Genomic DNA, 72,089 nt, shown 5'->3' with positions numbered 1-72,089 from the left:
AGTCTCCTCAACAAGCTCCAGCTGGTCTCCTCCGACCTCTGCCTGTCCCTCACCGTCCCTGGTCTCACATCTCCCTGGATTTTGTCACGGGTCATCCCCCATCTGATTGCAACACAGTAATCCTGACTGTGGTGGATCGGTTTTCCAAACCCGCCCTCTTCATTCCTCTCCCCAAACTACCCTTTGCCAAAGAGGTGGCCCAGCTCGTGGTGCAGCACATCTTACAGCTCCATAGACTACCAATCGACATGGTCTCTGACTGGAGCCCTCAGATCTCGTCCCGGTTCTGGAAAATAATTCTGCACCCTCATTGGGTCGTCAACCAGCCTGTCCTCTAGGATCCACGCCCAGTCCAATGGCCAGTCGGAACCAGCCAACCAAGACCTTGGGACTACTCTGCGCTGCCTGGTCTCCGCCAACCCCACCACCTGGAGCCAGCAGCTGGTGCGGGTCGAATATGCCCGCAACACCATTCCCTGCTATGCCACGGGCCTATCTCCTTTGGAGTGTTCCCTGGGGTATCAGCCCCCGCTCTTCCCTGAGCAAGATGAAGAGGTCGGCATACCTTCGGCCCAGATATTTGTCTGCCGCTGTCGTTGTACCTGGAGGAGAGTCCGGTCGGCCCTCAAGACAGCTTCCAGGTATCAAAGACAAGCGGATCACCACCAAACTCCAGCTCCCAGGTATCATCTCGGACAGAAGGTATGGCTGTCCACCCAGGATGTGCCCCTCCAGTTGTAATCCCGCAAACTCTCCCCCCGGTTTATCGGCCCTTTTCCCATCTCCAAGGTCATTAGCCCTTCTGCTGCTTGTCTTCAGTTGCCCCGTACCTTCCGTATACATCCCACCTTCCATGTGTCTTGAGTTAAAACCTCTTGGGGCTCGGTGTCCCGCTAGCGGGATAGAAGCTGACAACATCCTGCGAAATTGGAGGGCACTCAATTTAAATAAATATTAGTAAAATTAACCTCTCTAGGGTATGTGGGACGAAATCGTCCCACACTATTCAACAGCCAGTGACCAATCAGAGCGCCAAATTTAAAACCACAAAATGTTATAATTCAAAGGTCTCAAACATAGGACCATTTGAAAGATAAGAATCTCGTTAACCTGTTATGGATAGGGGCAGTATTTTCACGGCCGGATAAAAAACGTATCCGATTTAATCTGTTTATTACTCCTGCCCAGAAACTAGAATATGCATTTAATTGTTTGATTTGGATAGAAAACACCCTAAAGTTTCTAAAACTGTTTGAATGGTGTCTGAGAGTATAACAGAACTCATATGGCAGGCGAAAACCTGAGAAGATTCCAAACAGGAAGTGCCCTCTCTGACCATTTCTTGGCCTTCTTTATTCTCTTTATTGAAAACAGAGGATCTCTGCTGTAACGTGACACTTTCTAAGGCTCCCATAGGCTCTCAGAAGGCGCAAGAACGTTGAATGATGACTTTGCAGTCCATGGCTGAAAAACAGAAGCGCATTTGGATAGTGGTCGATCTGAGAACAATGAGACGGGTGCGCGCGTGCACGTGAAGAGTCCATTTTGCATTTTCAGTCTTTGAACGAAAACAACGACTCCCGGTCGGAATATTATCGCTATTTTACGAGAAAAATCGCATAAAAATGGATTTTAACCTCTTACATCTAGACGTTCCGCTAGCGGAACACCTGCTCCAATATCCAATGATGGGCGTGGCGCGAAATACAAACTCCTCTAAAATCCGAAAACTTCCATTTTTCAAACATATTACTATTTTACGGCATTTTAAAGACAAGACTCTCGTTAATCTAACCACACTGTCCGATTTCAAAAAGGCTTTACTGCGAAAGCAAAACATTAGATTATGTCAGCAGAGTACCCAGCCAGAAATAATCAGACATCCATTTTTCAAGCTAGCATATAATGTTACAAAAAACAAAACCACAGCTAAATGCAGCACTAACCTTTGATGATCTTCATCAGATGACAACCCTAGGACATTATGTTATACAATGCATGCATGTTTTGTTCAATCAAGTTCATATTTATATCAAAAACCAGCTTTTTTACATTAGCATGTGACGTTTAGAACTAGCATACCCCCCCGCAAACATCCGGTGAATTTACTCAATTACTCACGACAAACGTTCACAAAAAACATAACAATTTTAAGAATTATAGATACAGAACTCCTCTATGCACTCGATATGTCCGATTTTAAAATAGCTTTTCGGTGAAAGCACATTTTGCAATATTCTCAGTAGATAGGCCAGCTATCACGGCTAGCCATTTAGACACCGACCAAGTTTAGCCCTGACCAAACTCCGATTTACTATTACAAAAGTTTGATTTCCTTTGGTGTTCTTCGTCAGAATGCACTCCCAGGACTGCTACTTCAATAACAAATGTTGGTTTGGTTCAAAATAATCCATCGTTATATCCAAATAGCGGCGTTTTGTTCGTGCATTCAAGACACTATCCGAAGTGTAAATAAGGGTCACGAGCATGGCGCAATTCGTGACAAGCACCAGCTGTCAGAGCGGCTCACAGATTACTGCACCTGTACATAGCCCATCTATAATTTAGCAAAAACAAACTACCTCTTCCCCTATTGTATTTATTTATTTTGCTCCTTTGCACCCCATTATTTCTATTTCTACTATGCACTTTCTTTCACTGCAAATCTAACATTCCAGTGTTTTACTTGTTATATTGTATTTACTTCGTCACCATGGCCTGTTTTTTGCCTTTACCTCCCTTATCTCACCTCATTTGCTCACATTGTATATAGACTTATTTTCTACTGTATTATTGACTGTATGTTTGTTTTACTCCATGTGTAACTCTGTGTTGTTGTATGTGTCGAACTGCTTTGCTTTATCTTGGCCAGGTCGCAATTGTAAATGAGAACTTGTTCTCAACTTGCCTACCTGGTTAAATAAAGGTTAAATCTTTTTTTTAAAGCAGGCAGAGCAGCGCTTTATTATAGACAGACTTCTCTCCATCTTAGCTACCGTTGTATCAATATGTTTTGACAATGACAGTTTACAATCCAGAGTTACTCCAAGCAGTTTAATCACCTCAACTTGCTCAATTTCCACATGATTCATTATGAGATGTAGTTGAGGTTTAGCGTTTAGTGAATGATTTGTCCCAAATACAAAACTTTTAGTTTCAGAAATATTTAAGACTAACTTATTATGCCACCCATTCCGAAACTAACTGCAGCTCTTTGTTAAGTGTTTCAGTCATTTCAGTTGCTGTAGCAGCTGACGTGTATAGTGTTGAGCCATCTGCATACATAGACACACTGGCCTTACTCAAAGCCAGTGGCATGTCATTAGTAAAGATTGAAAAAAGCAAGGGGCCTAAACAGCTACCCTGGGGAATTCCTGCTTCTATCCACTTCTATGTTTGAGAGGCTTCCAATAAAGAACACCCTCTGTGTTCTGTTAGACAGTAACTCTTTATCCACGTTATAGCAGGGGGTGTAAAGCCATAACACATACATTTTTCTGCAGCAGACTATGATCGATAATGTCAAAACAAGACAGCCCCCACAATCATTTTACCATCAATTTCTCTGAGCCAATCATCTGTCATTTGTGTAAGTGCCGTGCTTGTTGAGTGTCCTTCCCTATATGCATGCTGAAAGTCTGTTGTCAATTTGTTTACTGTGACATATCATTATATTTAACTAGTCAAGTTAGTTAAGAACAAATTCTTATTTACAATGATGGCCTACCGGGGAACAGTGGGTCTTACATCTAGACGTTCCGCTAGCGGAACACCTGCTCCAATATCCAATGATAGGCGTGGCGTGAATTACAAATTCCTCAAAAATCCCCAAACTTCCATTTTTCAAACATATGACTATTTTACACCATTTTAAAGACAAGACTCTCCTTTATCTAACCACACTGTCCGATTTCAAAAAGGCTTTACAGCGAAAGCAAAACATTAGATTATGTCAGCAGAGTACCCAGCCAGAAATAATCAGACACCCATTTTTCAAGCTAGCATATAATGTTACAAAAAACAAAACCACAGCTAAATGCAGCACTAACCTTTGATGATCTTCATCAGATGACACTCCTAGGACATTATGTTATACAATACATGCATGTTTTGTTCAATCAAGTTCATATTTATATCAAAAACCAGCTTTTTACATTAGCATGTGATGTTCAGAACTAGCATTCCCACCGAACACTTCCGGTGAATTTACTAAATTACTCACGATAAACGTTCACAAAAAAACATAACAATTATTTTAAGAAATATAGATACAGAACTCCTTTATGCAATCGCGGTGTCCGATTTTAAAATACCTTTTCGGTGAAAGCACATTTTGCAATATTCTGCGTAGATAGCCCGGCCATCATGGCTAGCTATTTTGACACCCACCAAGTTTGGTACTCACCAAACTCAGATTTACAATAAGAACAATTGGTTGGGTTGTTGCCCTCCTACGGCCTCCTCCACGTCTCCTGATGTACTGGCCTGTCTCCTGGTAGCGCCTCCATGCTCTGGACACTACGCTGACAGACACAGCAAACCTTCTTGCCACAGCTCGCATTGATGTGCCATCCTGGATGAGCTGCACTACCTGAGCCACTTGTGTGGGTTGTAGACTCCGTCTCATGCTACCACTAGAGTGAAAGCACCGCCAGCATTCAAAAGTGACCAAAACATCAGCCAGGAAGCATAGGAACTGAGAAGTGGTCTGTGGTCACCACCAGCAGAACCACTCCTTTATTGGGGGTGTCTTGCTAATTGCCTATAATTTCCACCTGTTGTCTATTCCATTTGCACAACAGCATGTGAAATTTATTGTCAATCAGTGTTGCTTTCTAAGTGGACAGTTTGATTTCACAGAAGTGTGATTGACTTGGAGTTACATTGTGTTGTTTAAGTGTTCCCTTTATTTTTTTGAGCAGTGTATCATTTATCTTTCTTTCATGGAATAGTTTATTTTTATTTTTGTTAAGCTTAGTCACATGATTTCTTCATTTACAGTACGTTTGCCAATCAGTTGGGTTGACAGACTTATTTGCCATACCTTTTGCCTAATCCCTCTTAACCATACAATTTTTCAATTCCTCATCAATCCAATGGGATTTAACAGTTTTTACAGTCATTTTCTTAATGGGTGCATGCTTAGTAGTAACTGGAATAAGCAATTTCATAAATGTGTCAAGTGCAGCATTTGTTTGCTCCTCATTACACACCACAGACCAGCAAATATTCTTTACATCATCAACATATGAATAACTACAAAACATATTCTATGACCTCTTATGCACTATATTAGGCCCAGCCTTTGGAACTTTGGTTTTTCCTAGATATGGCTATTATATTGTGATCACTACATCATATGGATTTGGATACTGCTTTAAAGTTCATTTCTGCAGCATTAGTAAAGATGTGATCAATACATGTTGACGATTTTATTCATATGAATTACATACATCTTTATGTGAACTAACTACTTTACACTCAACAAAAAATATAAATGCTACATGTAAAATGTTGGTTTCATGTTTCATGAGCTGAAATCAAAGATCCCATAAATGTTCCTTACTTCTCTAAAACGTTGCACACAAATTTGTTTCCATCCCTGTTAGTGAGCATTTCTCCTTTGCCAAGATAATTCATCCATGTGACAGCTATGGCATATCAATAAGCTGATTAAACAGCATGATCATTATATAGATACACCTTGTGCTGGGGACAATAAAATGACACTCTAAAATCTGCAGTTTTGTCACACAACACAATGTCACTGAAGTCTCAAGTTTTGAGGGACCATGCAATTGGCATGCTAAATGCAGGAATGTCCACCAGAGCTTATTTCCAGATAATGTAATGTTAATTTCTCTACCATAAGCCGCCTCCAACGTTGTTTTTAGATCGTTTGGCAGTGCGTCGAACCGGACTCACAACCACAGACCACATGTATGACGTCGTGTGGGCGAGTGGTTTGCTGATGTAAACGTTGTGAACAGAGTGCCCCATTGTGTCACGACTTCCGGCCCCTCTCCTTGTTCGGGCGGCGTTCGGCGGTCGACGTCACCGGCTTTCTAGTCACCACCGATCCTTGTTTCCCTTTTCGTTTTGTTTTGTCTTGATTACGCACACCTGGTTTCAATTCCCTTATTATGTTCCTTATTTAACCCTCTCACATACCTTTCTGTGTTGTCCGCGGTTGTTCGTTGTCAGTGGTTGTTGGAGGTGTTTCTCCTCACACTGTTGTTTTGCTGTTGGAGCTTTTGCTTGTGTTTTTTGAGTAAACTAGACTGTTTTCACTCAACCTGTGTCCTGCACCTGACTCCGCTATGTCTCCAAACCAAAAGCGTTACACATTGTGTGTGTGGATTTATGGTATGGGCAGGCATAAGCTATGGACAACAACATTAATCTGCAAACTTCACCTCATGTTCCAGCATGATTATGCAAGGCCCCATGTCGCAAGGATTTGTACACAATTTCTGGTGTTACAGTTCTTCCATGGTCTGCATACTCACCAGACATGTCACCCACAGAGCAAGTTTGGAATGCTCCAGATCAATATGCATGACAGCTTGTTCCAGTTCCCACCAAAATCCTGCATCTCTGCAAAGCCATTGAAAAGAAGTGCGACAACATTCCACAGTCAACAGCCTGATCAACTCTGTCAAGGTGCCTGTGACCAACAGATGTATATCTGTATTCCCAGTCATGTGAAATCCATAGATTAGGGCCTAATTTATTTATTTCAATTGATTTATTTCCTTATATGAAGTGTAAGTCAGTAAAATCTTTAATTGTTTCATGATTCATTTTATAGTAAGTTAATAAAGGTGTTCTTTGTCATGCTCTTTCCATCTCGAGCTGATGGAATGTTCAGCAGGTATAAATGCAGTTCTTAGAGGAAGCAGTAGACTAGAATGACCTGGCAGAGAGAGAGATAAGAAGCTTTCACAGGTTTTCACACACGTCTCAAGATAGCACTGTGGGTAACTACACAACTAACAAAATAGAAAATGTGCACTTGTATTTAATAAATAATACTTGTTTGGGAAATGTTGTAAAGTTAATACTCATCATCTCTTAGTACTTGGGTACAAACATTTTGGCCCTATTGCCTTTACATTTCAATTCAATTATCTGACATTATTTTTAATGTGACAGTAGCTTAGCACTACAAGAGTGATTGTAGTAAACAAGAGTAGGTTTAACCTTTTAAAGCCGTTTTAAAACATTTCACATTCAAGAATGGTTTGTTGATTGTTACGTCACATTTCACAATTCAATAAAGTGTATTTTCTTCCCCCCCCCCTAGGGGTGATTGACCTGACAGGTAAAATGCCTGACTTGTTTTTAAGAACTATGAAAAACATTATTAACAAACTTATTTCAAGTTTTACCTTTTGAAGGGAAATGAAATGATGTGGAAAAAACATTGATTCAACCAGTGTGTGCCCAATTGGTAGTTATTGAGATAAATTCACATTCTTCCCCAGCTAAAATAAAATAGATAACTCAACCTACATACACAAAAGCAATTGTGCTTTACATTGACATTTTATTTTTTATCAATAAGGTCCTACATTACATATTTGTATTACTATCAAATCAAATCAAATGTTATTGGTAACATACACATGGTTAGCAGATATTAATGCGAGTGTAGCAAAATGCTTGTGCTTCTAGTTCCCACCATGCAGTAATATCTAACAAGAAATCTAACAATATGTTAATTAAACTATCACATTTTACAGATAGGTAGTAACAAGTGCCTCCGGGTATTTCACTTAGTAATGTGTATGTAAACTTTTATTTATTTTCTCACTTTGTAACTTCTACGGACATTTATCTGGTTAATCTGCAAAAAATGAAATCATATTGTTTTCCTGTAGTAACATGTACAGGTTGCCAGTGATTTAATGAAGATGTGAGTATTGTAACAGATGAAGAAAACGTCGGACAATAATGGAGACAAAATTTAGGGAATCTCATCTGCACATCTAGAATTAAATTGAAATACATGTACTGAAACAAATATTCTACAATAAAATACTGTAGGTATTTGAGTAAACCAATGAACTAACCATCCTGTTAATGACCAGATCCACTTGTCTTTTTCAGCGTGTTAATGTTTGAAGGGAAGGAGTTCTTCTTGGTGTAATAAAACAACTGAAGATTGGGAGACTAATTTTGAGTGATTTTCGTAAACATTCATACAATTTTGGTACATTCTTTTAATTGTTCGGATGTTAGATTGTATATTTTTTTAATCCCTATTTCAGATCATTCATTTGTTACAATTCAAAAGAACACAATGAGTATTTTTGAAATCAAATCAAATTTTATTTGTCACATACACATGGTTAGCAGATGTTAATGCGAGTGTAGCGAAATGCTTGTGCTTCTAGTTCCGACAATGCAGTAATATCCAACGAGTAATCTAACCTAACAATTTTACAACAATTACCTTATACACACAAGAGTAAAGGAATGAAAAATAATATGTACATAAAAAAATATATGAATGAGTGATGGTATAGAACGGCATAGGCAAGATGCAGTTGATGGTATAGAGTACAGTATATACATATGAGATGAGTAATGTAGGATATGTAAACATATAAAAGTGGCATTGATTATAGTGGACAGTGATACATTACATCAAGATGGCAAGATGCAGTAAATGGTATAGAGTACAGTATATACATATGGGATGAGTAATGTAGGGTATGTAAACATATAAAAGTGGCATTGTTTAAAACCTGTTGGGGATAGGGGGCAGTATTTGCACGGCTGGATAAAAAAACGTACCCGATTTAATCTGGTTACTACACCTGCCCAGAAACTAGAATATGCATATAATTATTGGCTTTGGATAGACAACACTCTAAAGTTTCTAAAACTGTTTGAATGGTGTCTGTGAGTATAACAGAACTCCTATGGCAGGCCAAAACCTGAGAAGATTTCAAGCAGGAAGTGGCCTGTCTGAGAAGTAGTGTTTCATCTTGGCTCTTTTTATTGAAGACTCAGGATCTGTGCAATAACGTGACACTTCCTACGTCTTCCATAGGGTCTCAGAGCCCGGGAAAACGTTGAACGATATCGAGGCAGGCTCTGGCTGAAACACTTTATCGCTTTTGGCAAGTGGCCACTCAGAGTACTATGGGCTTAGGCGCGTGCCCGCTTCGACCGAATGGTTTCTTTTCCTTTGTCTGTTTATCTAAACGCAAATTCCCGGTCAGAATATTATCGCTTTTTTATGAGAAAAATGGCATAAAAAATGATTTTAAACAGCGGTTGACATGCTTCGAAGTACGGTAATGGAATATTTAGAAGTCTTTTGTCACGAATTGCGCCATGCTCGTCACCCTTATTTAGCCTTTAGGATAGTGTCTAGAACGCACGAACAAAACGCCGCTGTTTGGATATAACGATGGATTATTTTGGACCAAACCAACATTTGTTATTGAAGTAGAAGTCCTGGGAGTGCATTCTAAAGAAGACAACAAAGGTAAGAACATTTTTCTTACAGTAAATCTGACTTTGATGAGTGCTAAACCTGCTGGGTGTCTAAATAGCTAGCCCTGTGATGCCGGGCTATCTACTGAGAATATTGCAAAATGTGCTTTCACCGAAAAGCTATTTTAAAATCGGACATATCGAGTGCATAGAGGAGTTCTGTATCTATAATTCTTAAAATAATTTTTATGCTTTTTTAGTAAATTCACCGGCAGTGTTCGGTGGGAATGCTAGTCACATGCTAGTCACATGCTAATGTAAAAAGCTGGTTTTTGATATAAATATGAACTTGATTGAACACAACATGCATGTATTGTATAACATAATGTCCTAGGGTTGTCATCTGATGAAGATCATCAAAGGTTAGTGCTACATTTAGCTGTGGTTTGGGTTTATGTGACATTATATGCTAGCTTGAAAAATGGGTGTCTGATTATTTCTGGCTGGGTAGTCTGCTGACATAATCTAATGTTTTGCTTTCGTTGTAAAGCCTTTTTGAAATCGAACAGTGTGGTTAGATTAACGAGAGTCTTATCTTTAAAATGGTGTAAAATAGTCATATTTAAAAAAAAAGGAAGTAATAGCATATCTAAGGATTTGAATAACGTGCCACAGGATTCAACTGGCTGTTGAGTAGGTGGGACGCAAGCGTCCCACCTAGCCCATAGAGGTTAAAGTGGCTAGTGATACATTACATCAAGATGGCAAGATGCAGTAGATGGTATAGGGTACAGTATATACATATGAGATGAGTAATGTAGGGTATGTAAACGTTATATGAAGTGGCATTGTTTGAAGTGGCTAGTAATACATTTATTACATACATTTTCCATTATTAAAGAGGCTGGAGTTGAGTCAGTATGTTGGCAGCAGCAACTCAATGCTAGTGATGGCTGTTTAACTTCTTTCGGATAGGGGGCAGTATTTTCACGTCCGTATAATTTTTTTTTACCCGATTTAATCTGGTTACTACTCCTGCCCAGAAACTAGAATATGCATATAATTAGTAGACTCGGATAGAAAACACTCTAAAGTTTCTAAAACTGTTTGAATGGTGTCTGTGAGTATAACATAACTCATATGGCAGGCCAAAACCTGAGAAGATTCCATACAGGAAGTGCCCTGTCTGACAATTTGTTGTCCTTCTGTTGCATCTCTATCGACATTACAGCATCTGTGCTGTAACATGACACTTTCTAAGTCTTCCATTGGCCCTCTAAAGCCGCCAGAAAGTGGAACGGGGTGTCTGCTGTCTCTGGGAAAAGTACAGCAGCTCTGTTTGTGAGTGGTCAGCCTGGGGACAGTGAGACTGGAGATGTGCGGTCACAAGACTTCTCAATTTTTTTCTTTCAGCCTTTGAATGAATACAACATTGCCCGGTTGGAATATTATCGCTATTTTACGAGAAAAATAGCATAAAAATGTATTTTAAACAGCGTTTAACATGCTTCGAAGTGCGGTAATGGAATATTTTGAAATATTTTGTCACGAAATGCGCTAGCGCATCACCCTTCGGATAGTGATCTGAACGCACGAACAAAACAGAGGTATTTGGATATAACTATGGATTATTTGGAACTAAAACAACATTTGTTGTTGAAGTAGAAGTCCTGGGAGCGCATTCTGACTAAGAACAGCAAAGGTAATCCAATTTTTCTAATAGTAATTCTCAGTTTAGGTTGTCCCAAACTTGGTGGGTGTCAAATTAGCTAGCCGTGATGGCCGAGCTATGTACTCAGAATATTGCAAAATGTGCTTTCGCCGAAAAGCTATTTTAAAATCGGACATAGAGATTGCATAAAGGAGTTCTGTATCTATAATTCTTAAAATAATTGATATGTATATTGTTAACGTTAATCATGAGTAAATTAGTAAATTCACCGGAAGTGTTCGGTGGGTATGCTAGTTCTGAACATCACATGCTAATGTAAAAAGCTGTTTTTTGATATAAATATGAACTTGATTGAACAAAACATGCATGTATTGTATAACATAATGTCCTAGGAGTGTCATCTGATGAAGATCAAAGGTTAGTGCTGCATTTAGCTGTGGTTTGGGTTTATGTGACATATATGCTTGCTTTGAAAATGGCTGTGTGATTATTTGTGTCTATTTACTCTCCTAACATAATCTAATGTTTTGCTTTCGCTGTAAAGCCTTTTTGAAATTGGACAATGTGGTTAGATTAACGAGAGTCTTATCTATAAAATGGTGTAAAATAGTTGATTGTTTGAGAAAATTGAATTGTGGTATTTTAGTTGGTTTTGTATTTCGCGCCATGCAATGCCATTGGCTGTTGGCTAGGGGTTCCGCAGGCGGAACGGGGTTCCGCTAGCGGAACGTCTGTCCTCAACAGGTTAATAGTCTGATGGCCTTGAGATAGAAGCTGTTTTTCAGTCTCTCGGTCCCTGCTTTGCTGCACCTGTACTGACCATGCCTTCTGGATGATAGCGGGGTGAACAGGCAGTGGATCGGGTGGTTGTTGTCCTTGATGATCTTTTTGGCCTTCCTGTGACATCGGGTGGTGTAGGTGTCCTGGAGGGCAGGTAGTTTGCCCCCGGTGATGCGTTGTGCAGACCTCACTACCCTCTGGAGAGCCATACGGTTGTGGGCGGAGCAGTTGCCGTACCAGGCGGTGATACAGCCCGACAGGATGCTCTCAATTATGCATCTGTAAAAGTTTGTGAGTGTTTTTGGTGACAAGCCAAATTTATTCAGCCTCCTGAGGTTGAAGAGGCGCTGCTGCGCCTTCTTCACCACGCTGTATGTATGGTTGGACAATTTCAGGTTGTCCATGATGTGTACGCCGAGGAACTTAAAACTTTCTACCCTCTCCACTACTGTTTCGTCGATGTGGATAGGGGGGTGCTCCTTCTGCTGTTTCCTGAAGTCCACGATCATCTCCTTTGTTTTGTTGACGTTGAGTGTGAGGGTATTTTCCTGACACCACACTCCGAGGGCCCTCACCTCCTTCCTGTAGGCCGTCTCGTCGTTGTTGGTAATCAAGCCTACCACTGTAGTGTCGTCTGCAAACTTGATGATTGAGTTGGAGGCGTGCATGGCCACGCAGTCATGGGTGAACAGGGAGTACAGGAGAGGGCTGAGAACGTACCCTTGTGGGGCCCCAGTGTTGAGGATCAGCGGGGTGGAGATGTTGTTACCTACCCTCACCACCTGGGAGCGGCCCGTCAGGAAGTACAGGAGCCAGTTGCACAGGGCGGGGTCGAGACCCAGGGTCTCGAGCTTGATGACGAGTTTGAAGGGTACTATGGTGTTAACCTCTTGGGGCTAGGTGGGACGCTAGCGTGCCACCCGTGGTGCACTCCATCAACAGCAGGTGCATTTCAAGAGCGGCAAATTTGAATCCAAATAAATGTCAAAATTCAAATTTTTCAAAAATACAACTATTTTACACCATTTGAAAGATAAACATCTCCTTAATCTAACCACGTTTTACGATTTCAAAAAGGTTTTACGGCGAAAGCATAAATTTAGAGTATGTTAGGACAGTACATTTACAAGAGTTGTGTGTAATGTTTTGTCAAGTCAAAGACAGGGTCACCAAAACCATAAAACCAGCTAAAATGATGCACTAACCTTTTACAATCTCCATCAGATGACACTCCTAGGACATTATGTTAGACAATGCATGCATTTTTTGTTCTATCAAGTTCATATTTATATCCAAAAACAGCGTTTTACTATGGCATTGATGTTGAGGAAATCGTTTCCCTCCAATAACCGGCAGTCAAGTCAGCGTCACAAATTAAATAATTAAAATTAGAAAACATTGGTAAAATATTATATTGTCATTTAAAGAATTATAGATTTACATCTCTTGAACTCAATCAACTTGCCAGATTTAAAAATAACCTTACTGGGAAATCACACTTTGCAATAATCTGAGCACTGCGCCCAGAAAAATACGCGTTGCGATACAGACTAGACGTCATGTTGGGGAGATCTAAAATCGAAAATACTATGTAAATAATCCATTACCTTTGATTCTCTTCATCAGATGTCACTTCCAGGTATCACAGGTCCATAACGAATGTAGTTTTGTTAAAAAAAGCTCATCATTTATGTCCAAAAATCTCCGTCTCGTTAGCACATGATGTAAGCCAGCCGGACTTCTCGTCATGAACGAGGGGAAAAAATATATTTCCGTTCGTTCAAACATGTCAAACGTTGTATAGCATAAATCATTAGGGCCTTTTTTAACCAGAACATGAATAATATTCAAGGTGGACGAATGCATACTCTTTTATAACGTATTGGAACGAGGGTACCCAACATGAACTCGCGCGCCAGGTGTCTAATGGGACATCATCGTTCCATGGCTCTTGTTCGGTCAGATCTCCCTCCAGAAGACTCAAAACACTTTGTAAAGGCTGGTGACATCTAGTGGAAGCAATAGGAAGTGCCAAAATATTCCTAAGCCCCTGTGTTTTTCAATGGGATAGGTTTAAAGTCAATACAACACATCAGGTATCCACTTCCTGTCAGAAAATGTCTCAGGGTTTTGCCTGCCAAATGAGTTCTGTTATACTCACAGACACCATTCAAACAGTTTTAGAAACTTTAGAGTGTTTTCTATCCATATATAATAAGTATATGCATATTCTAGTTACTGGGTAGGATTAGTAACCAGATTAAATCGGGTACATTTTTTTTATCCAGACGTGCAAATGCTGCCCCCTAGACCCAACAGGTTAAATGCTGAGCTGTAGTCAATGAACAGCATTCTCACATAGGTATTCCTCTTGTCCAGATGGGTTAGGGCAGTGTGCAGTGTGATTGCGATTGCGATTGCGTCGTCTGTGGACCTATTGGGGCGGTAAGCAAATTGGAGTGGGTCTAGGGTGTCAGGTAGGGTGGAGGTGATATGGTCCTTGACTAGTCTCTCAAAGCACTTCATTATGACGGAAGTGAGTGCTACGGGGCGGTAGTCATTTAGCTCAGTTACCTTAGCTTTCTGGGAACAGGAACAATGGTGGCCCTCTTGAAGCATGTGGGGATAGCAGACTGGGATAAGTATATATTGAATATGTCCGTAAACACACCAGCCAGCTGGTCTGCGCATGCTCTGAGGAAACGGCTGGGGATGTCGTCTGGGCCTGCAGCCTTGCGAGGGTTGACACGTTTAAATGTTTTGCTCACGTCGGCTGCAGTGAAGGAGAGCCCACAGGTTTTGGTAGCGGGCCTTGTCAGTGGCACTGTATTGTCCTCAAAGCGAGCAAAGAAGTTGTTTAGTCTGTCTGGGAGCAAGACATCCTGGTCCGCGGCGGGGCTGATTTTCCTTTTATAGTCCGTGATTGACTGTAGATCCTGCCACATACCTCTCGTGTCTGAGCCGTTGAATTGCGACTCTACTTTGTCTCTATACTGACGCTTAGCTTGTTTGATTGCCTTGCGGAGGGAATACCTACACTGTTTCTATTCGGTCATGTTTCCGGTTACCTTGCCCTGATTAAAAGCAGTGGTTCGCGCTTTCAGTTTTGCGCGAATGCTGCCATCAATCCACGGTTTCTGGTTTGGGAATGTTTTAATAGTCGCTGTGGGTACGACATCGCCGATGCACTTGCTAATAAACCCGCTCACCGACTCAGCATATTCGTCAATGTTGTTGTTCGCGGCAATGCGGAACATATCCCAGTCCACGTGATCGAAGCAATCTTGAAGGGTGGAATCCGATTGGTCGGACCAGTGTTGAACAGACCTGAGCGTGGGAGCTTCCTGTTTTAGTTTCTGTCTATAGGCTGGAAGCATCAAAATGGAGTCGTGGTCAGCTTTTCCGAAAGGAGGGCGGAGGAGGGCCTTAAATGCGTCGCGGAAGATAGAATAGCAATGATCCAGGGTTTTGCCAGCCCTGGTAGCGCAATCGATATGCTGATAGAATTTAGGGAGCCTTGTTTTCAGATTAGCCTTGTTAAAATACCCAGCTACAATAAATGCAGCCTCAGGATATGTGGTTTCCAGTTTACACAGAGTCAAATGCAGTTCGTTCAGGGCCATCGGTGTCTGCTTGGGGGGATATATGCGGCTGTGATTATAATCGAAGAGAATTCTCTAGGTAGATAATGCGGACGACATTTGATTGTGAGGAATTCTAAGTCGGATGAACAGAAGGACTTGAGTTCCTGTATGTTGTTATGATCACACCACGTCTCGTTAATCATACACCCCCGCCCTTCTTCTTACCAGAAAGATGCTTGTTTCCTTGATACACCCTCCCAAAGTAGCCTCGACCAATTAGAAAACAATGTCTGACTTCTCTATAGTGACTGACTGAAGGTGTTCTTTGTCATGCTCCTTCCATCTAGAGCTGATGGAATGTTCAGCAGGTATAAATGCAGTTCTAAGAGGAAGCAATAGACTAGAAGGACCTTGCAGAGACAGAGAGATAAGAAGCTTTCACAGGTTTTCACACACATCTCAAGATAGCACTGTGGGTAACTACACAACTAACTAAATAGAAAACTTGTATTCAATGCCTGATACTGGTTTGGAAAATGTTATGAAGTTAAAACTCATTATCTCTTGGTACTTGGGCACAAACATGTTGGCCCTTTTGCCTCTAAATTTAAATTCAATGATCTGACATTATTTTAATGTGACAGTAGCTTAGCACTACAAGAGTGATTGTAATAAACAAGATTAGGTTCAACTTTTTAGAGCTGTTTTATAACATTTCACATTCAAGAATGGTTTGTTGTTTGTTACGTCACAATTCAAAAGGTTATTTTTATCTCCCTCCTAGGAAACACTGGTTGACCTGACAGGTAAAAGGACTTAGTTGTTTTGACAAACTACTATGAAAAACATTATTAACAACATTATTTCAAGTTTTACCATTTAAAGTGAAATGGAGTGAGAATGAAATTGACTGAAAATAAAGGTCTTAAGTATTGATGCCTCCCTTTTGCAGAATGTTCTCAATCCTGGTTGTCACAGTGATCTTGGCTAGCTGCTTGGCAATGCGTGAGTAATAAAAATACAATTCTGAATTATAATGATAAGATAATAGCTTTTGTGCTTTCACCATGTCAAGTGTCAGTTGTGCAGAGGTGAGGACGGAGTCAGGCGCAGGACACAGAACTGAGTAAAATAACGTACTTTACTCTGAAAAAGAATCAGCCAATAATCAGCCGATAAAAAAACCTAACACAAAAGACTAACACAAAAACCAGGAAACAATCACGCACCAAACATAATGAGAACCAGAGGGTTAAATATGGAAATAATAATAACGTAATGGGAACCAGGTGTGAACAATCAAGACATAACAAATGGAAAAAGAAGCGTGGATCGGTGGCAGCTAGAAAGCCGGCGACGACGACTTTCAAGGAGAGGCACCAACTTCGGTGGAAGTCGTGACACACAAACTTGTCTTTTTCAGTTAGACTTAGGAGCTCTTCTTTGAGACAAAAGCTGATGGATTAAATAATTGCAGAATGTATTTTAGTTAATTCATTTGCACTTTATTCATAATTTAAAGATCTTTCAGTAATGTGTTGGTAAAATTAAAACGATGTATTATAAATATGTATTATTAATATAGTAAATATAGTAAACATGTTTCCCATGTTATTTTAGCCATCAAAGATCCGTACTCGTATTCCTCTGCGGTGGGTCAGGGAGGTGGCACCCCATTTGCTTCCTACGGTGAGGGACGCATCACAGGAGTCAGAGTGTGGGAGACCAACAACAACTACTACTACTACTACTACTACTATTACTACAACAGCAACGCCTACATCAGCGGGTGAGCAGACCCTGACCCATGAACAGACACCACTGACTCAGTCCAACTACACTACCCAACACACACCACTGACTCAGTCCAACTACACTACCCAATAGACACCACTGACTCAGTACAACAACACTACCCAATAGACACCACTGACTCAGTCCAACTACACTACCCAATAGACACCACTGACTCAGTCCAACTACACTACCCAATAGACACCACTGACTCAGTCCAACTACACTACCCAACACACACCACTGACTCAGTCAAACTACACTACCCAACAGCCCACTGCTCGTTCTTTCTCTCTCTCTTCGTCCTCCTGTCTTTCTTTCTTTCTTTCTTTCTTTCTTTCTTTCTTTCTTTCTTTCTTTCTTTCTTTCTTTCTTTCTTTCTTTCTTTCTTTCTTTCTTTCTTTCTTTCTTTCTTTCTTTCTTTCTCTTTCTTTCTTTCTGTCTATTTATTTATTTATTTGTTGTGTTAATTACATATTCAGTACATGACCAAACAATATTGTTATCTTATCTGACCCAGAGTACAATGTCATTCCTTGATATTCTCTGACGCTACCTGCTCTCTCGGTCTGAATGTGCCTTATCAAAACACAACCAACGTGAAAAGCTTCCTCTGTTTTAGGTTCCAGCTGAGATACGGCTCCACCTGGTCTCCTGTGTTCGGTGGTGTAGGGGGTCAAAAGCAGGAGATGGAGCTGTTTAATGATGAGGCCATCGTCGAGGTGTCTGGGAAGTACAACCCAGCAGACTACATCTGCTACCTGGTGTTAACCACCAACATGGGGCGCACTCTGTCAGCCGGCCAGCCTAGCCAAGTCTCCTTCAACTTCTACCCAGCCAACATGGGCAATGAGCTGAGGCTGCTCAGCGGTCGCTTCAACGGTGCCGGGATCACCTCCATCGGAGCCCACTGGGGATTTGTGTACATGGAAGGGGCTGGAAACAGTACTCTGGAAACAGCACTGGAAACAGTAACTCCTATTATTTGAAGAAAATAAAAAAGTATGTCTTGCTCTTTGGGATGGTATCCCGGATACAGATTAAGCCTAGTCCTGGACTAGTTAATTTCAATGTTGATTCTCCATTCAACATGCTTTTTAGTCCAGGAGTAACTTAATCTGGGTCCAGGAAATTGACACTATATGTTTGGACGGATGATTGACATAGACGCTGACAAAACTGTTTTTCATATCACTATCTGATGGGTGCTTCATGAGAATTTAAACTGAATGAATTTGAATGTTTTGAATAGTTTGGAAATATTTTTGAGGTGATTCCTCACTTGAAGCAGTACAAAAATACTTCTAAACATTCAAATTCATTCAGTTCAAATTCTCATGAAGCGCCCATCAGATCATGATATTAAAACAGTCCTGTCAGCGTGGGTCACAGACCACATGCATTGTTACACATCATTTGAGGTTATCACAATTTATCACAATAAATGAAAGAATAATTTGGGATATAAAGGATTAATTATATCTTTGATTAATTGAACAATCAAATATTATGGGGAGATAAAAGCGTCTCAGGGTGCTTCACCTTCACTATTTTGTACACGCTGCATTTGTTATTTGTTGTTCCTTTTCTGCTACATCTGCTTATGGACATTTTAATAAAAAGCATATCTTTAATCATTATATTTCATTGTATTCCTTTTGATAAGAAAATACATACAGTAGTGACCAGAAGCAACAATAAGCTAACCTGTCATCTTAACAAACCCTACCTCAATGGTGTCAATAAGGAACTAAATTTATAACAGCAAGACCGTTAAAATGCTTATCCAATAGTAATGAAGGAAAAAAAAAAAATCGGTAGTTACATATCGGGATATTCTTTTCGATAATATATCGTGTCGTATAGCATCAACAATATCAAACGATTATTTTTGTGCTAGTTGGCTGTCCCTGCACTAAAACTCTATTTTCCTTCATAGACTGTTCACCATTTTCATTTTAAATAGGAAGCACATTTTTGGGGGGCAATTTTATTTCCATTACTTTATCATGCTTTCTAGTCTCTCTGACAAAGACATACAGTGAGCAATGTTTGGAACATCGAATCACAATAAAATCATAGTATAGAATCGCAATATGTGTAGAATCATGGGAATCGTGATACATATCATATCAACACCTAAGTATTGTGATAATATCGTATCGTGAGGTCCCTGGCAATTCCCAGAGCTACTATCCATCACAACAATAATGTCTGGAATGTATATCTGCCATACCCATTCATAACATCAAACATTTTGTCTATGAAGTCTGCTCCCCTTCTAGCCTGGCATTGCATGTCAAGCGGCATCGTGTTTTAGTTAAAGCTACAGTCTGAGATTTGGGAAGCTGTTCAATGTTCAGCTGTACACCAAAACAAGTGGTGGGGAGGGACACCACTTTGTTGCTAATCACAGAATGTAGCTTTAACTGTGTGGATGGTGTAGATTAGACAGTTTGATAGATGGGGTTTATACAGTATTTGCATGGTGCAACAGTCAAAGCTGCTTAACTAGTTTTGGTGAGATAGAATAAAATTAGGAAATGCTTTTTATTGTCTTTGTTTTACAGAATAAGTCTGTGGTTCATTGAAACATTGTCTAAATCCCAGTAAGTCCGAGCTAATTTGAGGAACAGACATCGATTTAAATGGGGCAAAAATTAAATGGATTTTATCTATTTGGATTTAATGTAATGTGGATGCTGCTTTGTTTACATTATTTCAAATTTGCTTTGTTTACATCGGTTAGTGAGCATTTCAACTTTACCAAGACAGGTGTGGCATATCAAGCAGCTGAATAAACAGCATGATCATTACACAGGTGCAGCTTTCGCTGGGGACATTAATAGGCCAATCTAAAATGTGCAGTTGTGTCACACAACACAATGCCACAGATGTCTCACGTTGAGGGAGCGTGCAATTGACATGCTGACTGCAGGAATGTCCACCAGTGCTGTTGCCAGAAAAGATAATGCTCATTTCTCTACCATCTACCATCCAACGCCATTTTAGAGAATTTGGCAGTACTTCCAACCAGCCTCATAACCGCAGACCACTTGTAACCACGCCAGCCCAGGACCTCCACATCTGTCTTCTTCCCCTGAGGGATCATCTGAGACCAGCCACCTGGACAGTTGACGAAACTGTGGTTTTTCAAAACCAAATCATTCCTGCACTAACTGTCAGAAACCATCTCAGGGAAGCTCATCTGCTTGCTCGTCATTCTCACCAGGGTCTTGACCTGACTGCAGTTTGGCATCGTAACTGACTTCGGTGGGCAAATGCTCACCTTCAATGGCCACTGGCACTCTGGAGATGTGTGCTCTTCAAAGATGAATCTCGGTTTCAACTATACCGGCCAGATGGCAGTATGGCGTCGTGTGGGTGAGCGGTTTGCTGATGTCAACATTGTGAACAGAGTGCCCCATGGTGGCGGTAGGGATATGATATGGGCAGGAATAAGCAGACAACGAACCCAATTCCATTTTTATCAATGGCAATGTGAATGCACAGAGATACCATGACGAGATCCTGAGGACCATTGTTGTGCCATTCATCCACCACCTTCACCTTCTGTTTCAGCATGATAATGCACAGCCCCATGTCGCAAGGATCTGTACACAATTCTTGGAAGCTGAAAATGTCCTAGTTTATCCATGGCCTGCATACTCACCAGACATGTCACCCATTGAGCACGTTTGGAATGCTCTGGACCAGCGTGGACGAAAGCGTGTTCCAGTTCCCTCCAATATCCAGCAACTTTGCACAGCCATTGAAGAGGAGTGGGACAACATTTCATAGGCCACAATGAACAGCCTGATCAACTCTATGTGAAGGAGATGTGTCACGCTGCATGAGGCAAATGGTGGTCACACCAGATACTGACTGGTTTTCTGATTCCCACCTCTACATTTTTAAGGTATCTGTGACCAACAGATGAATATCTGTATTCCCAGTCATGAGAAATCCTTAGGGCCTAATTTATTTCAATTGACTGATTTCCTTATATGAACTGTAACTCTGTAAAATCTTTGAAATTGTTCCATGTTGCATTTATATTTTTGTTCAGTGTAGCAAACTCGTAGCTAGCTAAACAATGAACCATAATCCCAACTCATGACATTACTACCCTGCATGAATCTGCAGGTAGCTAACCAACCAGGTTCAATGACAATGCATGCATTTTTAGTTCTATCAAGTTGATATTTATATCCAAAAACAGCGTTTTACTATGGCATTGATGTTGAGGAAATCGTTTCCCTCCAATAACCGGCAGTCAAGTCAGCGTCACAAATTAAATAATTAAAATTAGAAAACATTGGTAAAATATTATATTGTCATTTAAAGAATTATAGATTTACATCTTTTGAACGCAATCAACTTGCCAGATTTAAAAATAACCTTACTGGGAAATCACACTTTGCAATAATCTGAGCACTGTGCCCAGAAAAATACGCGTTGCGATACAGACTAGACGTCATGTTGGGGAGATCTAAAATCGAAAATACTATGTAAATAATCCATTACCTTTGATTCTCTTCATCAGATGTCACTTCCAGGTATCACAGGTCCATAACGAATGTAGTTTTGTTCAAAAAAGCTCATCATTTATGTCCAAAAATCTCCGTCTCGTTAGCACATGATGTAAGCCAGCCGGACTTCTCGTCATGAACGAGGGGAAAAAATATATTTCCGTTCGTTCAAACATGTCAAACGTTGTATAGCATAAATCATTAGGGCCTTTTTTAACCAGAACATGAATAATATTCAAGGTGGACGAATGCATACTCTTTTATAACGTATTGGAACGAGGGTACCCAACATGAAGTAGCGCGCCAGGTGTCTAATGGGACATCATCGTTCCATGGCTCTTGTTCGGTCAGATCTCCCTCCAGAAGACTCAAAACACTTTGTAAAGGCTGGTGACATCTAGTGGAAGCAATAGGAAGTGCCAAAATATTCCTAAACCCCTGTGTTTTTCAATGGGATAGGTTTAAAGTCAATACAACACATCAGGTATCCACTTCCTGTCAGAAAATGTCTCAGGGTTTTGCCTGCCAAATGAGTTCTGTTATACTCACAGACACCATTCAAACAGTTTTGGAAACTTTAGAGTGTTTTCTATCCATATATAATAAGTATATGCATATTGTAGTTACTGGGTAGGATTAGTAACCAGATTAAATCGGGTACATTTTTTTTATCCAGACGTGCAAATGCTGCCCCCTAGACCCAACAGGTTAAATGTAAATGTTAAATGTCCATATGATATGGTAAATATATCCAATGCATATTACTTGTAATGCAATGCTACTGGTGGCAGAGAAGTCAGGCGCAGGAGAGCGAAAACTGGTTTACAACGGTTGTGTTTAATAACCATAAACCACCGTCAACAGAACAATACAATAACAATACAATAAATGGGTCAAACAAAACCTGGTAAATACCAGCACACTGTGCACAAGCACTACAAAAAACAATTAAGGACAAGGACATGGGGGGGAACAGAGGGTTAAATACAAAACATGTAATTGAATGGAATTGGAACCAGGTCTGATGGAAGACAAGACAAAACCAATGGAAAATGAAAAATGGATCGGCGATGGCTAGAAGGTCGGCGGCGTCGACCGCCGAACGCCACCCGAACAAGGAGAGGGACCAACTTCGGCGGAAGACGTGACATTACTTTACATATATTTCTGTTAATTCCCATATATTCCCGTTAATTCCCACGGAAAGTTTCCACCTCTGAATATTCCCCAAAAGGTGCAACCCTAGTGACATCATTTGCTCATCAGCAAAGGCTTGAGGAAGTAATGGCAGTTCCTGGTACATGTGTTTTTATAGCCACCGACCAGGTGAAGTTGAAAGAGTTACAATCATCTGTCTTCTTCTTTGAATGATGGATAGATAATGTGTTGTCAGATGCTGAATGTCATGTTTTTCTTGAGACTAGTTGGCCAATAAGTTTAACTGGGGTTGGCTAAGATAATCCTGCCAAAAGATGTCAAACCAGTACATGGTTCATGTAAGACAGTAAAAAAATATTGTTTTGGGAATCTTGTAGGTACTGTACATCTACAGATAGGAGGGCTTACGAGGCAGGGTGCAATAGTACGTAGGATTACTTTAAGAAAATACATACGTCGAGGTATAATCATAACTCACTCTCATCTCAAATGGAAGAGCGGCTACAGACTCATCATCAGAGTTGACTCACAAGACTAAAGGTGACTATTTTATTTTTCATATTCTAACATTACACTATCGTAAGCAGCATGAGTCCATGTACCCATCCTGCCTGGTGTCAACGGTACATGCTGGTGGCGGTGGGAGTACCGCTGTCCAATCTGCAGCAACTGTGTGATGCCATTGCGTCAGCATGGACCAACATCCCTGTGGAATGTTTCCGACTTGTAGAATCCATGCCCCAAATAATTCATGCTGTTATGGAGGCAAAGAGGGGATCCAACCCGGGACTAGATGGGGGTGCCTAATAAACTGGCCGTTGAGTTTATAATTAGTTAATAATATGCATAATGGTATGTATTGATGCTTTTTTCTTGTTATGATAACATATCTCTCCTATATTGGCCACATTAAATCACAAATCAAATCAAATTTATTTATAAAGCCCTTCTTACATCAGCTGATATCTCAAAGTGCTGTACAGAAACCCAGCCTAAAACCCCAAACAGCAAGCAATGCAGGTGTAGAAGCACGGTGGCTAGGAAAAACTCCCTAGAAAGGTCAGAACCTAGGAAGAAACCTGGAGAGGAACCAGGCTATGAAGGGGGGCCAGTCCACTTCTGTACCAGGTGGAGATTATAACAGAACATGGCCAAGATGTTCAAATGTTCATAGATGACCAGCAGGGTCAAATAATAATACTCACAGTGGTTGTCGAGGGTGCAACAGTTCAGCACCTCAGGAGTAAATGTCAGTTGGCTTTTCATAGCTGATCATTCAGAGTATCTCTACCGCTCCTGCTGTCTCTAGAGAGTTGAAAACAGCAGGTCTGGGACAGGTAGCACGTCTGGTGAACAGGTCAGAGTTCCATAGCCGCAGGCAGAACAGTTGAAACTGGAGCAGCAGCATGGCCAGGTGGACTGGGGACAGCAAGGAGTCATCAGGCCCAGGTAGTCCTGAGGCATGGTCCTAGGGCTCAGGTCCTCCGAGAGAAAGAAAGAAATAAATAGAGAGAGCATACTTAAATTCACACAGGACACCGGATCAGACAGGAGAAATACTCCAGATATAACAGACTGACCCTAGCCCCCCGACACATAAACTACTGCAGCATAAATACTGGAGGCTGAGACAGAAGGGGTCGGGAGACACTGTGGCCCCGTCCGACGATACCCCCGGACAGGGCTAAACAGGCAGGATATATCTTCAACCACCAACTTACCATCCTGAGACAAGGCCGAGTATAGCCCACAAAGATCTCCGCCACGGCACAACCCAAGGGGGGGCGCCAACCCAGACAGGAAGATCACGTCAGTGACTCAAGCCACTCAAGTGACCCACCCCTCCTAGGGACAGCATGGAAGGGCACCAGTTGGCCAGTGACTCAGCCCCTGTAATAGGGTTAGAGGCAGAGAATCCCAGTGGAGAGAGGGGAACCAGCCAGGCAGAGACAGCAAGGGCGGTTCGTTGCTCCGGTGCCTTTCCGTTCACCTTCACACTCCTGGGCCAGACTACACTCAATCATAGGACCTTCTGAAGAGATGAGTCTTCAGTAAAGACTTAAAGGTTGAGACCGAGTCTGCGTCTCTCACATGGGTAGGCAGACAAGTCCATAAAAATGTAGCTCTATAGGAGAAAGCCCCGCCTCCAGCTGTTCGCTTAGAAATTCTAGGGACAGTTAGGAGGCCTGTGTCTTGTGACCGTAGCGTACGTGTAGGGATGTACGGCAGGACCAAATCGGAAAGATAGGTAGGAGCAAGCCCATGTAATGCTTTGTAGGTTAGCAGTAAAACCTTGAAATCAAATTATGGGCTCAATTAGTCCTGCTAACAGAACTTATTCATCAAACCTATCAACACACAACTATTCTCCATCAAACAATGTACCATAGTCTCAATAGAAGAGGGCTCTCCAACCCTGTTCGTGGAGAGCTACCATCATGTAGCTTTTCATTCCAACCCTAATCTAGCACACCTGATTCTAATAATTCACTGGTTTATAAGAATAAATCAGGTTAGTTACAACTGGGGTTGGAGTGAAAACCTCCAGGAGGGTATCTCTTGTGACGTTGTCCTGTAGAATATTCATAATGATATTTTTTTGTTTAAAGTCCATTATACACCCACATGGTATGAAGGCCAAAAGATCACTGGGACACTCCATAGTAACCATCATCAAACACACATCCACTTTGTTGTTCGCATTGTTTCTTTATGATTATAAACTGGGTGGTTTGAGCCCTGAATGCTGATTGGCTGACAGCTGTGGTATATCAGACCGTATACCACGCATTTGACAAAAGATGTATTTTTACTGCTCTAATTATGTTGGTAACCAGTTTATAATAGCAATAAGGCACCTCAGGGGTTTATGACATATGGCCAATATACCACGGCTAAGGGCCGTATCCAGGCACTCCGCGTTGAGTCGTGCGCAACAACAGCCCTTAGCCGTAGTATATTGGCCATATACCACACCCCCTCGTGGCTTAGTGGTTAACAATGCAACAGGTGGGTCTAATTCTGAATGGTGATTGTTTAAAAAGTGGAGAAATGTATGCTAGTGGTTAGAGTGTTTTACAGTCAGTTCAGTCAAGTTCAAGTGTATGGAACAGACGATTATAGGATGAAAGACTACGTCTATAGACGAATATAGCTACCTCGACCTGAACTCAAGAAACTACATTTCAACACAAGAAAAGACACACAAAAAAACGACATGGTTTCATAGTTCTGCAAATTCTCTGTTGGAAACAACTAAAGATGGGGAGACTGATTCTAAAACATAATAATTTGAATTCAAAAATGTTCTTATGTTGTCCAGCAGACCAATGAGAACTTCCGTGTAATCTCACATGATTGTATCTTGTTGACCTGTACAGGGCTGGGTAAAAAAGTGTTCCAGTTTTCTGCCCCTTCCACATGGAACGCGCATCTCTTTCAATGACTTTAAAGCTAGGGTAAAAACTATGGTGAACAATGAAGGTGGGGGGGCAGTCAATGTGTTGACACCTGCCTGTAGATGCACTACACCCCTACCAAAGCATCTTGTCTGCTCAATGGTGTATATTGATGTTTTATGTTGTAAATGTGTCTTTGTATGAAACTGTCACGTTCGTCGTAAAGATGGGACCAAGGCACAGCGGGAATGTGTATGCTCATCTTCTTGTTTATTGAGAAGAAAACAAAACAAACCACTTAATCAAAACAACATCGACGAAAAAACAGTCCTGTGAGACATACAGCTAAACATGTAACAACTACCCACAAAAACCCATGAAAAAACACCCCTACTAAATAGGACCTTCATCTAGAGGCAACGAGGAAAGCTGCCTCCAATTGAAGGTCAACCCAATAAACTGAACATAGAACAAGAATAACTAGACACAGACATAGAAATAGACTAAAATAGAACATTAACCAAAAAACCCAGAAAACACATAAAACAAACACCCCCTGCCACGTCCTGACCAAACTTACAATAACAAATAACCCCTTTACTGGTCAGGACGTGACAGAAACTTTATGTGCTGCTATTTTGGCCAAGTCTCTCTTCATTTTAATTTTTTTATTTTTCTCAATAAGACTAATTTGGTCAAATAAAAAATATAAACAAATGTGAATTTTGAATTCATCTGGATTTTGGTATATTAATTTATTTGTTATTTTGATTAGTGTATGTCTTTATAAAATTCCTATCAGTGGTGTGTATTCATGGATGCCAAGGGAAGCCAGGCTTCCCCCAAAAAATTGACCAAGAAAAAAAGAAAGATGTAAAATAATGTGTCTTTCGTTTCTCAATGTTTCATAATTTTAATAGATTCGATGATAGTGTATCATCATCAAGCCTAAAAACAATTTTCTTTGAAGGAAGACGTGGTGCTTTTGAAATACTTTAATTTGTCTCTTTCATTATTCTCTTTTCATTTCTCTCTTTTCATTTGTCTCTGTTGTGTATTGTTCTTGTATGGGTAAGGTATTCCTTTGCAATCTGTTAACATGTTGTGAATCAGAGTACTGCTCTCTTAGTCTGCACAGTGGGCAGAGAAGCCTGATGCCTAGTCTGGATACACTTCAGAACACTTGTTGTTTTCTTCCTGTACAACATTGAAACACCATGTAGACAATGTTACGCATATTATTGGCCTATAAAGTGGATTGCTGTTCAAAGTTTTGCGTGACAGAGTTTTTAGCATATCATCATTCCAGCGTGTGTGTGTGTGTGTGTGTGTGTGTGTGTGGGTGCGTGCATGCGTGTGTGTTTGTTGTGTGTTGTGTTTTTTAAATCAATATGTTTAAGGCAGTGTTTTTAAGTGTGTCTCACCACACTGTAATATTTAATAGAGATAAATAATGTATGTCTATTACCCCTCCTAGATTTGGAATAATATGCAGCATCTATTGGGGCCTTTGTTGAACTTTGTGTCAATGACAAAGTACCGTTTTTTTTGTTGGCCCGATCAAAATATTCCCCCGAAAAGCAATGCCAAGCATTTTTCTGCTCCATAAAGTAGTCAAAGAGGCTAGACACTGCAGTGAGATCATGAACTTAGGTGACAATTTCTGGCTCTGGGTTGGACTTTCCTGTTGTTATGATGATTAAGTTCAGTGACAGACAGATATATCCCCATTCCATTCTATTCAGCAGGCAGGCAGGTTGCGGGAAACTGTTTTAATCGTCAGAATCTGTTTCTCTTGCCAGACAGGAGAGAGATATATCTCCACACACAGGTGTGTCTTAGAGTAGTGAAACATTCACATCAAATGTTAGAGGTAGCAGAAAATTGCTGCCATCTGTCAGTTAACCATCATTCAACCAGTATTGCAACCAAGTCACTTGTGGACCTATGGTCATTTATAACAGTGTATGACTGTTTCTGTATGCCTCTTCTACACCTGTCTTTAGAAGAAAACATGCGTGACATCTTTGCTCATCAGGAAAGGATTGGGGAAGTAATGGCAGTTCCTGGTACATGTGTTTTTATAGCAAACAACCAGGTGAAATTGAAAGTTACAATCATCTGTCTTCTTCTTTGATTGCTGACTAGATAATGTGTTGTCAGATGCTGAAGGTCATGTTTTTCTTGAGACTAGTTGGCCTCCACACTGTCAAAGCCTTGACCACAGCTAACAACTCCCTGTCCCCCACATCGTAGTTGCGCTCCGCCGGGCTTAGCTTCCTAGAAAAGAAAGCGCAGGGGCGGAGCTTCAGAGGAGCGCCCGAACGCTGTGACAGAACTGCTCCTACCCCAGCTCCGGACGCGTCCACCTCCACCACGAATGGCAAAGAGGGATCCGGATGCGCCAGCACCGGAGTGTCAGTAAACAGAACCTTCAGATGACGGAAGGCCCTGTCCGCCCTACGCCGACCACCGCAGCCGCACCGGACCCCCCTTCAGCAGTGAGGTAATGGGAGCTGCCACCTGACCAAAACCCCGGATGAACCTCCGGTAATAATTGGCGAACCCCAAAAACCGTTGCACCTCCTTCACCGTGGTAGGGGTAGGCCAATTACGCACAGCCGTAACGCGGTCCCATTCTATCACCACCCCTGTGGTGGAAATGCAATATCCTAGGAAAGAGACGGCTCGTTTGGAGAACTCACATTTCTCAGCCTTGACGTATAGGTTATGCTCCAGCAGCCGCCCAAGCACTCTGCGCACCAAAGCCACATGCTCGGCACGGGTGGCGGAGTAGATCAAGATGTCATCGATGTACACCACCACCCCCTGTCCGAGCATGTCTCGGAGAACCTCGTCCACAAAGGATTGGAAGACAGCGGGAGCATTTTTTAACCCATACGGCATGACGAGGTACTCATAATGGCTGATGTGGTACTAAATGCGGTTTTCCACTCGTCTCCCCCTCAGATACGCACCAGATTATACGCACTCCTGAGATCTAGTTTGGTGAAGAAGTGCGCCCCGTGGAATGACTCCACTGCCGTAGCAATGAGAGGTAGTGTGTAACTGAACCCCACTGTGATGGAATTTAGACCTCTATAGTCAATGCACGGGCGCAGGCCTCCCCCCTTCTTCTTCACAAAAAAGAAACTCGAGGAGACGGGTGATTTAGATGGCCGTATGTATCCCTGTCTCAAGGACTCCGTGACGTATGTCTCCATAGCCACCGTCTCCTCCTGAGACAGAGGATACACACTACTCCTAGGAAGGACCGCGTCAGCTTGGAGATTTATCGCACAATCCCCCTGTCGATGGGGTGGTAATTGAGTCGCCTTCGTTTTACTGAAGGCAATAGCCAAATCGGCATATTCAGAAGGAATGTGCACGGTAGAGACTTGGTCTGGACTCTCCACCGTGGTTGCACCGATGGAAACTCCTACACACCTACCTGAGCACTCCCTTGACCACCCCTTAAGAACCCTCTGTCTCCACAAAATCTGAGGGTTGTGAGTGGCTAGCCAGGGGAGTCCCAGTACCACCGGAAACGCCGATACGTTCCACATGACCCCCCCACGTCGTCATAACCAGTGGCACAGTAACCTCCCCCACTTGGCCGGACCCTAGCGGTCGACTATCTAGGGCGTGCACAGGGAAGGGGTGGTCCAGCTGAACCAGGGGAATCCCTAACCTATTAGCGACCCCACGGTCCATAAAACTCCCAGCTGCACCTGAATCGACTAGTGCCTTATACTGGGAGTGAGGGGAAAAATCGGGAAAACAAACAGAAGTGTACATGTGGTCGACAGGGGGCTCTGGGTGTGTCTGGTGCTGACTCACCTGGGGGGTTGATGTAGTGCTCTGCCTGCCCTCTGGACTCCTGGGGGGACCCCTCCAGCACCGGTCCGCAGTGTGTCCTCTGCGTCCACAGTGGGTGCAGGAGAGGCCCCCCCCTCCGGTCTTCCTCGGAGCAGCTCCTCCTATCTCCATGGGCAGTGGAGCAGGAGGGCTGGGAGGTGGAATGAACAGACCCCGACTAGAACGTCCCCGGGTAGCCAGTAGGTGGTCCAGCCTGATGGATAAATCCACCAGCTGGTCGAGGGTGATGGCGTGGTCCCTACAAGCCAGCTCCCGACGGACATCCTCATTTAGACTGCAGCGATAGTGATCCATCAGGGCCCGCTCATTCCACCCCGATCCCGCGGCGAGAGTCCGGAACTCCAAGGCGAAGTCCTGAGCGCTCCTCGTCCCCTGTCTCAAATGAAACAGTCTCTCACCCGCCGCCTTGCCCTCCGGGGGATGATCGAATACCGCCCGGAAGCGACGGGTGAACTCCAGGTAGTCGTCCCGAGCCGAGTCTGGGCCCTCCCAAACCGCGTTGGCCCATTCCAGGGCTCTACCCGTAAGACAGGAGACAAGGACGCTCACTTTCTCCTCATCGGAGGGAGAGGTGCGGACGGTCGCCAGGTACAGTTCGATTTGGAGTAAGAACCCCTTACACCCAGCGGCCGTCCCATCAAATTCCCTCGGTGGCGTAATCCGAATCCCACTCGAGCGCACTTCAGGGGGTGTCGGTAGGGGCGCCAGCTGAGCCACTGGAGCTGGTCTGGGGGAGGAGGTACCTCTCTCCCAGCTCTCCAGTCGGGTCAGTACTTGGTCTATCGCCGAGCCTAGGCGGTGGAGGAGGCTGGCGTGCTGCGACACCTGCTCAGCTACTGAAGTTGCTTCGGGTCCTGCTGACTCCATAATAATTGGTGGTGCGGGATTCTGTCACGGGTACTTAGGGCAGGAGGAAGGAGTAGAGTCAAATGCAGGAGATATCGTCCAGTAGCTCAAAGTTTATTCACACCCACACACTAGGTGATCAAAAGGCACTGGGAGTGCACAATACCCAAAAGGGAAACAGGTAATCCACAAAGGGAAAATCACGCACGGGGCGCAGCCCGGCGAGAAAATAAATCCTCCAATATAAAAACGATAGAGAAGAAACGGCCACAGCGTAAACCCGCTGACAAACAAACAATCCCGCACAACACACAACCCCAAAGGAACAAACTAAATACCCCCCCACTACTGACAGAAATGACAACAGGTGCGGACCTAGACAGACAAAACACAATGAACACAGAAACACAGATCGGCGGCAGCTAGTAGACCGGCGACGACGACCGGCGAGCGACGCCCGGCCGAGGAGGGGCACCATTTTCTGTGGATACTGTGACACTGTGCCTAATGCCTGTACAGAGCTGGGTAAAAAAACAGATCTGGATAAAAAAAAATAAAGCTGAGTATAAAAAAACAGAATTGGATAAAAAACAGAGCTGGATATAAAACAGAGCTGGGTAAAAAAACGGAACTGGGTAAAAAAACAGAGCTGGATTAAAACAGAGCTGGTGTCACGTCCTGACCAGCAGAGGGAGTAGTTGTTTAGTATTTTTGGTCAAGACGTGGCAGAAGTACTGTGTTGTATGTGTTTTTCTGGTATTTCTGTTTCTATGTTGGTCTGTGTGGCTCCCGATCAGGGACAGCTGGTTATCGTTGTTCCTGATTGGGAGTCATATATTAGGAGTGTGTTTGTCACCTGGTTTTTGTGGGTTGTTTTATTTCGCACTGCTACGTATAGTTATAGCCTGTGAAACTGTCTCCTGTCTTTCTAGTTTATTGTTTTTCCGTGTGCATCAAACTTATTAAAATGATGTGGAACACGCAACCCGCTGCGTATTGGTCTGACAGTGATTTCTCCTTATCGTCAGATGACGAAGTTTGTGACAGAACAACCCACAAAACCAAGACCAAGCAGCGGAGAAAGGGGCGGCAGGTTCAGGATATGGACTATCGTGAGAGATGGAGTTGGGAACAGATTCTGGCCGGAGAGGGCCCGTGGAGGAAGGCTGGTGAGGACCCGGGAACACACATCTGGCGAGGAAGCCGGAGAGGAACCCCCAATAATTTTTTTGGGGGGGGCACACGGGTAGTTTGGCTAGGCCAAGGAAGAGCCATAAGCCAGCTACCCGTGAGTATGTGGAGGAGCGTATGGAGTGGAGGGCGCCGTGTTTTGCTGAGGTACGCACAATCTCGTCCATACGCACGCACAGGCCGGTGCGCGCTATTCCAGCCCCTCGCAGATGCCGTGCTAGAGTGGGCATCCAGCCTGGTAGAAGGATGCCTGCGCAGCGCGTCTGGTCGCCGGTACACCTCCTCAGACCAGGCTACCCTACGGCCGCTCTACGCACGGTAACCATCAAGCCCCTGCACAGCCCAGTTCGCCCTGTACCAGCACCCCGCTCGTGCAGGGCTGCTAGTTCCATCCATCCAGGACGGTTGTGCAGGAGGTGCGGTCAAGGCCACCTGTGCGCCTCCATGGCCCAGTCTTTCCGGTTCCTGCCTCTCGTGCTGACCCGGAAGTGAGTACCTCCAGTCTGGCACGACCAGTACCAGCACCACAGATTAACCTTCCCATGGGTCAGCCTAGTCCTAGTCAGCCTGTTCCCGCTCCTCGCACTAGCCATGGGGTGCATGGTTTAAAACTGGCAGTTCCAGCACCACGCATTAGGCTTAAAGTGCATAATAGTAGTTCCTCTCGGCCCGTTCCTGCTTCCCGCACTAGCCCTAGGGTGTGTGTCTTCAGCCTGGTACCTCCTCTACCAGCCCCACGCATCAGGCGTCCAGTGCATCAGCCCAGCCTCGAGAATCCGGCAACAGTGTGCATTCCAGAGTATCCGGCACCAGTGTGCAGTCCAGAGTATCCGGCACCAGTGTGCAGTCCAGAGTATCCGGCACCAGTGTGCAGTCCAGAGTATCCGGCAACAGTGTCCAGTCCGGAACCGAGGGAGTCTGCCTGCGACCCGGAACCGAGGGAGTCTGCCTGCGACCCGGAACCGGGGGAGTCTGCCTGCGACCCGGAACCGGGGGAGTCTGCCTGCGACCCGGAACCGGGGGAGTCTGCCTGTGACCCGGAACCGGGGGAGTCTGCCTGCGACCCGGAACCGGGGGAGTCTGCCTACGACCCGGAACCGGGGGAGTCTGCCTGCGACCCGGAACCGAAGGAGTCTGCCTGCGACCCGGAACCGAGGGAGTCTGTCAGCGATCCGGAACCAAGGGAGTCTGTATGGGATCCGGAACTGAATAAGTGTTTGATTAACCTCTCTGGGCTAGGTGGGACGAAATCGTCCCACCTACGCAACAGCCAGTGTAATCCCGTGGCGCGATATTCAAATACCTTAGAAATGCTATTACTTCAATTTCTCAAACATATGACTATTTTACACCATTTTAACCTGTTGGGGTAGGGGGCAGTATTGACACGGCCGGATAAAAAACGTACCCGATTTAATCTGGTTACTACTCCTGCCCAGTAACTAGAATATGCATATAATTATTGGCTTTGGATAGAAAACACCCTAAAGTTTCTAAAACTGTTTGAATGGTGTCGGTGAGTATAACAGAACTCATATGGCAGGCAAAAACCTGAGAGGATTCTATATGGGAAGTGGCCTGTCTGACAAGTTGTTGTTCATCTTGGCTCTTTTTATTGAAGACTGAGGATCTTTGCTCTAACGTGACACTTCCTACGGCTCCCATAGGCTCTCAGAGCCCGGGAAAAAGCTGAACGATATCGAGGCAGCCTCTGGCTGACACACGTTATCGCTTTTGGCAAGTGGCCGATCAGAGTACTATGGACTTAGGCGCGTGCCCGAGTCGACCCCATGCTTATTTTCTTTCGTCTGTTTACCTAAATGCAGATTCCCGGTCGGAATATTATCGCTAGTTTACAAGAAAAATGGCATAAAAATGGATTTTAATCTAACCACACTGTCCGATTTCAAAAAGGCTTTACAACGAAAGCAAAACATTAGATTATGTCAGCAGAGTACCCAGCCAGAAATAATCAGACACCCATTTTTCAAAATGGCATATAATGTCACATAAACCCAAACCACAGCTAAATGTAGCACTAACCTTTGATGATCTTCATCAGATGACAACCCTAGGACATTATGTTATACAATACATGCATGTTTTGTTCAATCAAGTTCATATTTATATCAAAAACCAGCTTTTTACATTAGCATGTGACTAGCATATGACTAGCATTCCCACCGAACACTGCCAATGAATTTACTAAATTACTCACGATAAACGTTCACAAAAAGCATAACAATTCTTTTAAGAATTATAGATACAGAACTCCTCTATGCACTCGATATGTCCGATTTTAAAATAGCTTTTCGGTGAAAGCACATTTTGCAATATTCTCAGTAGATAGCCCGGCATCACAGGGCTAGCTATTTAGACACCCAGCAAGTTTAGCACTCACCAAAGTCAGATTTACTATAAGAAAAATGTTATTAACTTTGCTGTCTTCGTCAGAATGCACTCCCAGGACTTCTACTTCAATAACAAATGTTGGTTTGGTCCCAAATAATCCATAGTTATATCCAAATAGCGTCGTTTTGTTCGTGCGTTCAAGACACTATCCGAAAGGGTAAATAAGGGTGACGAGCATGGCGCAATTCGTGACAAAAAAATTCTAAATATTCCATTACCGTACTTCGAAGCATGTCAACCGCTGTTTAAAATAAATTTTTATGCAATTTTTCTCATAAAAAAGCAATAATATTCCGACCGGGAATCTGCGTTTAGGTAAACAGACGAAAGAAAATAAAGCATGGGGTCGACTCGGGCACGCGCCTAAGCCCATAGTACTCTGATCTACCACTTGCCAAACGCGATAATGTGTTTCAGCCAGAGGCTTCCATCGATATATTTCACCTTTTTCCCGGTCTCTGAGAGCCTATGGGAGCCGTAGGAAGTGTCACGTTATTGCTAGGATCCTCAGACTTCAATAAAAAGAGCCAAGATGAAACACAACTTGTCAGACAGGCCACTTCCTGCATGGAATCTTCTCAGGTTTTGGCCTGCCATATGAGTTCTGTTATACTCACAGACACCATTCAAACAGTTTTAGAAACTTTAGGGTGTTTTCTATCCAAAGCCAATAATTATATGCATATTCTAGTTACTGGGCAGGAGTAGTAACCAGATTAAATCGGGTACATTTTTTATCCGGGCGTGTCAATACTGCACCCTAGCCCTAACAGGTTAACAGTGCGATTTGCCAAAGCAGGATACTCTGAGCACAGCCCAATCCAGAAATCTGGCAGTGGCTTCTGATCGCTTGTTGCAATTTCGATGAGGCTTTCTTGTTCAGATATCGGTAAGTGGACTGGAGGTAGGGCATGAAAGGGATAATGAATCCAGTTGTTGGTGTCATCCATTTCGGGAAAGTACATGCGTAATTGTGCACCCAACTCACTCAGGTGCTTCGCTATATCACATTTGACATTGTCCGTAAGCTTGAGTTAATTTGCACAGGAAGACCGGTGTGTTGTCCTTGTTAAAGCAGACAGAGAAGAACTCCAACTTCTTAATCATAGGACCTACTGAAGAGATAAGTCTTCAGTAAAGACTTAAAGGTTGAGACTGAGTCTGCGTCTCTCACATTGGTAGGCATTGGATTACACTGGCTGTTGAGTAGGTGGGACGCAGGCGTCCCACCTAGCCCATAGAGGTTAAGACACTGATGCCCTTTGCAACCACGTACCTACACTATGTGAGGGTGGATTCTCGGCCCTCACTAGCATGAAAACTAAATACAGGCACAGACTGTGTGTGGAAAATTATTTAAGACTGAGACTCTCCAATACAACCCAACATTGCAGAGTTATGTGCATCCTTTCAAGCACATCTTTCTCATTAACCTGTGGTGAGTTATTCAAAATGTTCGATGAACAAATAAGGTTTTATATGCAAGATAGTTAAATAAAGAGCAAAATTATTGATTATTATTATATTATTATTTGTGCCCTGGTCCTGTAAGAGCTCTTTGTCACTTCCCACGAGCCGGGCTGTGACAACTCACACTCATTCTTTTGTTCAATAAATGTATCGTATAGTGTGCGTGTGTGGCATGCTTACAATGATGGCAAAGAACAACATTTGAGAGTGCGCTGACCCTGGTGCTAGAGGGGGTACGCAGCTGGAGGTTGAATGTTTGAAGGGGTACGGGACTATAAAAAAGTTTGGGAACCACTGCAGTAGACAAAGGGCTGCGAGACCTGGCTTTAAATCTTCTTAGGGCTAGGGGGCAGCATCCTGAATTTCCGCCTGTCTGACGTACCCAAAGTAAACTGCCTGTTACTCAGGCACAGAAGCCAGTATAGGCATAAAATTGGTAGCATTGGATAGATAATGTATGTGGCTATAACAGAACTGACATGGCAGGTGAAAATCTGAAGAAAATCCGACCAGAATTATAATTTTTTGTCTCCCAGGCTCTTATTTTGTAAACCTATTGGAAACCCCTATGTCCGTCAACCAAATTGCAATTCCTATGGCTTCCACTAGATGTCAACAGTCTTTATTCAAGGTTTCAGGCTTTTTTATTGAAAAATGAACAAGTATTTGGAGTTTTTGTTGGGAGAGCACCTGGACTAAATCAGTCTTTCGGCACTCGCGGGAGAAGGCACTCCTATTGAACATAGTATTTTCTGTGTGAAATAATATTATTTATTTGCATTTTAGACTACCTGAGGATTAAATATAAACGTTGTTTGATTTGTTTGGACGAAGTTTACAGGTAGCTTTTTGGACTTCGTCTGCATGTTGAACAAGTGGACTACTGAAATCAATGGCGCCAACTAAACAGACTTTTTGGTATATAAGAAGGATTTTATTGAACAAAACAACCATTCATGTTGTAGGTGGGACCCTTGGGATTGCGAACAGAGGAAGATCTTCAAAGGTAAGTGATTTATTTAATCGCTATTTGTGATTTTGTGAAGCCTGTGCTGGTTGAAAAATGTGTTGATGTGGGGCGCTGTCCTCAGATAATCGCATGGTATGCTTTTGCCGTAAAGCCTTTTTGAAATCTGACAGCACAGTTGGATTAACAATAGGTTAAGCTTTTAAATGATATAAGACACTTGTATGTTCATGAATGTTTAATTTTACGAATATTTATTTAACCTCTCTAGGGCAGGCGGGACGAATTCGTCCCACCTACGTAACAGCCAGTTGAATCCTGTGGCGCGATTTTCAAATACCTTAAAAATCCTATTACTTCAACTTTTCAAACATATGACTATTTCACAGCATTTTAAAGACAAGACTCTCCTTTATCTAACCACACTCTCCGATTTCAAAAAGGCTTTACAACGAAAGCAAAACATTAGATTATGTCAGGAGAGTACCCTGACAAAAATAATCACACAGCCATTTTCAAAGCAAGCATATATGTCACAAAAACCAAAACCACAGCTAAATGCAGCACTAACCTTTGATCTTCATCAGATTACACTCCTAGGACATTATGTTATACAATACATGCATGTTTTGTTCAATCAAGTTCATATTTATATCAAAAACCAGCTTTTTACATTAGCATGTGATGTTCAGAACTAGCATACCCACCGCAAACTTACGGTGAATTTACTAAATTACTCACGATAAACGTTCACAAAATACATAACAATTATTTTAAGAATTATAGATACAGAACTCCTTTATGCAATCGCGGTGTCAGATTTTAAAATAGCTTTTCGGCGAAAGCACATTTTGCAATATTCTGAGTACCTATGTATATTCTGAGTACCCGGCCATCACGGCTAGCTATTTTGACACCCACCAAGTTTGGGACAACCTAAAGTCAGAATTACAGTTAGAAAAATTGGATTACCTTTGCTGTTCTTCTTCAGAATGCACTCCCAGGACTTCTACTTCAACAAATTGTCAGACAGGGCACTTCCTGTATGGAATCTTCTCAGGTTTTGGCCTGCCATATGAGTTCTGTTATACTCACAGACACCATTAAAACAGTTTTAGAAACTTTAGAGTGTTTTCTATCCCGAATCTACTAATTATATGCATATTCTAGTTTCTGGGCAGGAGTAGTAAACAGATTAAATCGGGTACGTTTTTTATCCGGCCGGGAAAATACTGTCCCCTATCCCAAACAGGTTTTAAACAGCATGATCATTATACAGATACACCTTGTGCTGGGGACAATAAAATCTCAAGTTTTGAGGGACCATGCAATTGGCATGCTATATGCAGGAATGTCCACCAGAGCTTATTTCCAGATAATGTAATGTTAATTTCTCTACCTCTCCAACGTTGTTTTTAGATCGTTTGGCAGTGCGTCGAACCGGACTCACAACCTCAGACCACATGAATGACATTGTGTGGGCGAGTGGTTTGCTGATGTAAATGTTGTGAACAGAGTGAACGACATTCATTCGCAAACTTCACCTCATGTTCCAGCATGATAATGCACGGCCCCATGTCGCAAGGATCTGTACACAATTCCTGGTGTCCCAGTTCTTCCATGGCCTGCATACTCACCAGACATGTCACCCACAGAGCATGTTTGGAATGCCACAGATCAACATGCATGACAACGTGTTCCAGTTCCCGCCAAAATCCTGCATCTCCGCGAAGCCATAGAAAAGAAGTGCGACAACATTCCACAGTCAACAGCCTGATCAACTCTGTCAAGGTGTCTGTGACCAACAGATGTATATCTGTATTCCCAGTCATGTGAAATCCATAGATTAGGGCCTAATTTATTTATTTCAATTGATTTATTTCCTTATATGAAGTGTAAGTCAGTAAAATCTTTGTAATTGTTTCATGATTCATTTTATAGTAAGTTAATAAAGGTGTTCTTTGTCATGCTCTTTCCATCTAGAGCTGATGGAATGTTCAGCAGGTATAAATGCAGTTCTTGGAGGAAGCAGTAGACAAGAAGGACCTGGCAGAGATAGAGAGAGATAGGAAGCTTTCACAGGTTTTCACACACATCTCAAGATAGCACTGTGGGTAACTACACAACTAACAAAATAGAAAATGTGCACATGTATTTAATAAATAATACTTGTGTGGGAAATGTTATAAAGTTAATACTCATTATCTCTTAGTACTTGGGTACAAACATTTCGGCCCTATTGCCTTCACATTTCAATTCAATTATCTGACATTATTTTTAACGTGACAGTAGCTTAGCACTACAAGAGTGATTGTAGTAAACAAGAGTAGGTTTAACCTTTTAAAGCCATTTTAAAACATTTCACATTCAAGAATGGTTTGTTGATTGTTACGTCACATTTCACAATTCAATAAAGTGTATTTTCTTTCCCCCCCCTAGGGGTGATTGACCTGACAGGTAAAATACCTGACTTGTTTTTAAGAACTATGAAAAACATTATTAACAAACTTATTTCAAGTTTTACCTTTTGAAGTGAAATGAAATGATGTGGAAAAAACATTGATTCAACCAGTGTGTGCCCAATTGGTAGTTATTGAGATAAATTCACATTCTTCCCCAGCTAAAATAAAATAGATAACTCAACCTACATACACAAAAGCAATTGTGTTTTACATTGACATTTTATTTTTTATCAATAAGGTCCTACATTACATATTTGTATTACTATCAAATCAAATCAAATGTTATTGGTAACATACACATGGTTAGCAGATATTAATGCGAGTGTAGCAAAATGCTTGTGCTTCTAGTTCCCACCATGCAGTAATATCTAACAAGAAATCTAACAATATGTTAATTGAACTATCACATTTTACAGATAGGTAGTAACAAGTGCCTCCGGGTATTTCACTTAGTAATGTGTATGTAAACTTTTATTTATTTTCTCACTTTGTAACTTCTACGGACATTTATCTGGTTAATCTGCAAAAAATGAAATCATATTGTTTTCCTGTAGTAACATGTACAGGTTGCCAGTGATTTAATGAAGATGTGAGTATTGTAACAGATTAAGAAAACGTCGGACAATAATGGAGACAAAATTTAGGGAATCTCATCTGCACATCTAGAATTAAATTGAAATACATGTACTGAAACAAATGTTCTACAATAAAATACTGTAGGTATTTGAGCAAACCAATGAACTAACCATCCTGTTAATGACCAGATCCACTTGTCTTTTTCAGAGTGTTAATGTTTGAAGGGAAGGAGTTCCTCTTGGTGTAATAAAACAACTGAAGATTGGGAGACTGATTTTGAGCGATTTTTGTACACATTCATACAATTTTGGTACATTCTTTTAATTGTTTGGTTGTTAGATTGTATATGTTTTTCATCTCTATTTCAGATCATTTGTTACAATTCAAAAGAACACAATTAGTATTTTTCAAATCAAATCAAATTTTATTTGTCACATACACATGGTTAGCAGATGTTAATGCGAGTGTAGCGAAATGCTTGTGCTTCTAGTTCCGACAATGCAGTAATATCCAACGAGTAATCTAACCTAACAATTTCACAACAATTACCTTATACACACAAGTGTCAACGAATGAATAAGAATATGTACATAAAAAAAATATATGAATGAGTGATGGTATAGAACGGCATAGGCAAGATGCAGTTGATGGTATAGAGTACAGTATATACATATGAGATGAGTAATGTAGGGTATGTAAATGTTATATGAAGTGGCATTGTTTGAAGTGGCTAGTGATATATTTATTACATACATTTTTACATTATTAAAGTGGCTGGAGTTGAGTCAGTATGTTGGCAGCAGCCACTCAATGTTAGTGATGGCTGTTTAACAGTCTGATGGCCTTGAGATAGAAGCTGTTTTTCAGTCTCTCGGTCCCTGCTTTGCTGCACCTGTACTGACCTCGCCTTCTGGATGTTAGCGGGGTGAACAGGCAGTGGCTCGGGTGATTGTTGTCCTTGATGATCTTTTTGGCCCTCCTGTGACATCGGGTGGTGTAGGTGTCCTGGAGGGCAGGTAGTTTGCCTCCGGTGATGCGTTGTGCAGAACTCACTACCCTCTGGAGAGCCTTATGGTTGTGGGCGGAGCAGTTGCCGTACCAGGCGGTGATACAGCCCGACAGGATGCTCTCGATTGTGCATCTCTAAAAGTTTGTGTGTTTTTGGTGACAAGCCAAATTTCTTCAGCCTCCTGAGGTTGAAGAGGCGCTGCTGCGCCTTCTTCACCACGCTGTCTGTGTGGTTGGACCATTTCAGTTTGTCCATGATGTGTATGCCAAGGAACTTAAAACCTTCTACCCTCTCCACTACTGTCCAATCGATGTGGATAGGGGGGTGCTGCCTCTGCTGTTTCCTGAAGTCCACGATCATCGCCTTTGTTTTGTTGACGTTGAGTGTGAGGTTATTTTCCTGGCACCACACTCCGAGGGCCCTCACCTCCTCCCTGTAGGCCGTCTCATCATTGTTGGTAATCAAGCCTACCATTGTAGTGTGGTCTGCAAACTTGATGATTTAGTTGGAGGCGTGCATGGCCACGCAGTCGTGGGTGAACAGGGAGTACAGGAGAGGGCTGAGAACGTACCCTTGTGGGGCCCCAGTGTTGAGGATCAGCGGGGTGGAGATGTTGTTACCTACCCTCACCACCTGGGGACGGCCAGTCAGGAAGTACAGGACCCAGTTGCACAGGGCGGGGTTGAGACCCAGGGTCTCGAGCTTGATGACGAGTTTGGAGCGTACTATGGTGTTAACTGCTGAGCTGTAGTCGATGAACAGCATTCTCACATAGGTATTCCTCTTGTCAAGATGGGTTAGGGCAGTATGTAGTGTGATTGCGGTTGCGTCGTCTGTGGACCTATTGGGGCGGCAAGCAAATTGGAGTGGGTCTAGGGTGTCAGGTAGGGTGGAGGTGATATGGTCCCTGACTAGTCTCTCAAAGCACTTCATTATGACGGAAGTGAGTGCTACTGGGCAGTAGTCATTTAGCTCAGTTACCTTAGCTTTCTTGGGAACAGGAACAATGGTGGCCCTCTTGAAGCATGTGGGGACAGCAGACTGGGATAAGGATTGATTTAATATGTCCGTAAACACACCAGCCAGCTGGTCTGCGCATGCTCTGAGGATGCGGCTGGGGATGCCGTCAGGGCCTGCAGCCTTGCGAGGGTTGACATGTTTAAATGTTTTGCTCACGTCGGCTGCAGTGAAGGAGAGCCCGCAGGTTTTGGTAGCAGGCCGTGTCAGTGGCACTGTATTGTCCTCAAAGCGAGCAAAGAAGTTGTTTAGTCTGTCTGGGAGCAAGACATCCTGGTCCGCGACGAGGCTGGTTTTTCTCTTATAGTCCGTGATTGACTGTAGACCCTGCCACATACCTCTCCTGTCTGAGCCGTTGAATTGCGACTCTACTTTGTCTCTATACTGACGCTTAGCTTGTTTAATTGCCTTGCGGAGGGTATAGCTACACTGTTTGTATTCGGTCATGTTTCTGGTCACCTTGCCCTGATTAAAAGCACTGGTTCTCGCTTTCAGTTTTGCGCGAATGCTGCCATCAATCCACGGTTTCTGGTTGGGGAATGTTTTAATAGACGCTGTGGGTACAACATCACCGATGCACTTGGTAATAAACCCACTCACCGACTCAGCGTATTTGTCAATGTAGTTGTTCGCCGCAATGCGGAACATATCCCAGTCCACGTGATCGAAGCAATCTTGAAGAGTGGAATCCGATTGGTCGGACCAGTGTTGAACAGACCTGAGTGCGGGAGCTTCCTGTTTTAGTTTCTGTCTATAGGCTGGAAGCAACAAAATGGAGTCGTGGTCAGCTTTTCCGAAAGGAGGGCGGGGGAGGGCCTTATGCGTCACGGAAGTTAGAATAGCAATGATCTAGGGTTTTTTGCCAGCCCTGGTAGCGCAATCGATATGCTGATAGAATTTAGGGAGCCTTGTTTTCAGATTAGCCTTGTTAAAATCCCCAGCTACAATAAAAGCAGCCTCAGTATACGTGGTTTCCAGTTTACATAGAGTCAAATGAAGTTCGTTTCAGGGCCATCGATGTGTCTGCTTAGGGGGGATATATGCGGCTGTGATTATAATCGAAGAGAATTCTCTAGGTAGATAATGCGGTCGGCATTTGATTGTGAGGAATTCTAAGTCGGGTGAACAGAAGGACTTGAGTTCCTGTATGTTGTTATGATCACACCACGTCTCGCTAATCATAAGTCATACACCCCCGCCCTTCTTCTTACCAGAAAGATGCTTGTTTCCTTCTAGTATTTCCTTGGTACTCCCTCCCAAAGTAGCCTCGACCAATTAGAAAACAATGTCTGACTTCTCTATAGTGACTGACTAAAGGTGTTCTTTGTCATGCTCCTTCCATCTAGAGCTGATGGAATGTTCAGCAGGTATAAATGCAGTTCTAAGAGGAAGCAGTAGACTAGAAGGACCTTGCAGAGACAGAGATAACAAGCTTTCACAGGTTTTCACACACATCTCAAGATAGCACTGTGGGTAACTACACAACTAACTAAATAGAAAACTTGTATTCAATGCATGATACTGGTGTGGGAAATATTATGAAGTTAATACTCATTATCTCTTGGTACTTGGGCACAAACATGTTGGCCCTTTTGCCTCTAAATTTAGATTCAATGATCTGACATTATTTTGAATGTGACAGTAGCTTAGCACTACAATAGTGATTGTAGTAAACAAGATTAGGTTCAACTTTTTAGAGCTGTTTTATAACATTTCACATTCAAGAATGGTTTGTTGTTTGTTACGTCACAATTCAAAAGGTTATTTTCTTTTCCCTCCTAGGAAACACTGGTTGACCTGACAGGTAAAAGGACTTAGTTGTTTTGACAAACTACTATGAAAAACATTATTAACTACATTATTTCAAGTTTTACCATTTAAAGTGAAATGGAGTGAGAGTGAAACTGACTGAAATTAAAGGTCTTAAGTAATGATGCCTCCCTTTTGCAGAATGTTCTCAATCCTGGTTGTCACAGTGTTCTTGGCTAGCTGCTTGGCAATGCGTGAGTAATTAAAAAACAATTCTGAATTATAATGATAAAATAGCTTTTGTGCTTTCACCATGTCAAGTGTCAGTTGTGCAGAGGTGAGTAAAATAACGTACTTTACTCTGAAAAATAATCAGCCAATAAATCCCACTCCCTCCCACTTACGTCCAACTGGACACTGGGGGGGAGTGGGCTCCGCACGTAACGCCCGCTCGATGTCCGCGTCAACCTCCCATACAACCGGTGCCAACAGGCAAGAAGCAGGAATTATGGGAGTGGGATCCGTGGACCGCTCCTCTGTGTCATATATCCGAGACAGTGTGTCTGCCTTGGCGTTCTGGGAACCTGGTCTGTAGGATAGAGTGAACACAAAACGGGTGAAAAACATGGCCCACCTTGCCTGGCGAGGATTCATTCTCCTCGCTGGCCCAGATGTACTCCAGATTGCGGTGGTGTCATGACGTTGGCCTGTGAGAAAGGTTTATGGGTTTACCCCCCATAAATACCTTTCTCCCTTCCCCTCTCTCTCTGACCCTACTGAAGGACATTTGAATAGCCTTTGTTAACCTCTCTTGGGCAGGTGGGACGCCACCCACGGTTCACACTTTTCAACAGCCAGTGAAAAATCAGAGCACCAAATTAAAAACCACAAAATGTCATAATTCAAAGTTTTCAAACAAAGGACTATTTTACACCATTTTAAAGGTACACGTCTCCTTAATGTAACCACATTGTCCGATTTCAAAAAGGCTTTATGGCGAAAGCATAAAGTTAGATTATGTTAGGACAGTTCCAACACAAGAAAAAGCACACAGCCATTTTCCTAGCAAGGACAGGCATCACAAAAAACAGAAAACCAGCTAAAATTATGCACTAACCTTTGACGATCTTCATCAGATGACACTCCAAGGACCTCATGTTAGACAATACATGCATTTTTTGTTTGATAAAGTTCATATTTATATCCATAAACTCCATTTTACATTGGTGCGTGATGTTCAGAAAATATTTTGCCTCCAATACTGCCGGTGGAGCAGCACAACAATTTACAAAAATACTCACCATAAACGTTGATAAAATATTAAACTGTTATTCAAAGAATTATAGATGAACATCTCCTTTATGCAAACGCTGTGACAGATTTCAAAAAAGCTTCACGGGGAAAGCACACTTTGCAATAATCTGAGTACTGTGCTCAGAAAAATACACTAGGCAATACAGATACCCGCCATTTTGGAGTCATCTAAAATCATAAATAGCATTAGAAATATTCACTTACCTTTGATGATCTTCATCAGAAGGCACTTCCAGGAATCCCAGGTCCACAATAAATGTTGCTTTGTTCGATAAAGTCCATAATTTATGTCCAAATAGGTCCTTGTTGTTAGCGCATTCAGTAAGCTACTCCAAGTGTAGGAAGCGCGCGGAAAATGTCACGACGAAAAGTAAAAAATGTTCTATTTACGTTCGTTCAAACATGTCAAACGTTGTATAGCATCAATCTTTAGGGCCTTTATCACTTAGAACTTCAATAATATTCCAACCGGACGATTCCATTGTCTTGAAAAACATTTTGGAACACAGCTAACTCTCACGTGAATGCGCGCCAATGAACGCCAGTACCTTCCTGAGTCAACAACTTCCAACTTCCTCTGTTCGCTCTCTGTTCATCATAGACGCCTCAACCAACTTTCTAAAGACTGTTGACATGTAGTGGAAGCCTTAGGAAGTGCAAAATGAACCCTAAGTCACTGAGTGTTCGATAGGCAATGACTTGAAAGGACTACAAGCACCAGAATTCTCCCTTCCTGGTTAGATTTTTCTCAAGTTTTTGCCTGCCATATGAGTTCTGTTATACTCACAGACATCATAGAAACTTCAGAGTGTTTTCTATCCAAATCTACTAATAATATGCATATTCTCGTTCCTGGGCCCGAGTAGTAGGCCGTTTAATTTGGGTACGTTTTTCATCCGGCCGTGAAAATACTGCCCCCTACCCTAGAGAGGTTAAATATAGAGAGTCTGGGAACATCAAACAAGTGGGGGGGGGGGAAGGAACCATATTTACCAGGTACTTAATGAGTATGAATGTCAGTTCGGTTGTCATCTGAGACATTATGACTGATGACAGGACGACATAAACTGTACCTGGGAAAGTCTACACATTTTAGTTATCAGATTCACATGGAATTGTTGTGCAATTTAAATGTTTGATATTGAAACTGTTTGTTAGGAGATTAAATGTAATTTTAGCTTCCAAATGAGAGAATTGGGATTTCATAAGGAAAGAGCCCTGACCAATCAGTGGCCCGCCCCTGTGAAGAGACAGGGGTTATAAACGATGAAACACACCCTTCTACCCCTCGCCACTATATAAGTCAGTGACGAAATGTAACCAAGTCTGTTCCGGGTACGTGCGGTCTGCAGCCTCTGCGTTAAAAGGACAAACATGTCAAGTACAGAACTAAGCCAACCTCAGCGTGAGTTTTGGTTGCGAATGGTATGAACTTTGAACCCTTATTCACTACAGAAGTGATACTTAGCAGCGGCCGCTGTAGACGTGGGCTAGGAAAGGACAGACGACGTATCCAGTCTAACACACAACGAAGATACTACAACGTATCCGTTTTACCACCAGTGATATTCTTCCGAGGACAGGAAGATCTCTGTTGGCCAACACGGCCAGCATCTACGACCAACCTACCAAAGCGCAGCTCAGAGTAAATATTTATTGCATTTTCCTTTTCCAAATGGGCGGTAATTTAGAATGCATACGATAATGTATTTACGATAGCATAGCTGCTTTCTTGGTTACTCAATCTTCCCGCTCTTTCATTCAAGCCCAAACCCCTTTCTTTGTGTAACAAGCCGCCATGCCGGTTTAGCCCACTAGGGCACATTCTCCTATCATTTCCTTGTAACCATATCTGTATTGTTATGCATTTCTGTGAATTACTTATATTAGTAAATAAACGATTTTAAGACAATTGATGTATGGATGACTCATAGTGAAAACTGGGTTCGTGCAGATAACCAACAATTTACAACGTTTGGAATGAGACTGACGTGAGGTAAATAACACATCATTAATCAGAAGACTCAGATCAGATAGTATGATATCTGAAAGTTATATTAGGAAAATTATAACTTTGTAATCTGAATATTTTCCTTGATGCCCCGACCTCCTAGTTAATTACATTTACACGATTAATCAGTTTAATCGCGTAATAATAATCACAGAGAGTTATTTGATAAACATGTCTTCCGTTTTAATGATCCCAAAGACACGACAGTGGTCAGTCCAAATGAGAAAATGGTGTTTAGCCCCCTCAAGAAAATGCCTCCACGCTTTCAGAGCCCCGACAACAGCCAACAGCTCCTGGTCCCCCACATCATAGTTTTGCTCCGCTGGGCTGAGCTTCTTCGAAAAGAACGCACAGGGGTGCAGTTTTAGGTGGCGTACCCGAGCGCTGAGACAGCACAGCTCCTATCCCAGCCTCGGACGCGTCCACCTCTACTATGAACGCTAAGGAGTGATCAGGATGAGCCAACACAGGAGCCGAGGTAAACAGAGCCTTCAGGTGACCAAAAGCCCTGTCCGCCCCAGCTGACCACTGCAGTCGCACCGGTCCCCCTTTCAGCAAAGAGGTAATGGGAGCCACTACCTGACCAAAGCCCCGTATAAACTTCCAGTAGTAGTTGGCAAACCCTAAGAACCGCTGCACCTCCTTTACCGTGGTTGGAGTCGGTCAATTACGCACGGCTGAAATGCAGTCATTCTTCATCTCCATCGCTGACTCGGACAGGCGATACCCTAGGAAGGAGACGGACTGTTGGAAGAACAGACATTTCGCAGCCTTAACGTACAGGTCATGTTCCAACAGTCGACCAAGCACCTTGCGCACCAGAGACACATGCTCGGCGCGTGTAGCGGAGTATATTAGAATGTCATCTATATACACCACTACACCCTGCCCGTGCAGGTCCCTGAAAATCTTGTCTACAAAGGATTGGAAGACGGATGGAGCATTTATCAACCCGTACGGCATGACGAGGTACTCATAGTGCACAGAGGTGGTACTAAATGCCGTCTTGCACTCATCCCCCTCCCGGATACGAACCAGGTTGTAAGCACTCCTGAGATCCAATTTGGTGAAGAAGCGCGCCCCATGCAATGACTCAGTCACACTGGCTATGAGAGGCAGAGGGTAAATATACTTCACCATGATCTTATTTAAACCTCTATAGTCAATGCACAGGCGTAAACCTCCATCCTTCTTCTTCACAAAAAAGAAACTTGAGGAGGCAGGTGAAGTGGAAGGCCAAATGTATCCCTGTCCCAGAGATTCGGTGACATGTTTCCATAGCCGCCGTCTCCTCCTGTGACAGAGGATACACATGACTCCTGGGAAGTGCTGCATCTACCAGGAGATTTATCACACAATCCCTCCGTCGATGGGGTGGTAGTTGAGTCGCCCCAAATCAGCATATTCAGGGGGGATGTGCATGGTGGAGACCTGGTTTGGACTCTCCACCGTAGTTGCACCTATGGAAACACCTATACACCTCCCTGAACACTGACGTGACCATACCTTGCGAGCCCTCTGTTGCCACGAGTCATGATGGGCCAACCAGGGAAACCCCAACACCACAGGAAACGCAGGAGAATCTATCAGGAAGAGACTAATTCTCTCCTCATGACCCTCCTGCATTATCATACATAGTGGAGTTGTGACCTCCCTAATCAGACCCGACCCTAAAGGATGACTATCTAAGGAATGTACAGGGAAGGGCACATCAACAGGAACAATAGGGATCCCTAATCTACGAACAAATGAACGGTCAATAAAGTTCCCAGCTGCGCCTGAATCTACTAGCGCCTTATGCTGGGAATGCGGGGAAAACTCAGGAAATTCTATAGATATATACATGTGCGCAAAAGGAAGCTCTGGGTGAGTTGGGTGCATACTCACCTGGGATGATACACCAGTGCCCTGCCTGCTGCCTCGACTTCCTGGGGAACCTCTCCAGCACCGACCAGCAGTGTGTCCTCTGCGGCCACAGGTAGTGCAGGAGGCGCTGGGGGATGGAATGGACGGACCCCGATCCGGACGTCCGCGGGTGGCCAACAGGTTATCCAGCCGGATGCATAAATCCACCAGATGGTCGGGGGTAAGGGTGGTGTCCCTGCAGGCCAGCTCCCGATGAACGTCCTCACGTAGTCTACATCGGTAATGGTCAATCAGGGCCCTCTCATTCCATCCTGCGCTGGCAGCCAGGGTCCTGAAGTCCAGTGCGAATTCCTGTGTGCTCCTCATCCCCTGTCTGAGATGGAACAAGCGTTCCCCCGCTGCTCTCCCCTCAGGTGGATGATCGAAGACCGCCCGGAAGCGACGGGTGAAATCCTCATAGCGGACCAACGTTGCTTCTATACTTCCCCATTCCGCGTTGGCCCACTCAAGCGCCTTCCCCGACAGACAGGAGATGAGGGTGGACACGCTCTAGTATCCCGAGGGAGCCGGGTGGATGGTCGCCAGGTAGGGCTCCAACTGGAGCAGGAACCCCTGGCACCCGGCAGCCGTCCCATCATAAGCGCTCGGGAGCGAGAGCCGAATCCCACTGGGTCCAGGTGACGGAGGGGTGGACAGCGGTGTGGGTTGTGGTGTGGGTTGGAGTGAAGTTGATGGGGATGTGGGAAAAACCCCTTTTTCCCATTGCTCCATGGTGAGCAGCACGCAATCCATGGCTGTGCCAAGATGTTGGAGCATCATCGCGTGCTGCTGGACGCGTTCCTCCACTGGTACCGGAGGACTGGGTGCACCTGCTGACTCCATAAAAAAAGGTGCGTGATTCTGTCAAGTGTCAGTTGTGCAGAGGTGAGGACGGAGTCAGGCGCAGGACACAAAACTGAGTAAAATAACGTACTTTACTCGGAAAAAGAATCAGCCAATAAATCCACGCAGGGATAACAAACCCTAACACAAAAACCAGGAAACAATCACGCACAAAACATAATGAGAACCAGAGGGTTAAATAGGGAAATAATAGTAATGTAATGGGAACCAGGTGTGAACAATCAAGACATAACAAATGGAAAAAGAAACGTGGATCGGTGGCAGCTAGAAAAATAGAATTATTAATATAGTAAACATATTTCCCATGTTATTTTAGCCATCAAAGATCCGTACTCGTATTCCTCTGCGGTGGGTCAAGGAGGTGGCACCCCATTTGCTTCCTACGGTGAGGGACACATCACAGGAGTCAGAGTGTGGGAGACCAACAACAACTACTACTACTACTACTACTACTACTACTACAACAGCATCGCCTACATCAGCGGGTGAGCAGACCCTGACCCATGAACAGACACCACTGACTCAGTCCAACTACACTACCCAACAGACACCACTGACTCAGTCAAACTACACTACCCAACAGACACACTTTCTTTTTTTCTTTCTTTCTTTCTTTCTTTCTTTCTTTCTTTCTTTCTTTCTTTCTTTCTTTCTTCTTTCTTTCTTTCTTTCTTTCTTTCTTTCTTTCTTTATTTAATTGTTGTGTAAATTACATATTCAGTACATGACCAGACAATATTGTTATCTTATCTAACCCAGAGTACAATGTAAAGTGTCATTCCTTGATATTCTCTGACGCTACATGCTCTCTCGGTCTGAATGTGCCTTATCAAAACACAACCAACGTGAAAAGCTTCCTCTGTTTTAGGTTCCAGCTGAGATACGGCTCCACCTGGTCCCCTGTGTTTGGTCGTGAAGGGGGTGAAAAGCAGGAGATGGAGCTGTTTAATGATGAGGCCATCGTCGAGGTGTCTGGGAAGTACAACCCAGCAGACTACATCTGCTACCTGGTGTTAACCACCAACATGGGGCGCACTCTGTCAGCCGGCCAGCCTAGCCAAGTCTCCTTCAACTTCTACCCAGCCAACATGGGAAATGAGCTGAGGCTGCTCAGCGGTCGCTTCAACGGTGCCGGGATCACCTCCATCGGAGCCCACTGGGGATTGGTGTACATGGAACGGGCTGGAAACAGTACTCTGGATACAGCACTGGAAACAGTAACTCCTACTTACTCCTAAAAAGTATGTCTTGCTCTTTGGGATGGTATCCCGGATACAGATTAAGCCTAGTCCTGGACTAGTTACTTTCAATGGAGATTCTCCATTCAACATGCTTTTTAGTCCAGGAGTGACTTAATCTGGGTCCAGGAAACTGACCCTATATGTTTGGACGGATGATTGACATAGATGCTGACAGAACTGTTTTTCATATCACTATCTGATGGGTGCTTCATGAGAATTGAAACTGAATGAATTTGAATGTTTCAAATATTTTGGAAGAATTTTTAAAGTGATCCCTCACTTGAAGCAGTACAAGAATACTTCTAAACATTCAAATTCATTCAGTGTAAATTCTCATGAAGCACCCATCAGATAGGAATATTACAGCAGTCCTGTCAGCGTCGGTCACAGACCACATGCGTTGTTACACATCATTTGAGGTTATCACAATTTATCACAATAAATAAAAGAATCATATGGAATTTAAAGGATTAATTATGTCTTTGATTAATTGAACAATCAAATATTATGGGGAGATAATAGCGTCTCAGGGTACTTCACCTTCACTATTTTATACACGCTGCATTTGTTATTTGTTGTTCCTTTTCTGCTACATCTGCTTATGGACATTTTAATAAAAAGCATATCTTTAATCATTATATTTCATTGTGTTCCTTTTGATAGGATCAAATCAAATCAAATGTATTTATAAAGCCCTTCTTACATCAGCTGATTTCTCAAAGTACAGTACAGAAACCCAGCCTAAAACCCCAAACAGCAAGCAATGCAGGTGTAGAAGCACGGTGGCTAGGAAAAACTCCCTAGAAAGGCCAGAACCTAGGAAGAAACCTAGAGAGGATCCCGGCTATGAGGGGTGGCCAGTCCTCTTCTGGCTTTGCCGGGTGGAGATTAGACGTTCAAATGTTCATAGATGACCAACAGGGTCAAATAATAATAATTACAGTGGTTGTCGAGGGTGCAACAGATCAGCACCTCAGGAGTAAATGTCAGTTGGCTTTTCATAGCCGATCATTCAGAGTATCTCTACCGCTCCTGCTGTCTCTAGAGAGTTGAAAACGCAGGTCTGGGGCAAGTAGCACATCGAGAGAGAGAGAGAGAGAGAGAGAAAAAATACTTATTCACACAGGATAAGACAGGATACTTATGTGTCCCCCGACACATAAACTACTGCTGCATAAATACTGGAGGCTGAGACAGGAGGGGTCGGGAGACACTGTGGCCCCATCCGACAATACCCCCAGACAGGGCCAAACAGGCAGGATATAACCCCACCCACTTTGCCAAAGCACAGCCCTCACACCACTAGAGGGATATCTTCAACCACCAACTTACCATCCTGAGACAAGGCTGAGTATAGCCCACAAAGATCTCTGCCACGGCACAACCCAAGAGGAGGCGCCAACCCAGACAGGAAGATCACGTCAGTGACTCAAGCCACTCAAGTGACGCACCCCTCCTAGGGACGGCATGAAAGAGCACCAGTAAGCCAGTGACTCAGCCCCTGTAATAGGGTTAGAGGCAGAGAATCCCAGTGGAGAGAGGGGAACCGGACAGGCTCGTTGCTCCAGTGCCTTTCCGTTCACCTTCACACTCCTGGTCCATTCCATAAAAATGGAGCTCTATAGGAGAAAGCCCTGCCTCCAGCTGTTTGCTTAGAAATTCTCGGGACAATAAGGAGTCCTGCGTCTTGTGACCGTAGCGTACATGTAGGTATGTTCGCTGTGGCTCAGTTGGTAGAGCATGGTGTTTGCAACGCCAGCATGGTGTGTGCAACGCCAGGGTTGTGGGTTCGATTCCCACTGGGTGCCAGTACAATTTATTTTTTTTTATTCATGAAATGGTATGAAATGTATGTATTCACTACTGTAAGTCGCTCTGGATAAGAGTGTCTGCTAAATGACTAAAATGTTAATGTACGGCAGGACCAAATCGGAAAGATAGGTAGGAGCAAGCCCATGTAATGCTTTGTAGGTTGGCAGTAAAACCTTGAAACCAGCCCTTGCCTTAACAGGAAACCAGTGTAGAGAGGCTAGCACTGGAGTAATATGATCAGAAAATACATACAGTAGTGACCAGAGCGTACAATAAGCTAATCTGTCATTTTAACAAACCCTACCTCAATGGTGTCAATAAGTAATGAAGGAGAAAAAAATCCATAGTTACATATCGGGATATTATTTTTCGACGATATATCGTGTCGTATCGCATCAACAATATCACACAATTATTGTTGTGCTAGTTGGCTGTCCCTGCACTAAAACTCCTTCATAGACTGTTCATCATTTTCATTTAAAATAGGAAGCACATTTTTTTATGGCAATTTTATTTCCATTACTTTCTCATGCTTTCTATTCTCTCTGCCAGACACATATAGTGAGCAATATATTTGGAACATCGAATCACAATAAAATTACTGTGTAAAATCGTAATACATGTAGAATTGTGAGAATCATAATACATATCATATCAGCACCTAAGTATTGTGATAACATCGTATCGTGAGGTCCCTGGCAATTCCCAGCGCTACTATCCAACACAACGATAATGTCTGGAACGTACAGATGAAGTCAGAAGTTTACATACACCTTAGCCAACTACATTTAAACTCAGTTTTTTCACAATTCCTGACATTTAATTCTAGTAAAAATTCCCTGTCTTAGGTCAGTTAGGATCACCACTTTATTTTAAGAATGTGAAATGTCATTGATTTTAGCTTTTATTTCTTTCATCACATTCCCAGTGGGTCAGAAGTTTACATACACTCAATTAGTATTTGGTAGCATTGCCTTTAAATTGTTTAACTTGGGTCAAACGTTTTGGGTAGCCTTCCACAAGCTTCCCACAATAAGTTGGGTGAATTTTGGCCCATTCCTCCTGACAGAGCTGGTGTAACTGACTCAGGTTTGTAGGCCTCCTTGCTCGCACACGCTTTTTCAATTCTGCCCACAAATTTTCTATAGGATTGAGGTCAGGGCTTTGTGATGGCCACTCCAATACCTTGACTTTGTTGTCCTTAAGCCATTTTGCCACAACTTTGGAAGTATGCTTGGGATCATTGTCCATTTGGAAGACCCATTTGAGACCAAGCTTTAACTTCCTGACTGATGTCTTGAGATGTTGCTTCAATATATCACATAATTTTCTGTCCTCATGATTCCATCTATTTTGTGAAGTGCACCAGTCCCTCCTGCAGAAAAGCACCCCCTCAACATGATGCTGCCACCCCCGTGCTTCACGGTTGTTATGGTGTTCTTCGACTTGCAAGCCTCCCCCTTTTTTCTCCAAATATAACAATGGTCATTATGGCCACACAGTTCTATTTTTGTTTAATCAGACCAGAGGACATTTCTCCAAAAAGTACAATCTTTGTCCCTATGTGCAGTTGCAAACCGTAGTCTGGCTTTTTTATGGCGGTTTTGGAGCAGTGGCTTCTTCCTTGCTGAGCGGCCTTTCAGGTTATGTCGATATAGGACTCGTTTTAGTGTGGATATAGATACTTCTGTACCTGTTTCCTCCAGCATCTTCACAAGGTCCTTTGCTGTTTCTGGGATTGATTTGCACTTTTCTCACCAAAGTATTTTAATCTCTAGGAGACAGAACGCGTCTCCTTCCTGAGCAGTATGACGGCTGCGTGGTCCCATTGTGTTTATACTTGCCAACTATTGTTTGTACAGATGAACATGGTACCTTCATGTGTTTGGAAATTGCTCCCAAGGATGAACCAGACTTGTGGGGGTCTACATTTTTTTTCTGAGGCCTAACCTGATTTCTTTTGATTTTCCCATGATGTCAAGCAAAGTGGCTCTGAGTTTGAAGGTAGGCCTTGACATACATCCACAGGTACACCTCCAATTGATTCAAATTATGTCAATTAGCCTATCAGAAGCTTCTAAAGACATTACATCATTTTCTAGAATTTTACAAGCTGTTTAAAGGCACAGTCAACTTAGTGTATGTAAACCTATGACCCACTGGAATTGTGATACAGTGAATTTAAATAATCTGTCTGTAAACAATTGTTGGGAAAATTACTTGTGTCATGCACAAAATAGATGTCCTAACCGACTTGCCAAAACTATTGTTTGTTAATAAGAAATTTGTGGAGTGGTTGAAAAACGAGTTTTAATTAATGACTCCAACCTAAGTTTATGTAAACTTCCGACTTCAACTGTATATCTGCCATACCCATTCATAACATCAAAATGTTGTCTATTAAGTCTGCTCTCCTTCTAGCCTGACATTGCATGACAAGCTGCATAATGTTTTAGTTAAAGCTACAGTCTGGGATTTGGGAAGCTGTTCAATGTTCAGCTGTATACCAAAACAAGTGGTGGGGAGGGACACCACTTTGTGGCGAATCACAGACTGTGTGGATGGTCTAGATTAGACAGTTTGATAGATGGGGCTTATACAGTATATGAATGTTTCAACAGTCAAAGTTGCTTAACTAGTGTCGTGTCTTTGGCATCATTAAAACTGAAGACATACTTATCAAATTACTCTGTAATTATTATTACACGATTAACCTCTTGGCGTTCCCCTAGGATAGGGGACGCTAAAGCGATTTTTGAAAAAAATTCGTGCCCATTTTAAACGGCTTCCTACTCAAACTCAGAAGCTAGGATATGCATATAATTAATACTTGTGGATAGAAAACACCCTAAAGTTTCTAAAACTGTTTGAATGGTGTCTGTGAGTATAACAGAACTCATATGGCAGTCAAAACCCCGAGACAGATCGAAACAGGAAGTGGAATTCTGAATTGCGAACTGAAATTCATCACGTTGCCTATTAATCACACCGTGAGCTATGGTTCATTGACCACTTCCTATTGCTTCCACTAGATGTCCCCAGTCGAAACAAAGTGGTTTGAGTCTCCTACTGTCAAAACTGAATGAATGAGACGCTGTGGAACGTGGTCACACGGAGAGGGCCATCACCATTATGACGCCGACGCCCCTGGTTACCCTCCCCTTTCGAAACGTTTTGAAACACAATGCAATCATCCCCCTCGAATCTTATTGGCTCTCTTGTTGAAAAACGCCCTGAAGATTTATGTTATACAACGTTTGACATGTTTGAACGAACCTAAATGGGAAAAAAATGCATTTTCTCAAAATGGCTGTGCCGTGGTCGACGGAAGTTTTGGAGCAGCCTTCAGACGCGCTAACAAGAACAAGCTCTTGGAACATAAAGGAGTATTTTTTTCGTACGAAAATACATTTGTTGTGGACCTGGGATTCCTGGAAGTGCTTTCTGATGAAGACAACCAAAGGTAAGGGATTATTGACAATAGTATACAAGACTAGATGTGATATGCGATTGTTCCAAGATGGCGCTGACCTGTAATGTTAGCCTTTTTTTTAGAGTATCGCATCCCCTTTCATCGCAAAGTATGATTACCCAGTAAAGTTAATTTTAAATCTGTCATTACAGGTGCTTTCAAGAGATATTCATCTATAAATCTTAGAATGACAATATTACATTTTAAAAATGTTTTCGAATAGTAATTTAGTAAATTGTAGCTCTGTTTCATCGGATGCATTTGAGGGAAAATAGTTAGTCAACGTTACGCACCGATGTAAAATGCTGTTTTTATATATAAATATGAACTTTATCGAACAAAAGAATGCATGTATTGTGTAACATGATGTTCTAGGTGTGTCATCTGATGACGATTGTCAAAGGTTAGTGCTGCATTTAGCTGTTTTTTGGTTATTTGTGATGCATGTGGTTGGTCGGAAAATGGCTATGTGGCTACTTTTACGATATACTCCTAACATAATCTAATGTTTTGCTTTTGCTGTAAAGCATTTTTGAAATCGGACAATGTGGTTCGATTCAGGAGAGGTGTATCTATAAAACGATATAATTTTAAAAAAAATGTAATTATTACATTTTGTTATGCTAATGGCGATATGATTTTTCGCTGGATGTCCGTCCCGGCCGCACAGGGGTTAACCTGATTAATCATGTAACTGTAATTAACTAGGAAGTCGGGGCACCAAGGAAAATATTCAGATTACAAAGTTATAATTTTCCTAATATAACTTTCAGATATTTTAATATCTGATCAATTAGTCTTCGAATTAATGAATTATTATTTACCTCACCCAGTCTCATTCCAAACGTTATAAATTGTTGGTTATCTGCACGAACCCAGTCTTCACTATGAGTCATCCATACATCAATTGTCTTACTAAGTAATTCACAGAAACGCATAACAAACATTAGATATGTCACGATTCTCTTCGTCAGAAGATATGTTGAAATCGCTGTCGGACAAAGTGGACCAATATGCAGCGGATTGCGTGCTCATCATCATTTATTTTGAATGTGAACACGAGGAAAAAACAATAAACAAAACTCACGACAGGAACAGTGTAGCAGGCTAAACAAAAGCAGTGCTAACATTCAACTACCCACAAGTGACAAACAAAACACACACCTACTTATAGGACTCCCAATCAGAGGCAACTAGAAACACCTGCCTCCAATTGAGAGTCCAGCAACCAAATCTGCACATGGAAAACTTAACCTAGAACCTACTCATACTAAAACATACACCACAAAACCCCGGAACACATAAATAACACACCCCTCTAAGCTATACACAAAAAAAACACCATACAAAACAAACATACCTCTGCCACGCCCTGACCAAATAATACAAATAATCCTCTATACTGGTCAGGACGTGACAATATGTTTACAAGGAAAAGATAGGAGAATGTGCCCTAGTGGGCAAAACCGGCATGGCGGCTTGTTAGACAAAAGGGGAGTGGGGTCAGCTGAGAAGGCATTACAGAGTTGATAATTATAACAATTGATATACTAAGCTTTTGCACATGAACGCTCACTCATTCGGGAACAATTGCAATCAATATATATATTTACGCTCAGTGTGTCGTCGGGATCTCTGTTGAAAAGGTTGTTTCTATTGGAGAGTTTGTCTGCTCTCTCTCTCTGTCGTGGTTAGAATGGCTAGTTCAGAGTGACATTCATTAATGTCGTTATAGGACAGTTGTTTCGGCGGTTGTCGGTATTCGCGTTCAATGATACCGAATTCCTAGCTGCAGACTAGTAATTAATATCAAAGACTTGTTCTTATTCTGTCGGTATCGATAGTCTAAGAGTTTAACCACGTGGTATGTTTAAAAGTTAATCAAGAGGTAAGCTGGTCTCCAACCTTTAGCCATCTCGTAATTGAGGTAAGCTCAGTCTGGTGATAGAAAACCTTGGTGGGGGTTTTATTCGGAAGAGCAGAAAAGGGCCTGTCCCATGACGCCAGACCATAACTGTGCTCATGGGCGGTCCTCGGATTTAGTTAAGAGTCCAAAGGGAATTGGAGTTTCCTTCATTAACCTCTCTAGGGTAGGTGGCACCAAATCGTCCCACCTACGTAACAGCCAGTGTAATCCCGTGGCGCGTTATTCACAAACATATGACTATTTTACACCATTTTAAAGACAAGACTCTCGTTAATCTAACCACACTGTCCGATTTCAAAAAGGCTTTACAACGAAAACAAAACATTAGATTATGTCAGCAGAGTACCCAGCCAGAAATAATCAGACACCCATTTTTCAAGCTAGCATATAATGTCACATAAACCCAAACCACAGCTAAATGTAGCACTAACCTTTGATGATCTTCATCAGATGACAACCCTAGGACATTATGTTATACAATACATGCATGTTTTGTTCAATCAAGTTCATATTTATATCAAAAACCAGCTTTTTACATTAGCATGTGACTAGCATGTGACTAGCATTCCCACCGAACACTGCCGGTGAACTTACTAAATTACTCACGATAAACGTTCACAAAAAGCATAACAATTATTTTAAGAATTATAGATACAGAACTCCTCTATGCACTCGATATGTCCGATTTTAAAATAGCTTTTCGGTGAAAGCACATTTTGCAATATTCTCAGTAGATAGCCCGGCATCACAGGGCTAGCTATTTAGACACCCAGCAAGTTTAGCACTCACCAAAGTCAGATTTACTGTAAGAAAAATGTTATTACCTTTGCTGTCTTCGTCAGAATGCACTCCCAGGACTTCTACTTCAATAACAAATGCTGGTTTGGTTCAAAAGTTTTTGCATTTTTGAGGTATTTGAATATCGCGCCACGGGATTACACTGGCTGTTGAGTAGGTGGGACGCAAAAATGTATTTTAAACAGTGTTTGACATGCTTCGAAGTACGGTAATGGAATATTTTGATTTTTTTTGTCACGAAACGCGCCAGCGCGTCACCCTTCGGATAGTTACCTGAACGCATGAACAAAACGGAGCTATTTGGATATAACTATGGATTATTTCGAACCAAAACAACATTTGTTGTTGAAGTAGAAGTTCTGGGAGTGCAGTCTGACGAAGAACAGCAAAGGTAATCCAATTTTTCTTATAGTAAATCTGAGTTTAGTGAGGGCCAAACTTGGTGGGTGTCAAAATAGCTAGCCGTGATGGCCGGGCTATGTACTCAGAATATTGCAAAATGTGCTTTCGCCGAAAAACTATTTTGAAATCGGACACCGCGATTGCATAAAGGAGTTCTGTATCTATAATTCTTAAAATAATTGTTATGTATTTTGTGAACGTTATTCGTGAGTAATTTAGTAAATTCACCGGAAGTTTGCGGTGGGTATGCTAGTTCTGAGCATCACATGCTAATGTAAAATGCTGGTTTTTGATATAAATATGAACTTGATTGAACAAAACATGCATGTATTGTATAACATAATGTCCTAGGAGTGTCAACTGATGAAGATCATCAAAGGTTAGTGCTGCATTTAGCTTAGTGGTTTTGTGGTTTTGGTTTTAGTGGTTTTGGTTTTTGTGACATATATGCTTGCTTTGAAAATGGCTGTGTGATTATTTTTGGGAGGGTACTCTCCTGACATAATCAGGAGAGTACCCTCCCAAAAATTGAAATCGGACAATGTGGTTAGATAAAGGAGAGTCTTGTCTTTAATAGAAAATGACTCAAGTAAAAGTGAAAGTCACCCAGTAAAATACTACTTGAGTAAAAGTTGAAAAGTATTTTTGATAACATTTTTGATAAAAGTATCAAAACTAAATGCAATTGCTAAAATATACTTAAGTATCAAAAGTACAAGTAAAAGTATAAATAATTTATTATTCCTTATATTAAGCAAACCAGACTGCACAATTCTCTTGTTTTTATTTATTTATGGATAGCCAGGGGCACACTCCAACACTCAGACATAATTTACAAATAAAGCATTTGTGTTTAGTGAGTCCGCCAGATCAGAGGCATTAGGGATGAACAGAGATGTTCTCTTGATATATGTGTGAATGTGAGTATTTTCCTGTGCTGCTAAGCATTCAAAATGTAACGAGTACTTTTGGATGTCAGGAAAAATGTATGGAGTAAAAAGTATATTATTTTATTTAGGAATGTAGTGAAGAAAAAGTTGTAAAAAATATAAATAGTAAAGTAAAGTACAGATACTCAAAAACATGACTTAAGTAGTACTTTAAAGTATTTTTACTTAAGTACTTTACACCACTGTCTTGACCAGACTGCAGTTTAGCATTGTAACTGACTTCGGTGGGCAAATGCTGACCTTCGATGGCCACTGGCACACTGGAGAAACAGATGAATCCCGGTTTCAACTATACCGGGCAGATGGAGACAGCGTATGTGGCATCATGTGGGTGAGTGGTTTGCTGATGTCAATGTTGTGAACAGAGTGCCCCATGGTGGCGGTGGGATTATGGTACAGGCAGGCATAAGTGGACAATGAACACAATTTCATTTTTATTGATGGCAATTTGAATGCACAGAGATACCGTGACGAGATCCTGAGGCCCATTGTTGTGCCATTAATCCGCTGCCTTCACCTAATGTTTCAGCATGATAATGCACAGCCCCATGTCGCAAGGATCTGTACACAATTCCAAGAAGCTGAGAATGTCCCAATTCTTCCATGGCCTGCATACTCACCAGACATGTCAGTCATTGAGCAGTTCCGCCAATAACCAGCCACTCCACACAGCCATTTTTATTATTATTTTAAATTTGTATTTCACCTTTATTTAACCAGGTAGGCCAGTTGAGAACAACTGCGACCTGGCCAAGATAAAGCATAGCAGTGCAACACAAACAACAACACAGAGTTGATCGCTGAGATCCTGGTTGAAAACAGCAAATGTGTATTTAGAAGGCAGGATGGTCAAGATGATATCTATGAGGGTGCCCGTGTTTACGGATTTGGGATTGTACCTGGTAGGTTCCTTGATAATTTGTGTGAGATTTAGGGCATCTAGCTTAGATGTAGGACGGCCGGGGTGTTAAGCATGTCACAGTTTAGGTCACCTAACAGTACGAGTTCTGAAGATAGATGGGGGGCAATCAATTCACATATGGTGTCCAGGGCACTGCTGGGGGCTGAAGGTGATCTATATCAAGCGGCAACGGTGAGAGACTTGTTTCTGGAAAGGTGGATTTTTAAAAGTAGAAGCTCGAATTGTTTGGGCACAGACCTGGATATTATGACAGAACTCTGCAGGCTATCTCTGCAGTAGATTGCAACTCCGCCCCTTTTGGCAGTTCTATCTTGTCGGAATATGTTATAGTTAGGGATGGAATTTTCAGGATTTTTGGTGGCCTTCCTAAGCAGGAATTCACACACGGCTAGGACATCCGGGTTGGCAGAGTGTGCTAAAGCAGTGAATAAAACAAACTTAGGGAGGAGGGTTCTAATGTTAACATGCATGAAACCAAAGCTTTTACGGTTACAGAAGTCAACAAATGAGAGCATCTGGGGAATGGGAGTGGAACTAGGTGCTGCAGGGCCAGTATTAACTTCTACATCACCAGAGGACCAGAGGAGGAGTAGGATAAGGGTACGGCTAAAGGCTATAAGAACTGGTCCTCTAGTGCATTCGGAACAGAGAGTAAAAGGAGCAGGTTTCTGGGTGCAGAAGAATAGATTCAAGGCATAATGTACAGACAAGGGTATGGTAGGATGTGAATACAGTGGAGGTAAACCTCGGCATTGAGTGACGATGAGAGGTTTTGTCTCTAGAGACACCATTTAAACAAGGTGAGGTCACCGCATGTGTAGGAGGTGGAACTAAAGGGCTAGGCATTTTGAGCGGGGCTGGAGGCTCTACAGTGAAATTAGACAATATTCACTAACCAAAATAGTAATGGACAAGGTATATTGACATTAGGGAGAGGCATGCGTAGCCGAGTTATCATAGGGTCCAGTGAGTAGCTAGGTGAGCTGGAGACATGGTGATTCAGACAGCTAGCGGGCCGGGGCTAGCAGGCTAGCAGAAGGGCCTTAGGGGGACGTCGCAACGGAATAGTCTGTTGAAGCCCCCTCGGACGGTTACGTCGGCAGACCAGTCGTGATGGATCGGCAGGGCTCCGTGTAGGCAGTAAAAGGGTCCAGGCCAATTGGCAAAATAGGTATTGTAGCCCAAGAAATTGGCTGATGGACCTCTTCAGCTAGCCGGGAAATGGGCCTAGCTCGGGGATAGCTCCAGGCTAACTGATATTTGCTTCGGGACAGAGACGTTAACCAGGAGTAGCCACTCGGATAGCAGCTAGCTAGCTGCGATGATCCGGTGTAAAGGTTCAGAGCTTGCGGTAGGAATCTGGAGATGTGGTAGAGGAAAGAAAACAGTCCGATATGCTCTAGACAGCCAGCGGGCCGTGGCTAGCAGATGGGCCTTCAGGGGACGACCTGAATCCAATTGAGCACATCTGGGACATCATGTCTCGCTCCATCCACCAACGCCACACCACAGACTGTCCAGGAGTTGGCCGATGCTTTAGTCCAGGTCTGGGAGGAGATCCCTCAGGAGACCATCCGCCACCTCATCAGGAGCATGCCCAGGCGTTGTAGGGAGGTCATACAGCCACGTGGAGGCCACACACACTACTGAGCCTCATTTTTACTTGTTTTAAGGACATTACATCAAAGTTGGATCAGCCTGTAGTGTGGTTTTCCACTTTAATTTTGAATGTGACTCCAAATCCAGACCTCCATGGGTTGATAAATTGGATTTCCATTGATTATCTTTGTGTGATTTTGTTGTCAGCACATTCAAATATGTAAAGAAAAAAGTATTTAACCTGTTAGGGCTAGGGGGCAGTATTTGCACGGCTGGATAAAAAAATGTACCCGATTTAATCTGGTTACTAATCCTACCCAGTAACTAGAATATGCATATCCTTATTATATATGGATAGAAAACACCCTAAAGTTTCTAAAACTGTTTGAATGGTGTCTGTGAGTATAACAGAACTCATTTGGCAGGCAAAACCCTGAGACATTTTCTGACAGGAAGTGGATACCTGATGTGTTGTATTACCTTTAAACCTATGCCATTGAAAAACACAGGGGCTGAGGAATATTTTGGCACTTCCTATTGCTTCCACTAGATGTCACCAGCCTTTACAAAGTGTTTTGAGTCTTCTGGAGGGAGATCTGACCGAACAAGAGCCATGGAACGATGATGGCCCATTAGACACCTGGCGCGCGAGTTCATGTTGGGTACCCTCGTTCCAATACGTTATAAAAGAGAATGCATTCGTCCACCTTGAATATTATTCATGTTCTGGTTAAAAAAGGCCCTAATGATTTATGCTATACAACGTTTGACATGTTTGAACGAACGTAAATATATTTTTTCCCCTCGTTCATGAAGTGAAGTCCGGCGGGCTTAGATCATGTGCTAACAAGACGGAGATTTTTGGACATAAATGATGAGCTTTTTTGAACAAAACTACATTCGTTATGGACCTGTGATACCTGGAAGTGACATCTGATGAAGAGAATCAAAGGTAATGGATTATTTACATAGTATTTTCGATTTTAGATGTCCCCAACATGACGGCTAGTCTGTAACGCAACGCGTATTTTTCTGGGCGCAGTGCTCAGATTATTGCAAAGTGTGATTTCCCAGTAAGGTTATTTTTAAATCTGGCAAGTTGATTGCGTTCAAGAGATGTAAATCTATAATTCTTTAAATGACAATATAATATTTTACCAATGTTTTCTAATTTTAATTATTTAATTTGTGGTGCTGACTTGACTGCCGGTTATTGGAGGGAAACGATTTCCTCAACATCAATGCCATAGTAAAACGTTGTTTTTGGATATAAATATGAACTTGATAGAACTAAAAATGCATGCATTGTCTAACATAATGTCCTATGAGTGTCATCTGATGGAGATTGTAAAAGGTCAGTGCATAATTTTAGCTGGTTTTATGGTTTTGGTGACCCTGTCTTTGAATTGACAAAACATTACACACAACTCTTGTAAATGTACTGTCCTAACATACTCTAAATTTATGCTTTCGCCGTAAAACCTTTTTGAAATCGTAAAACGTGGTTAGATTAAGGAGATGTTTATCTTTCAAAGGGTGTAAAATAGTTGTATGTTTGAAAAATGTGAATTTTGACATTTATTTGGATTCAAATTTGCCGCTCTTGAAATGCACCTGCTGTTGATGGAGTGCACCACGGGTGGGACGCTTGCGTCCCACCTAGCCCATAGAGGTTAATAAGATTATTTCTATCATTCAGATCTAGGATGTGTTGTTTAAGTGTTCCCTTTATTTTTTTGAGCTGTATATATGATGGCAGCACATCTGTGGAAACAAAACTGCTTGATTTTGTTGAATTGAATGGAGAAACAGCAGAGGAAATTGCAGCTGAGGTCATCGAAAAATGTAACCTGGAAAACATTCTCTGCTGACAACAAACACCAACTTTGGAGGACTGAATAGGCTGGGGAGGGTCAATGTCCATACCAAAGTTAAAAATGCTCTGCAGCGGGAGGTGATTGGCTTAGGTTATCCTGCCCAAATTTATAACACGGCCAGAACAGCTTTGGATATGATGTTGTTAGAGGTCGACCGATTAATCGGAATGGCCGATTAATTGTGGCCGATTTCAAGTTTTCATAACAATCGGAAATCTGTATTTTTGGACGCCAATTTGGCCGATTTCTTTTTCTTCTTCTTCTTCTTTTCTTTTAGACATTTATTTACCTAGGCAAGTAAGTTAAGAACACATTCTTATTTTCAATGACGGCCTAGGAACGGTGGGTTAACTGCCTTGTTCAGGGGCAGAACGACAGATTTTTACCTTGTCAGCTCGGGGATTCAATCTTGCAACCTTACGGTTAACTAGTCCAATGCTCTAACCACCTGCTTTACATTGCACTCCACGAGGAGCCTGCCTGTTACGCGAATGCAGTAAGAAGCCAAGGTAAGTTGCTAGCTAGCATTAAACTTATCTTATAAAAAACAATCAATCAATCATAATCACTAGTTAACTACACATGGTTGATGATATTACTAGTTTATCTAGCCTGTCCTGCGTTGCATATAATCGCTCAGGTACACGTTGCTCCAACCATAAACATCAATGCCTTTCTTAAAATCAATACATAAGTATATATTTTTAAACCTGCATATTTAGTTAATATTGCCTGCTAACATGAATTTCTTTTAACTAGGGAAAATGTGCCACTTCTCTTGCAAACAGAGTCAGGGTATATGCAGCAGTTTGGGCCGCCTGGCTCGTTGAGAACTGTGAAGACTATTTCTTCCTAACAAAGACAGCCGACTCCGCCAAACGGGGGATGATTTAAACAAAAGCGCATTTGCGAAAAAAGCACAATCGTTGCACAACTGTACCTAACCATAAACATCAATGCCTTTCTTAAAATCAATACACAGAAGTACATATTTTTAAACCTGCATATTTAGCTAAAAGAAATCCAGGTTAGCAGGCAATATTAACCAGGTGAAATTGTGTCATTTTGCGTTCATTGCACGCAGAGTCAGGGTATATGCAACAGTTTGGGACAGAATTTTACGTAATTATGACATAACATTGAAGGTTGTGCAATGTAACAGGAATATTTAGACTTAGGGATGCCACCCGTTAGAAAAAATACGGAACGGTTCCGTATTTCACTGACAGGAAAAACGTTTTGTTTTCGAGATGATAGTTTCCGGATTCGACCATATTAATGACCTATGGCTCGTGTTTGTGTGTTATAATTAAGTCTATGATTTGATAGAGCAGTCTGACAGTGGTAGGCACCAGCAGAGCAGTCTGAGCGATAGAGCAGTCTGAGCGGTGGTAGGCACCAGCAGGCTCGTAAGCATTCATTCAAACAGCACTTTCGTGCATTTGCCAGCAGCCCTTCGCAATGCATTGCGCTGTTTATGACTTCAAGCCTGTCAACTCCCAAGATTAGGCTGGTGTAACCGATGTGAAATGGCTAGCTAGTTAGCCGGGTGCGCGCTAATAGCGTTTCAAACGTCACTCGCTCTGAGACTTGGAGTAGTTGTTTCCACTTGCTCTGCATGGGTAATGCTGCTTCGAGGGTGGCTGTTGTCGATGTGTTCCTGGTTCGAGCCCAGGTAGGAGCGAGGAGAGGGACGGAAGCTGTACTGTTACACTGGCAATACTAAATTGCCTATAAGAACATCCAATAGTCAAAGGTATATGAAATACAAATCGTATAGAGAGAAATAGTCCTATAATTTCTATAATAACTACAACCTAAAACTTCTTACCTGGGAATATTGAAGACTCATGTTAAAAGGAACCACCAGCTTTCATATGTTCTCATGTTCTGAGCAAGGAACTTAAACGTTAGCTTTTTTACATGGCACATATTGCACTTTTACTTTCTTCTCCAACACTTTGTTTTTGCATTATTTAAACCAAATTGAACATGTTTCATTATTTATTTGAGGCTAAATTGATTTTATTGATGTATTATATTAAGTTAAAATAAGTGTTCATTCAGTATTGTTGTAATTGTCATTATTACAAATGAATAAATAAAAAAAGCGCCCGATTAATCGGTATCGGCTTTTCTGGTCCTCCAATAATCAGTATCGGCGTTGAAAAATCATAATCGGTCGACCTCTAATGAGGATGCATTGTGTGACGAGGTTATTGGCTTGCAAGAGTTCCTAAAGGGGGGATCGCTTGAAGAATGGAAAACATCTGAGACACCGCTTAGTCAGAGATGGAGCACGGTGGTTACCCACTTCAAAGAGAATGACATCCCACACACTAACCTGGCTAGATTAGCGTCTGTTGTCATGTGCTTACCTGGAAGTAATGCACCAGTCGAGAGAGTGTTCTCCCAAATGAATGATATATGGACAGCAGCAAGAAATAGGTTCACTGTTCCTACCATCAAGGCCATGCTTATTGTGAAGACAAACTTCAACCTCCCCTGCCAGGAGTTCATGGAGAAGCTGGCCAAAGACAGAGCAATCCTGAAGAAAATACATTCTTCTGAGAAATATACAGATTAGGTTGGTATAAGTATATTATGTAGTTACCGATCTCATCAGCATCTTATTTCTTTATTATGTTGTTAAGTATTTCACATATACTATTGTCTGTTTTTTCAATTTTGCTCATGTTCTCTTCTGCTCTTATTCTACCAGGACCACTGAATGGCAGTTCAGATCGGACAGTTCTGTCTTGTCTGTAGTGTTTCTGTAATATAGTTGTTTTCTCTGTCTGTCTATCACAGTGAGCCTGTTAGACTAAATACATGACACCGGAATTGTCCCCCTTTTTTATTTCATAGATAATAACATTGGATATTTTAATTGTATATTGACCGCCGAACTGGAAATGTCCCCGGTTTTCATTTCAGAAATCTGGTCACCTTAATGTAGGTAGAGTTAAAGTGACTATGCATAGATTATAAACAGAGAGTAGCAGCAGTGTAAAAGAGGGGTTCGGGTTGCCATTTGATTAGCTGTCTTATGGCTTGGGGGTAGAAGCTATTAAGAAGCCTTTTCGACCTGGACTTGGCGCTCCGGTACCGCTTGCCGTGTAGTAGCAGAGGGAACAGTCTATGACTAGGGTAGCTGGACACTTTGACATTTATTAGGGCCTTCCTCTGACACTGCCTGATATATAGGTCCTGGATGGCAGGAAGCTTGGCCCCAGTGCTGTACTGGGCCGTACGCACTATCCTCTGTAGTGCCTTGCGGTCGGAGGCTGAGCAGGTGCCATACCAGGCAGTGATGCAACCAGTAGGGATGCTCTCGATGGTGCAGTTGTAGAACCTTTTGAGGATCTGAGGACCCATGCCAAATCTTTTCAGTCTCCTGAAGGGAATAGGCTTTGTCATGCCCTATAAACGACTGTTTTAGTGTGTTTATGAAACATGATTGTTTGGATGTGATGTGGACACCAAGGAACGTGAAGCTCTCAACCTGTTCCACTACAGCACCATCGATGACAATGGGGACGTGCTCGGTCCTCCTTTTCCAGTAGTCCACAATCATCTCATTCGTCTTGATCACATTGAGGGAGAGGTTGTTGTCCTGGCACCACACAACCAGGTCTCTGACCTCCTCCCTATAGGCGGTCTTATCGTTGTCGGTGATCAGGCCTACCACTGTTGTGTCATCGGCAATGATGGTGTTGGAGTCGTGCCTGGCCATGCAGTCATGAGTTAACAGGGAGTACAGGAGGGGACTGAGCATGCACCCCTGAGGGGCCCCCGTGTTGAGGATCAGTGTGGCGGATGTGTTGTTCCCTACCCTTACCACCAGGGGGCGGCCCGTCAGGTAGTCCAGGATCCAGTTGCAGAGGGAGGTGTTTAGTCCCAGGGTCCTTAGCTTAGAGATGAGCTTTGAGGGCACTATGGTGTTGAACGCTGAGCTGTAGTCAATGAATAGCATTCTCACATAGGTGTTCCTTTTGTCCAGGTGAGAATGGGTAATGTTGAGTGCAATAGAGGAAGTAACATATATTACAGGAAGTAGCCTATATTACAGGAAGTAACCTATATTACAGGAAGAAGCATATATTACAGGAATTAGCCTATATTACAAGAAGTAGCCTATATTACAGGAAGTAGCCTATATTACTGGAAGTAGCAAATATTACAGAAAGTAGGTTGACATTATGTTCATTTTCTCCAGTTACATTTCCTTGAACAATGTTAAATAATTGAACCTTCACTTCAGTGCAGTGTTCAGTACAGTGTCATGTCACCATCTGTGATAAACCATCATGCAGGTCATACAGTATTGATTCCCTCCATGAATTCTGATGGCAGCTATCGTGAGAAAAATGGTAAAAGCCACTGCCATAGTGATTTCAATCAATTATTACATCAAACTTGGACACAAATATGTTTGTGTTGCAGTTAGGACATCACTCTCTGCAACTGGATCCTGAACTCCCTGACGCGTAGACCACAGGCTGTCAGGATTGGCAATAACACCTCCTCTACACTGACCCTTAACTCAGGGGCCCCCCAGGGTTGTCCTCAGTCCTCTGCTGTACTCCCTGTTCATCCACAACTGTGTGGCTTTGCACAACACCAACTCCCCCATGAACGTTGCTAACGACAACACGGTTGTAGGCCTGATAACCAACAACAACGAGTCAGCCTATAGGGAGGAGGTCGGTGAACTGGCATTGTGGTGTCATGACAGCAACCTCTCCCTAAAAGTCAGCAAAACAAAGGAGTTGATTGTTAAGTTCAGGAAGCAGAGGTGGGAACATGCCCCGATCCACATGAACCGGACTGCAGTAGAGAAAGTCACTAGTTTTAAGTTCTTCAGCGTCCACATCACTGAGGACATGTCATGGACCAACACCACCACAACTCTTGTCAAGACGCCACAATATCATGATGCCCCTGCACCATCAAGAATGTCCTGACCGGTTGCATCACGGCCTGGTATGGGAATTGCTGCGACCGCAAGGCCCTCCAGCGGGTGGTGAAGACAGCCCAGTACATCATGGGACCTTGCTCCCACCCAAACGGTGCCTGAGGAAGTCACGCAGCATCATCCAGGACCCCACACACCCCAGCCACAGTTTATACACTGCCCCCCATTCCCACCTTCTCCAGTACACGTTTAAATATTGGACTATACTGTAAATAGTGCTTTCTTGAAGTACAATTATTATTTTTTTAAATGCATGAAATGTACGAAATGTATGCATTCACTACTGTAAGTCGCTCTGGATAAGAGCGTCTGCTAAATGACTAAAATGTAAAATGTAAATGTAATACTTATGCTACTATAACATGTTTATTTTATTCTACTGAGCCATTTAATTGATGTTCGTATTCTTAACTTTTATTATGTCATATCGTTGTTGCATCGTCGAGAAGGAACACGCTAATAAGCTTTTATTTTGGACGCTGTATACAATGCGTATCCCGTAGCCTACAGTTTGAACCTTGAAACTTGACTACTTACTATTTCTGCGAAAACGAGGAGCCCCGAAGCAGTGAGAAGAAAGTGCATGTCGTAAGCCAGAGTAGAGGTGGAAAAGTTATCACAGTGCGCGTCGCTGCTCCTTCCATCTTCAATATCAATCTACCGCTTTTGGATCCTGCCCCTTGAATTAAGAAAAAAAATTGTGCTACTCTAATAAAAGGAAGGTGGGAAAGATGGCCATGACGCGTCTTTCCTGAGTAGGCAACAAGACATCTGCGGAACTCTGTAAATTTGTGAAACAACTCGTTTTTGTTTATTTTAGATAATAATATCTAGGACCTGTCTGAATGTTATTCAGTCGTCATAACAAAGCCTACTGAATGAATTTGGTCAGTTAGGCCTATACCGTTCCCAAAATGTCACTGAGTTGAGAGTTTGCATAAAGAGCAACTTATGTTTGATGGTAGGTAAATCGGCCTGCCAGAAAGTATTGCCTTTTCATGCATGTATGGTAATGATTTGCATAGGGTGCTTTTTTTCAGAGGACACGAGCAGGAGCAATCTACAGCCAAAGACTGAAGAGAGACCTAGACAGTAGAATGCAGACTGCAGTTTTGAAACTGCAGTAAAAGTTCAGTAACTGCAGTCTGCTGTGTTATTTCGGATGCAATAGTTACTGCATACTGCTCTTATACTGCACTCGGAGTGCAATCTTTTTCCTTACGGGCAATGACAGCAGGCGGAGTCTCACTTCTAAAGGAGTGCATAATGCTGTGGATTATTAATTTACTAAACTGTAGTTGCACCCTTGCTCAAACAGATACAGTATAGTGTGCCTTTTGGTCAAACAGAACAGTGTGTGTTCAGTTAACCACTTTCTGGACCTGCTGGGGCATGTCCTATAAGGACCATAGTCCTGGCCTAATGTACCTTCGCTAAATCAGACAGTTGTTGATGTAGTTTTCAATCATTGATTAGTTACTACTCTCTCCAGTTAGAAACGCGATATGCATCACCATGTCCTCAGTGTGACAGCAATAAATGTGTTCTGTGGTGGTGTCTAAACTGTACCAGCAGATGGCAGCATATAGACAGACAAAGATCATGGGGAAAGGCAAAGGAAAATGTGAAAACAGCTTGAGGCTTAAAACTACAACTTGTGTATAGTTTTAACAACCAACGTAACAGGCGATGTAATTACATCAAAACTAAATATTATACACGGGTTAATACTGCTAAGAAATGTAGGTATGGACACTTAAGTTCACCCTGTAACAAACTGAACGGGATTGCATGGCCAGGTTGAGAGGCATTTTGTGATAATATATATATATTTAATCTAGGCAAGTCAGTTAAGAACAAATGTTTATTTACAATGACAGCCTACACAGGCCAAACCCAGACAACACTGGGCCAATTGTGCACCACCCTATGGGACTCCCAAACACATTCACTGTGATACAGCCTAGATTTGAACCAAGGTGTCTGTAGTGACCCCACTAGCACTGAGATGCAGTGTCTTAGACCGCTGCGCTACTCGGGAACCCCAAATATTAGGCTCTTATCTAAGAAA

The 72,089-nt window shown here is 42.5% G+C and overlaps 2 protein-coding genes across 4 annotated transcripts; both read left to right on the top strand.

The window, feature by feature from the left end:
- The first annotated feature begins 15,856 nt into the window (after nt 1–15,856).
- Nucleotides 15,857–18,562, top strand: LOC106584756 (zymogen granule membrane protein 16). 2 transcript variants are annotated; one of them, XM_014170303.3, is made up of 5 exons: nt 15,857–15,962; nt 16,271–16,292; nt 16,439–16,491; nt 17,107–17,275; nt 17,903–18,562. In XM_014170303.3, the coding sequence occupies exons 3-5, from the start codon at nt 16,440–16,442 to the stop codon at nt 18,267–18,269; spliced, it is 588 nt and encodes a 195-aa protein (XP_014025778.1). In that variant the 5' UTR covers nt 15,857–15,962; nt 16,271–16,292; nt 16,439; the 3' UTR covers nt 18,270–18,562. The 2 variants fall into 2 exon arrangements, with proteins under 2 accessions (XP_014025778.1, XP_014025777.1); XM_014170302.3 differs by having other exon boundaries at nt 15,863–15,958.
- Nucleotides 18,563–43,550: 24,988 nt separating this feature from the next.
- On the top strand, nt 43,551–51,913 carry LOC106562680 (zymogen granule membrane protein 16-like). 2 transcript variants are annotated; one of them, XM_014127662.3, is made up of 5 exons: nt 43,551–43,666; nt 43,980–44,001; nt 44,148–44,200; nt 50,357–50,525; nt 50,909–51,913. In XM_014127662.3, exons 3-5 carry the CDS (start codon nt 44,149–44,151, stop codon nt 51,276–51,278), a joined length of 591 nt encoding a protein of 196 aa, XP_013983137.1. In that variant the 5' UTR covers nt 43,551–43,666; nt 43,980–44,001; nt 44,148; the 3' UTR covers nt 51,279–51,913. The 2 variants fall into 2 exon arrangements, with proteins under 2 accessions (XP_013983137.1, XP_013983136.1); XM_014127661.3 differs by having other exon boundaries at nt 43,572–43,670.
- Nucleotides 51,914–72,089: the final 20,176 nt, after the last annotated feature.

The sequence above is a fragment of the Salmo salar genome, chromosome 05 (assembly GCF_965601325.2).
Source record: "Salmo salar chromosome 05, fSalSal1, whole genome shotgun sequence".
Classification (NCBI taxonomy): Eukaryota; Metazoa; Chordata; class Actinopteri; order Salmoniformes; family Salmonidae; genus Salmo; species Salmo salar.
The sequence above is the reverse complement of the archived record's forward strand: the minus strand, read 5'-3'. Positions and strand labels throughout refer to the sequence as shown.

Bases quoted from the DNA above. Each gene is read 5' to 3' on its own strand.
- LOC106584756 (XM_014170303.3), top strand. From the start codon at position 16,440: ATGTTCTCAATCCTGGTTGTCACAGTGATCTTGGCTAGCTGCTTGGCA. The intron at 16,492-17,106 runs GTGAGTAATAAA...ATGTTATTTTAG, and splicing joins GGCTAGCTGCTTGGCAATGC to CCATCAAAGATCCGTACTCG. The intron at 17,276-17,902 runs GTGAGCAGACCC...CCTCTGTTTTAG, and splicing joins AGCAACGCCTACATCAGCGG to GTTCCAGCTGAGATACGGCT.
- LOC106562680 (XM_014127662.3), top strand. From the start codon at position 44,149: ATGTTCTCAATCCTGGTTGTCACAGTGTTCTTGGCTAGCTGCTTGGCA. The intron at 44,201-50,356 runs GTGAGTAATTAA...ATGTTATTTTAG, and splicing joins GGCTAGCTGCTTGGCAATGC to CCATCAAAGATCCGTACTCG. The intron at 50,526-50,908 runs GTGAGCAGACCC...CCTCTGTTTTAG, and splicing joins AGCATCGCCTACATCAGCGG to GTTCCAGCTGAGATACGGCT.